Below are 72,089 nucleotides of genomic sequence, written 5' to 3' on the forward strand. Positions count from 1 at the left end.
TTCCCTGATGATGAGTGATATTGAACATCCTTTCATGAGTCTGAGGGCCATCGGGATGTCTTCTTTGGAAAAATGTCTATTCATGTCTTCTGTCCATTTCTTAACTGGGTTATTTGTTTTTTTGGGTGTTGAGTTTGATAAGTTCTTTATAGACTTTGGATAATAACCCTTTATCAGATATGTCATTTGCAAATATCTTCTCACATTCCATAGGCTGCCTTTTAGCTTTGTTGATTGTTTCCTTCACTGTGCAGAAGCTTTTTATCTTGATCAAGTCTCAATAGTTCATTTTTGCTTTTGTCGTAAATGGAATTGTTTTCTTTATGTCTTTTCCAGATAATTCCCTGTTGGCACATAGAAATGCTACTCATTTTTGTATGTTAATCTTGTATTCTGCCACTACTGAATTCATTGATTAGATCTAACAGTTTTGGGTAAAATCTTTAGGATTATCTCTGTATAAAATCATGTCATCTTCAAATAGAGATAATTTCACTTCTTCCTTTCCAATTATGATACCTTTTATTTCTTTTTAACACCTAATTGTTTTGGCAAGGACTTCTGGTACTATGTTGAGTAGAAGATGTCAAAGTGGGCACCTTTGTCTTATTCCTGATCTTTGAGAAAAAGCTTTTAACCTCTTACGCATTGAGAAGGATGTTAGTGGTGGGCTTGTCATTTATGGCCTTTGTTATGTTGAGGTATGTTCCTTCTATAACTAATTTGTTAATAGTTTTTATCATGAACAGGTGTTGGAATTTGTCAAAGGCTTTTCCTGCTCCTATTGAGTGATCATGTAATTTTTCTTTCATTCTACTAATACGGTGTATCACATTTAATGATTTGCATACGTTGAACCATCCCTGCATCCCAGGGATAAATCCCACTTGATCATGGTGAATTATCCTTTAATGTGCCACTGGAATTCGTTTGCAAGTATTTTATTGATTTTTCTTTTGCATCTATATTCATCAAGGATATTGGCCTGTAGTTTTCTTTTCTAGTAGTGTCCTTTTCTAGTTTTGATATAAAGGTAATGCTGGCCTCGTAAAATGAATTTGAGAATGTTCTTTCCTCTTCAATTTTTTGGAAGAGTTTGAGAAGGATTGTCATTCATTTTTCTATAAATGTTGGGTAAGATTCACCAGTGACGCCATCTGGTCCTGAATTTTTCTTCATTGGGAGTTTTGTTTTGTTTTGTTTTGTTTTATGCTCGTCCAATCTTCTTACGAGTAATTGGTCTCTTCGGAATTTTTATTTCTTCCTGATTCCATCTTAGTAGGTTGTATGTTTCCAAGAATTTTTCCATTTCTTCTGGGTTGTCCAGTTTGTTGGTGTAGCATTGTTCATTCTTTTTTTTTTTTTTTTTTTTTTTTAAATTAAGGAGTTGGCTCATGCTATTATGGAACTTGACAAGCCCCAAATCTGCAGGATAGGCCGGCAGGCTGGAGACCTAGGGAAGAGGTGCAGTTCAGTTTTGAAGGTGATTTGCTGGCAGAATTCCCTCTTCCTTCAGGGAGGTCAGTCTTTTCTCTGTTAGGCCTTCAACTGATTGGGTGTGACCCACCCACATAATGAAGAGTGATCTGCTTTGCTCTAAGATTTAAATATTAATCTAATCCCAAACAATCCTCATAGAAATATCCAGAATAATGTTTGACCAAGTATCTGGGTAGCACAGTCTACCTAAGTTGACACACAAAATTAACCATCACAGCTGGGCTCCTGTTACAACTGCAAAATTTCAGACCCTGCCACAGACACTCTCCCCGCTAACCCCCAGAAATCATGCCATCCTCCCACTACATTACTACCTTTCTTTGATGCAGGCTAGGGTGCTAAGATCAGCCAGACACCATTTTTCCCTGCTTTATTTTGGCAGGGGTGTGAGACAGTGTCTAATCTTGTATGATCTAGGGCCAAGGCTTCTGCCCTTGGTTATGGTCACTGAAGGGGTGATGTGTTCACATCCAAGACTGACTTTCTCCAGCACAGGGTTTACAGGGTGGTAGAATCATAAGGAGCAGTGCTTGAAGAGAAATTCTGTGATCATTAAAGAAATGGCAAGTAGGATAAATAGAATCCATATTTAGAAAGATAAGCAGCAGTTATACTCTAGAGCTAGGGGTGGTGTTTCCAGGCAGGAATCCTAGGGATAAGGGCATCAGTTCAGAGCAAGGTCTGGGACAAAGTGTTGGGAACACAGGAAAATACTGGAGTCAGAGAGATTTTTAGGAAAGGCACAGAAGTTAGTTGGAAAAAGTCATCATCAAGGCCACTCCTCCTGGAGTTCCTGCAGCTGCTTCTGGGGTTCCTTCCCCTCAGAGGTTCCTGGGTCCTGATGGGATACGGGGAGGGGTCCACCACCCATCCCCAGTAGCAGCCTTTGGGAGAAGGGCATCTGGTTGGAGGTGTCTGTCCATAAACTTGATGCCTTTGTACCATGGGACCAAGGGAATGGGGAGAATTGGCAGGAGAATGAGTGACTGGAAGTCCATGGCATCTGAGCTAGCTAGGATAGGAGGCCAAGGATGTGGACACCTAATGATGTAGATGTAATGCTGTAGAGAGAGGCAGTAAGGGGCCATGCAGTGGGTTCCGTGGTCCCTGCCCATGAGGGAACTCAGCTCAGAGGGCCTAATTTGAGCCAGACACTGCAATTGCTCGCTAACATGTGAGACTGCCTCTGTTCCTCACAATGCAGGCTCAGTTCCCTGGGTGAGGAGGCTGAGACTTGTCTTTGACCACTGAGGCACTACATGGAATAGCATGGAATTACTCCTTGTGGAACGGCAATTATTCCTTTAGTTCATATTTCTAAGAAATTCACACACCCCCATATGGATTCCTTGTGTAAATGTACATGAGGAACTGAAAAGTGGCAAGTGGTAGGAAATGACTTATGTGAGACCTGCCAATAGAGGCATAATTTGTAAACTGGTGGTACCTCACCTGTGCCATCATTTATAGGGTGGTAATGAGAAACTTGGTACTGCTCTTTTTTAATTTCAAGAATTATGCCCGCCAGGGACGCCTGGGTGTCTCAGTCAGTTAAGCGTCTGCCTTCGGCTCAGGTCATGATCCCAGGGTCCTGGGATCGAGTCTTGCGTCGGGCTCCCTGCTCCACGGGGAGCCTGCTTCTCCTTCTGCCTCTGCCTCTCTCTCTCTCTCTCTCTCTCTGTCTCTGTCTGTCTGTCTCTCATGAATAAATAAATAAAATCTCTAAAAAAAAAAGAGAGAGAGAGAATTATGCCTGCTTGTGGTCTAAAGTCCAAACATTACAGAAGTGTGGAAAATAAATTGCACAAGTGTCCCTTTCAACTGTTGCCTGCGATTCTGGACTGCCAATTGCTGCTCATTGAGAAAGGTCCCACAGAACCGACCATAATGTGAGATTCCGTGCTATTGTTGTTTGTCTGGAAGTGAAACTAAATGTCTGAACCTCCTCAAGCACATACATGGACACGGAGCACCCTTGTCAGCTCTCTGAGAAATGCACTGGGCAAACCGGCTGGCTCTCCCTCACTCTCAGGTGCTAAAGTGAGAGCCCTCCCAGAGTGCACCTTCAGAGAGGGGGAGGGGGCAGTACAGTGGATGGATGAGAAGACAAATGCAAGCATGGGGAGAGGTGTGAAGGGGCCCATTCACTTGTGTGCAAGTCATAAAACTGTTGACAGTATGCCTTCGAATGCATTCCAATGATTAGGAATAAGAAGTAAATATATGTGAGTCGTCATCGTCCTTCCTTCCACTGCCCTCACTAGCCGGTAGGCAGCCCTTGCAAAGCCCGTATTGTTCCAGGTTACATGCCTCCTTTTGCAGGCCTCCGGGTAGAGCGTCTGACTGAGTCACACCGTTTCCAAAGGCCAATCCCTGGAAGCAATGTGTGTACCTTCTCACCAGAACTTATTGACATACTACCTATGGAGTCAAGCCTGTGTCCCTGCCGGGGACCGCCAGGGTGAATAATGTCGGGGAGGGGACAGGGCCTTTTAGGCCCGGACTCACTGGCTCATGGTTGGGGCAGGAGAAGAGCAATCCAGGACACACAACATACAACGTGCAACATAACTCTTTATTATGAAAATAAACAGCAATCGTGTGTGGGGAAAATACATGGAACAACTGATCCTTCAGGTGGTTATGTTACCTGGCTTGCAAGGTCATTTTGATTTCTTGGTCAGCCAGGCCTCCATCCCCAGTCATGGGCATGGCCTTAGGTTGGACAAAAGAGAAACAATGATGGCGTGGACACCCAAGGCTCCTTTTAGGTGATTTGCTTGAAGGCCTCCTCTGGGATCTTGCCCTCATTCTGGAGGGAAGGAGTTGGGACATCAGAAGACCCAGATCTGGAGTTTCATTCCCAGGCAACCCAGCCTCCGCCTTCTTGGCCTTCCCGAAGGCCCAGAAATGCCCATCTGTAGCCCGCTTAATGACTCCTACACCTCACCTTGAGCATAGTGAAGACCTGGCCAGCTCTGGTGTAGTTCCACTCGTTGTCCTGAAGGCACCTGGAGTGGGAGAACAGGTTATCTCCATTAGTACCACAGTACAGACATGCTGACCACGCGATGCTAAATCTGTGCCACATTTTTGCTGGGATGCATGCACCGGTATGAACGCTATGTGCAATGATGAAGAAAGACCTAGTGAAAATGCCTATCACTGGCATTCATGCCCACTAGAATTCAAAACAGAAAATAAAGCTCTCCAAAAGAACAAGGGAACTTAATATACATTGATAAAGAGAGACGTTCAAGAAAATAAATGGAAAAATTTAAGAGTACAGGTTTCTAATCATTTTTATTGAGATATAATGCACACGCCATTTTATTATTTTTTTATGCACATACCATTTGAAAGTGTGCAGTTCAGTGTTTTCTTAGTATAGTCACAAGATTGCACAACCATCACCATTATCTAATTCCCATGTAATTTTATCGCCTAAAAAACAAAACAAAACGAACAACAACAACAACCAAAAAAAAAAAAAAAAAAACCTCCTTAAACATTAGAGATGACTCCCTATTCCTCCCGTTTCCCCAGACCCTGGAAAACACTAATCTGCATTTGGTCCATGTGGATTTGCCTATGCTGGGCATTTCATATAAATGGAATCATACAATATGTGACCTTTTGAGGCTTGCTCCTTTCACTCAGCATGTTTTCAAGGTTCATCCATGGCACGGCATATATCAGAACTGTATTCTTTTTATGACTGAATAATATTCTACCATGTGGACGTACCAGATTTGTTTATCCATTCATCAGCTAAAGGACATTTGGGTTGTTTCCACTTTTTGGCTATTATGAACAATGCTGCTATGAACATTCCTGTACAAGTTTTAGAGTGAACATATGTTTTCCTTAGATACTTGGGCGTGGAATTACGGGGTCATAGGGTAACTCCATGTTTAACATTTTGGGGAACTGCCAAAATGTTTTCCCCAACCACTGTTCCATTTTATATTCTCATCAATAATACATAAGAACTCCAGTTGCTCCACGTCTGCACCAACACTTGTTATCATTCATTTTATTGATTAAAGCCATCCCAGGGGGTGTGAAGTAGTAACTCATTGTGGGTTTAATCTGCATTTCCTTAATGACTAATGGTGCTGAGAAGTTTTAAATGTGCTCCTTGGTCCCTTGTATATCTTCTTTGGAGAAATGTCTATTCAGAGCCCCCTTCCGCTTTTTAAAATGGGGTTGTTTGTCCTTTTGCTGTTGAGCTGCAAGGGTTCTTCATATATTCTTGTCAGGTATGTGATGTGCAAATATTTTCTCCCATCCCTTTGGCGGGATTTTCACTCTTTTGATAGTGTCCGTTGGTGCATAACAGCTTTTAATTTTGATGAAGCCCAATTTATCTGTTTTTCTTCGGTTGTTTGTGCTTTTGGTGTCATATATAAGGAACACTTGCCTAATTAATGAAAACTTACACCTGTTTTCTTCTAAGATCTTTATAGTTTTCGCTCTTAACCTTTAGGTCTTTGATCCATTTATAGTCTACGTGTGTACATGATGTGAATCTGGGGTCAAAATTCATTGTTTTGCATGTGGATATCCTGTTGTCCCAGTACCACTTGCTGAAAAGACTATTTCTTTTCCCAACAGATTTTTCTCAGCACTCTCATTGACAATCAATTGACCATAATTGTGAGGGTTTATTTGTGGACTCTCAGTTCTACTCCATTGATTCATGCACTGTCCACAAGCCAGCACCACACAGTCCTGATTACTGTACCTCTGTAGCAAGTTTTGAGATTAGGGAGTGTGAGTCCTCTAACTTTGTCCTTTTCTTTTGAGATAGTTTTGGTGCACTTACATATGAAGTTTGGGATAACCTTGTCAATTTTTGCAGAGAAGGATTTTGACAGGGATCGTGTTGAATCTGTAGATTGCTCTAGGTATTACTGCCATCTTAACAATATTAAGCCGTTTAGCAATATTCCAACCCCTGGAAATGGGATGTCTTTCCATTTATTTAATTTTTTTCGACAACGTTGTATGGATTTCAGAGTATAAGATTTGTGCTTCTTTTGTTACATTTGTTTCCAAATATTTCACTACTTTGATGTTATTGTAAATGGGCTTGTTGTCTTAATTTCATTTTGGGACTGCTCATTGCAAGTACATAGAAATGCAAATGAGTTTTGTATATTGGTCGTTTATCCTGTAACCCTGCTGAGTTTATTAGTTCTAGTAGCTTTTTGGTGGGTTCTCTCAGATTTTCTATATATAAGACAATGTCATCGAGCATTATACTATTTTTTAAATCCTTCACATATATAATAGTATGATACCTTTTCCATGGGCCCACTTTCTTTCCTCTTTTTTTTTTTTTTTGGAAGCAAACTGTCCAAAATGTTATTTTTCCAAATTTCCTGTGAGTTTCTTTGATTCACGCTCCCCCACCCAAGTCGCTGTCCCAGCTCACCCTTCTTCCCATGTACACCCAGCACTCACTTCTGAGACCACTCGAGTTTCATCCCAGACTGAGTGGAGAAAGCATGCACCATTTTCTGCTGCTCCTGGGAGAGGGTGGGCACGGAGCTGGGGGTCAGTGTAGGCTCTTGGTTGGAGAATGCACTCTGAGTCTCCGTGGGGGTGGCATCTCTCACAAACAGCTCATCATTCACGATGCATAGACTGAAGGGAAAACGGGCCCTCCGACAAGTGGATGAATGTACAACTCCACATCCCCAACAATGATCCTGCTCCCACTCCCACTCAGCAACCAGATTCCTTCCATACCTCTACTGTGCCTGCCCCCCCGCCCCCAGATTCCCTGGCTGGTGCCTCCACCCCTCCCACAGAGCCCACCTGTGCAGGGACTGTCTACCAGCCTCACTAGATGTGTACTTAACCTGCAACCCAGGGATGATTTTACACCCGCATTTATCCCTTACAACAGCTCAAGGGAATGGACAGTCTAATCCCCATTTTCCAAGGAAGACAATGAGTCACAGAGAGGTCATGTGACTTAGCCAAGATCACACACACTCAGTTGAGTGCTGGGGTCAAGAAGAGAACCCGGTGCTCTAACTCCAGAGTCCACGTTCTTAACCACCAGACCGGACCGCTCCGTGGATCTACCTGTTGGCTTCCCACAATACTGAGAAAACCAAGATGTCTTCGCCACCACGTTCCCACACCCCTGAGCCCAGGCTGGGACGAGCATTCCCACCTACAACGTAGCACTCACCTGGAATTGCTGGCAGGGGTAGCGATGAAGGTCCGGGTGAAGGCACGAACAGAGCCCTGAGACTTTCCCTCCACTTTAACAACGAACAACAATACCCCATTAGAGTTGCACATGCTTCACATGCCCAACACGGTGTTCCCAGTCAGGGTCTGACTTTGATACTCATGCCGAAGGGGACAATTGTTCACTGGGAGTCGGGGTGTCTGGTATGGGGATGGCAACGGTAGAAACAAAAGGCTCCCAGTGACAAGGCCTCTACTATGTGACAGGTGGTGTGACAACCACTTCACAAGTTCATTTGATTCATTTTTCACAGCTGCCCGAGAGGTGGGTGTTAGTAGTCCCATTTTGCAAACGAGGAAACTTAGAGGTTAAGTAACCACCCCAGGTAGTTGTCAGAATAAGGATTTGGGATGACAGCCATGAAACTCATTAGGGAAACAGACTGTGTCCCTAATGCCCAAGCTGTGTGGGGCAGACAGGCATAGAGCCGGTTCAGACCAGGATGGTTTGGGGACAGAGTGGAGGCAGGAGAACACAGCCGGAATAGGAAGAGAGGGAAAGGGATCAGGGAAGCTGGGACAGTTCTGAGAGGGAGCTCAGCCAGTGGGGAGGGAGCAGTGGGGCGTCTGGGGAGGGGCCCAATGCACGCTCACCTTCCTTGAACACCCCGTTAACAGAGAAGCAGAGCACCTTCTCCTGAAAGGGAAGGGCCCAGGTGCTAAGCCACCTAAACTTCCTACCCACCCGTGGCTTTCTGGAGCTGCCCTTGGGAGGAAGCACGTGCTCACCGTCTGGAACCACATGTCCACCAAGAAGGAGCTGAGGTCATGCTGTGTTTTGGGCAGCACACAGAGGGAGCCCACGATGTTATGTTTTGTATGCTTCAGCGGCTGAACACACAGGGCTATGCGGGGAGGAGAAGCAAGCGAAGGTTGGGAGTTGCCACACCCTGGGCCCTATAATTACCCCTGCACACCCCCTTTCCCTGCCCAGTCTTCCCCATCACACACGCACAGGGTTCCTTGGGCTTCTTCATATTCCTGCTTTCCTTGAAGTACTCGCACAAGCTGCTTCTAGCAGAGAAAGAGGAACAGGAGGTGGTGGTCTGGCCAGTGTGGGTATTTCCAGGAGCTTCCCTGTGTCCACTGGGGAGCCACAGGGCCCAGGAGCAGAGTTGGATCTTTGCTACTCACAGGGCTGGGTCCTCGGGGCTGGAGGGAATGGCCAGGGAGAAGCAGGCCTCTTCATGGTAGGCATCGAGGAGACCCCGACGGTCTCCAGAATCGTAGATCAAATAGTACCTGTGGGAGAGCAATGAGGACCGTCTATCTCTGTGGTCTGGACCCCAAATGAGATTTCAAGACCCAGTCAGCAGTCCTGAGCTTGGGTGGCCTCACCCATCCCAGCCAACCCCTTCCCCAGATTCCCAGGAGTACTTACTGCTGCAGGAATTGCAGGACTAGACTCTTCAGGGCATCAGATCCTTTGTAGCTTTCCTGGAACCAAAAGACATTTGAGACTATGTGGCTGATAAAGCCTCCCTTGTAATAGCCCAAATGCTGTTTGATCAATTTTCCCTCACCTTGCAGGGCTTTATCAAGCAGGGTGTGTCAGTATCAGTGATAACTGGTGGTGATAACTCCTGGCCATCCTGGAGAAGGGAAGAAGAAGTCGGCAGTGGAGACCAGGGAGGTGGCCCTGGATGCTCAGGGGAAAAGATGAGCCCGAGAGAGGGTGAGGGTCAGAGGTTAGGTAGGAAAGGGCACTGGAAATTACATGGGCAAGATTACAGAGGGTGTCTTCATCATGACATCTTGAAAGTATCTACTATTATATGCAACTTGTGTGTGTGTGTGTGTGTGTGTTGTGTGTATGTGTGTGTGTGTGTGTGTGTGTGTGTGTGTGTGCATTTTTCCAGAGAACATATTCATGTCTTTTTCGGGAGTCCTGGTCTCCTAAAATGGATAAATGTCTGAGGGAAACCTGGAATCTAGGCAAGACCCAAAGGGCTTGAGGGCAGGTGTGGTGGTGATCAATGTTAGTAAGAGACAGTGATGAATGTAGTCACTTACCAGGCGTAACAACTTAGGAAAACAATCCTTGATGGCACTATCCAAAACCCAAAATAGAAAGAAGTGACTGTTAGGTCAGGGTTGCGAAGCCTCCCTCCTACCCTTTCCCTCCCTTCCCTCCCTCTCCTTTCCACTGGGTAGCTCCACCGCCCCCCACCCCCGCCCGGGACTGCCCTGACGCCCTTCTACAGTGCCACAAGATGCAACATTTGGAATCCAGGCTCCAGGGCTGCCTCCCCCTCTCTGCCTCCCTTCCTTCCTCCAAGTCCCCACTGAAGACTCCAGAGAGAAGAGGGACTGGGGTGGGAGCCCAGCACTCTGCTACCTCATTAGGGGTCCGGCATGCTGCAGGACCATGATACCCCCCCAGGGATGGCCCAGGATGCTAGGGCAGGGAGGTGAGTGAGGCAAGGCCCAGGAGGCAGGGATGGAGAGGGAGGCGGATGAAGGCAGAAGAGGGAGTGAAGGTAGGAGGGGAGAGGTGGGAGAGACATAGGGGAACCAGAGACAAAGGAGGAAAGAAGGCAAAGCAAAAGGAAGGGAAAGAAGCTCTACCATGGTGGTGGGGATCAGGAGGAAGAGAGAAGAAGGGGTAAATGGCTCCCTGGCTGCAGTCCTTTCCTTCGTCTGCCCTAACTGGCCCTGGCACCCAAGGTAAGAATGGAAAACATGCAGGTGTTGGGCTGGGGGCCCATCGCATGCTGGCTGAAACTTTGTCACCCGTGTGAACTCAGTCTGAGCCGGGCATGGGAAATGAGGCAACCACGGGGGCAGGAGACCTTCCCCAGAGGGAGTAGAGGGTCAAGCCCCAGGTCAGCATGGGGCTGAGGGTCTGTGGCCCCCTCTTATGATCACCGCCTTCCCTCCTGATGGCCCCTGGGCACCTGTTCCTGTCTCAGTCGGTTCCTTGCCTGAGCAATCATACCTGTGCTGGACTACCCAGGGCTCCTCTGAAGGACCAGTCAGGATGCTGTGACGTGCGGAGGGAGGGGAGGGGTCCGTGCCTCTGAGAGGCCTGTCCTCCTGTCCTCTCAAGCACCTCTGCCACCTGCCTCCATTCCTGCCTCAGGAAGCCCTCTGCTCACTGGCAGCCACCCATTCCTAGCCCCTTGACTCAGGGAACCCTGGTTTCTCCCAAGGAGGGCCTTGCCCTTGGCATTGGGTCAGAGGAATGGCTGTCATGATGGCAGGCCCCCAGGACCCTGGCCCTCAGCATGGGGCAGGAAAGCCACCATGGCAGCCTGAGATGAGAGAGGGCAACCCTTTTGGGGCAAGGGCAGGAGGTCCCCTCTCAGAACAAGGGAAGAGAATGTCCATCTCAGCAGGGAGTGGGAAAGCCTGTCTCAGCATGAGGCCCTGGGCTGGAGGACCCTTCTCAGTCCAGGGCACAAGCATCTGGCTCAAGGCTGGTCACTCCTGGTCCCGGGGAGGAGGAGGAGCCCTGCTTTCCTGGAGCACACTCTTGCAGGGCATGCTGAAGAACACTGAATGCAGAGAGGTGGAAACAGACCCCAGACCAGGAGAACAAGGTGAACAGTCAGAGGAAGGAAACTCCTTATAGGTGAGGGACACGGAGAGAGGAGAAGCTGGGGCCTATGGCCATTCTGGAGGACCAGGGTTGCAGCTTCCTGCACACATGCATCCTCAGGGACACAGTTCAGGCTGCCGGGACCAAAGGTTCCCAGGACGTGTGAGAGGTGTTCACACTGACCTTATGTAGGTGGGCTGGTCTGGAAAGGTGTCACACAAGGGGTTCCCTTCTAGCCAAAGCTCTTCAAGATCCAGCCCTTTCATCTTGTTTAACTCCCACACCAAGTTCAGCTGAGCAATATGGGGAAGAAAGTGGAAAGGAGTCCCAGGGAAAGAGAGACACACAGGCCCCTGCGCCCCCAGCCCCCACGTTTCCACACAGGTACCTTCTCCTGCCTCCTGTCATCACTCTGATGAGCACTACCACCCACCGTCAACCCCAACTTTGATCTGGCTCCCTCTTCTCACCTCATTTTTGGAGAGGTTCAGGATCCTGACTGTGGGGACCATCTGTATAATGTCAGACAGGCCATCCAGCCCGTACAGTTTGTTGTTGCTCAAGTTCAAGGACAAGAGCTGTTGGTGAAGAAGAGTTAGAGTGACAGTTACTATCTAGGGCCTCAGAGACAAATCTCTCCTCCACCCCATGAGTTCCACCCCCTACCATCAATAACAGCACTGGGCCTAAGGCCTCACCTCGGGATGATTCTCTTCAATGATCTGCAAGGTGGCAGCCATGCAGTTTCTTCGATTCAGGATCATATCTATATCATGGCCCACCAAGTCTTCAGGAAGCCGAGAGGAGGCAATCAGAAGGCTGAGAGGGGTCCAGGGCCAGCACCAACCCCTCCCCACATCACCATCCCTCAGTCTCCCTCCCAGGCAGATCCCTGTGCCCTCACCTGCCCTAGAATTACTGCTGTCAAGGGTACCTGGGTCAAAGCGGAGACTCTGGAGGTCAAGAGCTTGCTGGGAGACGTCATAGCGTTTGTTTATGGTCAGCTGCAGAGACAGATGGAGAAAGCCACTGGGAGGCTCTGGTGGGGATAGGGAAATCCGGGGCTGGAGGAAGAAGAGGTGGGTCTGGGTGTGGGCACACAATGGACCCTGAGTCTGCATTACCTTTAGCTGCTCCATTTCTTCTGGCTCCAACTTATACCGCACAGAGTAGGGTACAGTAGAAGGATTGACAAAGATAGATATCTGCAGGAAAGAGACGTGGGGTCAGCACCAAGAACTTTCATCCCAAAGAAGACGACCAGCCCCTGCCCTGTCCTCCTGCCCCGGGACTAGGTAGAGGTAATGCCCTCAACACACACCTTTCGGTTCTTCTCATCCCAAATCTTGTAGCTGACATCCTTCAATGCGGAGGCAGTGCCAGCATCCTGGACAAAGAACCGAGCCTGGTTTTTCACGTAGTGAAACTGCAGGAGGGGGAGGCAGCAATAATTTTGGAGGAGAGAGTCTTCCTGCTCAGTGGGCTCCCCCCCCCCCGCCCCCACTTCCCTGTGCCCACTCATCTGGCTTCACCATCCTCTCTTACATCCACTGGAGTGAAGGGGACACTGCAATGGCTCTGGATTGAATTCATTAGCCATGTCTTATCATACTTTCTCCCATAGGGAATCTAAGGGTGAAGAGAAGGGATGGGAGTGAGGAGAGACAACATAGAATTAAAGAGGGAAAACAGACCCAACAGCCATCTTGGCTGACCTTCTACTGAGCTGTACAGGGCTTCGAAAGAAGGGACCACTGGCATTATTTCTTATTTTTTTTGTGCCAAACGTGGATTCCCTAGACCCTCCCCATTGGAAAGATCTCCTCCAAATAATTGACATAAGGATGTTTAATGTGGTCTTCCTTTCTATAAGGTTCCAGGATATTCTATCTAATGCAGACCCTGCCAAGACACTCACGGTGATCTTGAACCAGCTCCCTGGGGTTCCATCTTGTGTGTTCTCCCCCATTTCTCTCCTCAGAGTTTTTCTCTCTCTCCACACAGTAATATGGATATGGCCCTCCTTTTGCCTTTTCACTCTCCTCTTGTCACGCCGGGTGCTATAGGGAGTGCTGTGGAGGGGAAGTGGAGAGGAGGAGGGTCGCCATAAATGCTACAAAAGTCTTCTTCTATACACCCTCACCTCTCTGTCACCAGGACAACAATTGGGATTGCTTAGCCATCATTCCACTTCCGGCATTCTTCAGTTTTCCAGTGAAGGAAAAGAAGACCAGGGAGAGTGAAAGAGTCGCCTAGTCCCAGGGGCTGCTGCATGCAAACCAGTCTGCCTGGTCACTGACTGTCTTACTTGGGGGTCCTCCTGGACATCTCCCCTCAGCACATTTCCATCATCCTCCTGGAGGTGTGAAGGCTGAGGCTCATATCCACCACGTTCATAACGAGGGTTCCTCTTGCCAAAATTACCTCGGAAAGAACTCCAAACTCTCTTTCTTCCTTGAGGTGAGCTACCACCATCGTTGTATTCTCAAAAAGGGGAACAAATATACAAGTTTACAGACACACCAGTGGTCCACTTACCGTGCACCACATCTTAGGCTAACACCATGGTAGGGCAAGCAAAGTGTCAACCTGCCCTAAGGGTCCAATCTCCCAAACCCTGGAAAGGAAACTCCTCTGCTTGTCCAGATAGGAGGGCCTTATTTGACAGATGGCACTATCAGGGTAGGAATCTTGGGGGAGGAGGAGGAGGAGGAGGAGGAGGGAGGAGGAGGAGGAGGAGGAGGAGGAGTAGGAGGAGGAGAAAACTGTATTGAACCTTTTAAAGAAGGAAGCAGATTTATAAAAACAAAAACAGAACAAAGCAGAACAAGAGATGTGTGCCTCCATGGATTAGACTGGAAACCAGCCATAGACCGCGAAGACTTCTGAATTGTACCTTCTCTCAGGCCTGTCTCAAAACCACACCAGTACCAGGGAGGCAATCTCTCTCATGCTTCCCAGATACAATCAGCCACCAAACTGATCCCACTAACAATCAGCAAGCTGTACTTCCTTTGCTGGTGTAGTTCAAGCTTTAATGTCAGGTGGGACTGATGTAACAGCCTCCTAAGCTGTCCCCCTCCCTCCAGCCTTGCGGTCAACAATACTCAGTTTGAAATATCCAGAGTGAGCTTTCTTTTTGCCCCGCCTGAAATGCCTTTCAGCTGAGGGGACAACTCTTGCTAACCTCGGCTCCTCTATAACGAGGATCTGAATGACAAACCGGGATGATATGTCAACTAGCATTTCCAAGTGTGTAGGAATTCCTCCTTTTTCGTTCTATTATTGATTTCTAACATGGGTCCATTAGGGTCAGAGAACGTGCTCCGTGTGATTTAAAATTCGCTGGGGTTTGTTTGATGGTCCAGGAGGTGACCTAGTTTGGTGAATATTAGAAGAAAAACTCGAATATTAAAAGGAGGAATAACGGCCCGTGACCAATGTATGGTGTATGGGGGCTTCAGAGTCACCTTTGAGAACTGACATTACTTCAGAAATAGCGTTGTCAAGGGGGAAGTGTTAAAAGTGAGCCAGCTAACAGCTACGGCATTCCCCAGACCGACCAGGTGAGTTGGGTGCCTAAACAGGGCCAGGGGCCTCCCTCATCAAGGTGATTCAGACAGGAGCGATCTCAAGCATAGCCTTGTTTTGGGAGTCTCACACGAGGGTGGGCATGAGATTAAAAAGCCAGAGAGACCACGCACACACGTGTGTGTGCACACACGCATATCCACTTACTGAGGGGTTGCATCTCGGCACGATCCCTGTCTCACCATCGTTCTGCCAAAATCAAAGGCAACAACAGGAGCATCGGAAATCAGCTGGTGCCTCTCGCCCAGGCTGCCTGGGTCCCCCCTCAGTCTCTACCACAGTATTAACTGATCCTCCCGCTAAGCAACGGTCGTGAGTGTCCTTTATGACATCATGTGTGTTCACATGGTACCTCCTGTGTCGGTTTGGAATTCTGCCTACATCATTGCTATGTCGTTGAGTAGATGGCAATGGCATCCCTGGTATGGTAGGGAAAGAACAGGGTGAGAAGTAAAACACCACTTGCCCAGCAGCAAGCAACATTAGCTCAGTGTTGGGCAGACTCACTAGAGTTCTTTGACCTCCTCACTGAAGTCCGAAAACATCTGTATCCGCGGCCCCCTTTCAGATCATGACTGTTAGGCTCACAGGCGTTAGGTACATGTCCCAGGACTGCTCAGCCAAGTCAGTGGAGGAACAGAAATTGTGTCCTCACCTATTGGTCCGCCTCCACATCCTAAGTGTTCCTCTAGCTAGTGTGCTTATTCTCCTTTAATGGTGGACTTTCAGGTCTCAAGGACAGATTTCTGTGAGCAGACCAGGGATGCTGTTTTGTGAGCTGGAGTTAGTGACTCCTGCTTGGGCGGATCCAGGTGCCTTGGACCAAGTAGAGACACCGGTCTTGAACTAGATGAAGAAATCTGTTTCGATCACAGTGTCTGCAGATCAGGAGTCACTCTGAGCTGGCAGTGTCTGGCATATAATGGGGCCTAATTAGTATTTGTTAAATGAATTGTAGGCAATGTAGATTTGGGATCAACAAAGCCACTTTTGAGAATCCATACATCTCAACCATTTGTACCCACGTCTACTTAATCCAGAAAAAAAATGGGCTGCAGAACTGTTTCATAACCTGCTTGTGAAACTAGCATGTGTTGGATTTGTCTTTGGCAAAATTAGTATTTTTCACTAGCGTACAGTTAGAATTGGAGCTAATTACACCCCTCTTGACTAATGCTAAAACTACGGCTTTTCTGATCTGAGGAAGGGAGGCTTTTGCAAACTGGTGGCAGAAATGAGGAGAGGCTTTCCTTAAATCCAGCAGATAGAGCTTCCTGGGTGTCTGGTATGCGTAGGAAGAATGTTCTGGACCTACATGCTTGTTTGTGGGTGCTCAGCTTTGTGACAGCCACTATCGTACTTGTCTCCAGAGGAAAGCAAGAGTGTGTGCATGCGCATGTGTGTGTGCATGGACACGTGCTAATATTATCTCTTTTACATTTGTATAATTAGATTACGGATACATTATTTCAAATCATGTTGGAAAGTACATTGCCACACAAAACTGGACCCTAATGTACATTTTCATTTCATGCAATATGTGCTATGTGCACCCAATTTTTGCTTCTTGTTTTTAATATGCCCTTTATTTAATTATTATTATTATTATTTTTTACCTCTTGGCATTTTACTATTTGAATTGATTTTTCAAATTTAAAGCATTAGAATTCTCTATACGAGGTATTCCTAATGGCGGAGGCGAAATTACCCAGTGGAGCATGGCTTGGGATTGAGGGCAGTTCCGAGATTTGAGTCTGTGCTCTACAGCTTCCCAGAAGCAGCACATAAGTATTTTAAACTATAAGAGACAAGTTCCTAAGGATATTTACACCAGTGTACTTCTCCACTAACAGTGCGGGAGAGTCTAATTTCCTACAGTATGTTTAACCATTCAAAAGTCATTCTTATGCTTTGACCCAGACGTTTCACTTTTAAAATTTATCACACAAAATATTTTCTGCCAAAATATATACCTATAATTATATGGCTGTGTATTACAGGGTCTTCCCCCCGCCTTTTTTTACTCCATTTTTATTGAGGTATAATTGACATATCGCACTGTGTGTGTTTAAGGAATACAGTATAATGATTCTACTTACATAAATGATTACCACAATTAGTTTAGTTAACGTCCATCATCTCATATAGAGGCAAAAAGTAAAGTAAATGAAAAAGACATAAAAGATTGTTTCCTTGTGATTAGAACTCTTAGGATTTACTCTCTTAACACCTTTCAAATATACCATAAAGCAGTATTCACTATGGTCATCATGTTGTACATCACATCCCTCACACTTATTTCTCTCATGACTGGAAGTTTGTACTTTTCTGAAAGTTTTCATTTTAATTCCAGTGTAGTTAACATACAGTGTTATATTAGTTTCAGGTGCGCCATATAGTAATTCAACAGTTCCATACATCACCCAGTGCTCATCACGACAAGTGCACACCTTAATCCCCATTACTTATCTCACCCATCCCCGCCTACACACCTCCCCTCTGGTAACCATCAGGTTGTTCTCTATAGTTAAGGGTCTGTTCCTTTCTCTCTCTCTCTCTGTTGTGCGCTCGCGCTCTCTCTCTCTCTCCCTCTCTCTCTCTGTTGTGCGCTCTCTCTGTCTCTCCCTCTCATTTCTTCCTTTGCTTATAGCTTTTGTTTCCTAAATTCCACACATAAGTGAAATCATATGGTATTTGTCTTTCTCTGACTGACTTATTTTGCTCAGCCTTATACTCCCTAGCTCCATCCATGTCATCGCACATGGCATGATTTCATTCTTCTTTACAGGCTCTTTGACACAGAAAGACAATGGGGCCAGAGGGTGGCTGATATTGACAGAAGAGGGGTAGAAATGATTGTCCCTTGAGTCAAGGATAGATGGGAAGGAAGGGGGCATGGGTACCTGACATACAGACTAAAAGGGCCAAGGGATGGACGTATGGGCCAGAAAGATGAGGGTGATCATTGGGAAGAGAATGAAACACAAGTAGCCAAAGCCTCTGAGGACCTGGATGCGTCCTGGCGGTACACACCCCACTGGAAGCCTTCCTTTCTGTCCACGTATATCTTGTCTGTCTCTGTTACCTCATCTTCAAGTTGAACACTAGAGACACAGTTCCCACACAGTCTGAGAAAGGAGAGACTGTATGGGGAACAGTGTGCAACAATGGGTCTCTCTCTTGGACAGAGGGCTGGAGTTCGGGTCATGTTGGTCCCAGACACCACATCCATCATTGCCCACTGTCCCAGTGCTCCTTTCAGCCCTAACACAGAGTCACACATCATTGTAGTTAAGGGCATCAGATTTGAGGTCAGAGCAACCAGGGTTTGCATCCTTGTGCTAAATTCTGTGGTCCAGGGCAAGTAACTTGGACTTCATGGTGACTCACCTTATTTTTTTCCCTTAAACTGAGGATAGTGATAGTTTCTACCTCATGAGAAAATTGTGAGAATTGAGCGAATACCTGGCAATACAGGCAAAGCCTCCGGAGAAACGCCTGTGACCTAACAAGCACTACAAATAAGTTAGTCATTCCTAGGTCAGGAACTTAGCACAAGGGCTGGGGCTTAGTAAGAGATGAATGTGTGTTAATTGCACTTGTTGTTACAAGGAGGAGAACAGATGGGTGGATGAGGGCAGGTTGCAGTGTCAGCTATTCACATACTTTATAAAGTGGCGAGGGTTAAACAGAGCAGCCCTGGTGGGAAATAACCTGATACACTGTTTAAGGGAACCAAAATTAAAAGATCACAGACCGAAACAGGCTGTGGGAAGGATTAGGGGAAGGATTAGCTGGGGGGCCTAAGTTCCCATTTCCAAAATTTGGGCCAAGAAACCCATTATTATTCAGGAAACGGTCCAGGCTTGAGTGGTAGGTTACAAAAAGCAAGGCAGAGTATCCCTCGCACCACATGACACACTCTGAAAAGAAAAAGAGTCAGATATTACCGTATGGTTTCTCAGGAGAAGATATTAACAAATGTTTATGTGTTTTTTAGGTGCAAATGTAAACATAAAGAAGTCAGGGTAAAAGAACATGTGAGAATGTCAACTGTATTTATAAATGGGTGGCTGGGATGCATAATAGTTATGCTTTCATATTTATGTTTTACTTGCTTAAAAGGATGTTTGTGCCTGGGTCAGGGTTTTGTCAGGCGCTGGGGCCGGGGGAGCGGTGGGAAGCCCTCCTCTTACTGACTCATTATGCAGCACAATAGGAGCAATCGATCATTTATAAGCGGATGGATCTTCTCGCTGATTAATAAGCTGTATCACCTTACACAATTCACCCAACTTCTCCTGATCCCAGCTCCTTATATGTAATAATCGGAGATTAGGTCTAACCGCCACCTTATCAAGATGTGGAACATACACCACACCCCAAAAGGTTCCCAGTTAATCTCCTCTTCATCCCCCGGCTGCATGCAAACCTTGACCTGCTCTCAGTCTCTCTATGTTAGTTTTTCCTCTCCTAGAATTTCATATAAATGGAATCGTACATCCTGTATCCCTCTGTGCCCGGCTTTTTGTAACTCAGCATTTCTTAAAGATCCATCCATGTCCTTGCCTTTTCCTTGCTAAGCACTCTCCCATTGCACTGATTTGTTTACCTTTAACGTCGTTTTAAGGAAGTTTCAGAAGGTAGTGAAAGTAGTTCCTTGTGTTCAATCACCAACTTCTTGGTCAGTCTTCCGTTCTTATATAATGATATAATTTCATCCGTTGTCACGCTTTTATCTCTCTAGGGAAATATTATCTTAAGGTCTTTTTCACCATTTTTCTATTGTTTTTATTCCCTCGGTGCAAATCATTTGATTGTTTTGAGTTTGTTCTGTCCCTTCCATGCTTACGCTGAGCTGTGCCTATCTCTTGCAGAGGAGGCTTCACTGCTGAGTCGGCCCTGGGCTCATAGGTGCTTGGCTTTATTTTATTTATTTACTTGTTTTTAAAGATTTTATTTATTTGACAGAGAGAGAGAGAGAGAGACAGCGAGAGAGGGAACACAAGCAGGGAAAGTGGGAGAGGGAGATGCAGGCTTCCCGCTGAGCAGGGAGCCCGATGCAGCGCTCGATCCCTGGACCCTGGGATCATGACCCGAGCCAAAGGCAGATGCTTAATGACTGAGACACCCATGCGCCCCGGCGCTTGGCTTTAATCCATACGTTGCTCTGGCCTTGCCAGCAGTTTAGCTTCCTTTTTGATCCTACTACTGGTGGCCCCTGCTTTACCACTGTTTTCCCCTTTCTTTTTTTTTTAATTTTTTAAAAAAATTTTAAATTAACATATATTACTTCTTTCGGGGGTACAGGTCTGTGATTCATCAGTCTTAACGTAATTCACCATGCTCACCATAGCACATACCCTCCCCAGTGTCCATCACCCAGCCACCCCATCCCACCCACCCCGCTTCCACTCCAGCAAACCTCAGTTTGTTTCCTGAGATTAAGAGTCTCTTATGATTTTTCTCCCTCTCTGGTTTCGTCTTGGTTCATTTTTCCCTCCCTTCCCCCACGATCCTCTGTCCTGATTCTCAAATTCCTCATATCAGTGAGATCATATGATAATTGTCTTCCTCTGATTGACTTATTTCGCTTAGTATAATACCCTCTAGTTCCATCCACGTCATTGCAAGTGACAGGATTTCATGGTTTTGATGGCAGCATAATATTCCATGGTGTGTGAGTGTATGGGTATATATACCCATGTACCCATACACACACACCTCATTTTCCTTTTCCATTCGTACGTTGATGGACATCTAGGCTCTTTCCATAGTTTGGCTATTGTGGACATCGCTGCTATAAACATTGGGGTGCACATACCCCTTCGGATCACTACATCTGTATCTTTGTGGTAAATACCCAGTAGTGCAACTGCTGCGTCGTAGGGTAGCTCTATTTTCAACGTTTTGAGGAACCTCCATACTGTTTTCCAGAGTGGCTGCACCAGCTTGCATTCCCACCAACAGCGCAGGAGGGTTCCCCTTTCTCCGCATCTTCACCCACATCTGTCATTTCCTGACTTGTTAATTGTAGCCATTCTGACCGGTGTCAGGTGGTATCTCATTGAGAGTTTGGTTTCTATTTCCCTGATGCCGAGCGATGTTGAGCACTTTTTCGTGTGTCTGTTGGCCATTTGGATGTCTTCTTTGCAGGAACGTCTGTTCCGTGACTTCTGCTCATTTCTGGATTGGATTACTTGTTCTTTGGGTGTTGAGCTTGATACGTTCTTTATAGATTTTAGATACCAACCCTTTACCTGATATGTCATTTGCAAATATCTTCTGCCATTCTGTCGGTTGTCTTTTGGTTTTGCTGACTGTTTCTTTGGCTGTGCAAAAGCTTCTTATCTGGATGAAGTCGCAATAGTTCTTTTTGGCCCTTGCGTCCCCTGCCTTTGGTGACGTTTCGAGGAAAAAGTTGCTGCGGCTGAGGGCAAAGAGGTTGCTGCCTGTGTTCTCAAGAATTTTGATGGACTCCTGTCTCACATGTAGGTCTTTCATCCATTTGGAATCTATTTTTGCGTGTGGTGTAAGGAAATGGTCCAGTTTCATTCTTCTGCATGTGGTTGTCCAATTTTCCCAACACCATCTGTTGAAGAGACTGTCTTTTTCCATTGGACATTCTTTCCTGCTTTGTCAAAGATCAGTTGACCATAGAGTTAAGGGTCCACTTCTGGGCTCTCTATTCTTTTCCATTGATCTATGTGTTTGTTTTTGTGCCAGTACCATACTGTCTCGATGATGACAGCTTTGTAATAGAGCCTGAAGTCTGGAATTGTGATGCCACCAGCTTTGCGTTTTTTTTTTTTTTTTTTTTTTTCCCCAACATCCCTCTGACTATTCGAGGTCTTTTCTGGTTCCATACTTGTTTTAGGATTATTTGTTCCACTTCTTTGAAAGAAAGTTGATGCTGTTTTAATAGGGATTGCATTAAATGTGTAGACTGCTCTAGGTAGCATAGACATTTTCACAATATTTGTTCTTCCAATCCGTGAGCATGGAACGTTTTCCCACTTCTTTGTGTCTTCCTCTATTTTTTTCATGAGTGTTCTATAGTTTTCCGAGTACAGATCCTTTGCCTCTTTGGTTAGATTTATTCCTAGGTATCTTACGGTTCGGGGTGCAATTGTAAATGGGATTGACTCCTTCATTTCTCTTTCTTCTGTCTTGTTGTTGGTGTATAAAAATGCAACTGATTCCTGTGCATTGATTTTTATATCCTGCCACCTGACTGAAGCTCCTGTATGAGCTCTAGCAGTTTTGGGGTGGATTCTTTTGGGTTTTCCACATAAAGTATCATATCATCTGCAAAGAATGAGAGTTTGACTTCTTCTTTGCCAAATTGAATTCTTTTATCTCTTTTGTTGTCTGATTACGGAGCCTAGGACTTCTAGTACTATGTTGAATAGCAGTGGTGACGGTGGACATCCCTGCCGTGTCCCTGACCTTAGGGGAAAAGCTCTCAGTTTTTCCCCATTGAGCGTGATATTCACTGTGGGTTTTCCATAGATGCCTTTTATGATATTGAGGTATGTACCCTCTCTCCCTACAATGTGAAGAGTTTTAATCAAGAAAGGATGCTGTACTTTGTCAGATGCTTTTTCTGCATCCATTGAGACGCCCATACGGTTCTTGTTCTTTCTTTTACTAATGTAGTGTATCACAGTGATCGACTTGCAGATGTTGAACCAAATTTGCAGCCCAGGAATAAATCCAACTTGGTCGTAGCGAATAACCCTTTTAAAGTACTGTTGGATCCCATTGGCTCGTATTTTGGTGAGAATTTTTGCCTCCATGTTCATCAGGGATATTGGTCTGTAATTCTCCTTTTTGATGGGGTCCTTGTCTGGTTTTGAGATCATGGTAATGCTGGCCTCATAAAAGGAGTTTGGAAGTTCTCCTTCCCTTTCTATTTTTTTGGAACAGTTTCAGAAGAATAGGTATTAATTCTTCTTTAAATGCTTGGTAGAATTCCCCTAGGAAGCCATCTGACCCTGGGCTCTTGTTTTTTGGGAGATTTTTGATGACTGCTTCAATTTCCTTACTGGTTATGGGTCTGTTCAGGTTTTCTAGTTCTTCCTGGTTCAGTTTTGGTAGTTTATAACATCTCGAGGAATGCATCCATTTCTTCCAGAATGTGTATTCTGTTGCTTTGGAATGGAATGTTCTGAATATATCTGTGAAGTCCATTTGGTCCAGTGTGTCCTTTAAAGCCTTTATTTCCTTGTTTTTTGTTTTTTTTTTTCTTTTCTTAGATGAACTGTCCATTTAGGTGAGGGGGGGTGTTAAGATCCCCTAGTATTATTGTATTATTGTTGCTGTGTTTCTTTGACTTTGTTATTAACTGGCTTATATAATTGGCGGCTCCTATGTTAGGGGCATAGATATTCACAGTTCTTAGATCTATTGGTGGATAGACCCTTTAAGTAGGATATAATGTCCTTCCTCATCTCTTATTATACTCTTTGGTTTAAAAATCTAATTTGTCTAATATAAGGTTTGCCACCCCAGCTTTCCTTTGATGTCCATTGGCATGGTAAATTGTTTTACACCCCTTCACTTTCAATCTGGAGGTGTCTTTGGGTCTAAAACAAGTCTCTTGCAGGCAGCATATTGATGGGTCTTGTTTTTTTATCCAGTCTGATACCCTGTGGATTTTGCTTGGGGCATTTAGCCCATTTACTTTCAGGGTAACTATTGAAAGATATGAATTTAGTGCCATTGTATTGCCTGTAAGGTGACTGTTATTGTATATTGCCTCTATTCCTTTCCAGTCTATGTAACTTTTAGGCGCTCTCTTTGCCTAGAGGACCCCTTTCAATACTTCTTGTAGGGCTGGTTTGGTGTTCACAAATTATTTTAGTTTTTGTTTGTCCTGGAAGCTTTTTATCTCTCCTATTTTCAATGACAGCCTAGCTGGATATAATATTCTTGGCTGCATATTTTTCTCATTTAGTGCTCTGAACATATCATGCCAGTCCTTTCTGGACTGCCGGGTCTCTGTGGATAGGTCTGCTGTCAATCCAATGTTTCTACCATTGTAGGTTACAGACCTCTTGTCCCGAGCTGCTTTCAGGATTTTCTTTTTGTCTCTGAGACTTGTAAGTTTTACTATTAGATGTTGGGGTGTGACCTACTTTTATTGATTTTGAGGGGGGTTCTCTGTGCCTCCTGGATTTTGATGCCTGTTTCCTTCCCCAAATTAGGGAAGTTCTCCACTATCATTTGCTCCAATAAACCTTCTGCCCCTCTCATTCTTCTCCTTCTGGGATCCCAATTATTCTAATATTGTTTTGTCTTATGGTATCACTTGTCTCTCGAATTCTGTCCCGTGATCCAGTAGTTGTTTATCTCTCTTTTTCTCAGCTTCTTTACTCTCCATCATTCGGTCTTCTGTATCACTAATTCTCTCTTCTGCCTCATTTATCCTAGCAGTTAGACCCTCCATTTTTTATTGTACCTTGATAATAGCCTTTTTGATTTCGACTTGGTTAGATTTCAGTTCTTTTATTTCTCTAGAAAGGGATTCTCTAGTATCTTCCATGCTTTTTTCAAGCCCAGCAAGTATCTTTATAATTGTCATTCTGAACTCTATTTCTGACATCTTACTAATGTCCGTATTGATTATTTCCCTTGCAGGCAGCACTGCCTTTTTTTTTTTTTTTTGAGGTGATTTTTTTCCGTCTTGTCATTTTGTCCAGAGGAGAATAGATGAATGAGAGAACAAAATGCTAACAGGGTAACAACGACCCCAGAAAAATATACACTAAACAAATCAGAAGAGACCTGTAACCAGGGGGGAAAAGAAAGGGACAGAAAGACAAAAAAAGTATATGATCAGGCTGGTGAATAGATCAGAGCCACACAATAGATTCGGGGCGTATTTTGGGTTGTTAGAAGAAACTGCCTCCCAAAATTTTTAAGAAAGAAAAACTGACATATGTATAAAAATAAGGGTAAATATGAAGGGATGGAATATGACTGTAAATATGAAAATTATAAAAGATTCTATAAATGGAATTGATAAGATAAGAAGTTGGTTGAAAAAAGAAAGAAAAGAAATTTTAAAAAAAAGGAGAGAATGTGATCAGGCAGGAGACTAGAACAAAGCCATACACTAGAGATTTTCGGTACATTTTGGTCTGTTAGAGGAAACTGTATCCCAAAATTTTAAAGAGAGAACAACTTACATATATATAAAAAATAAGGTTAAATACAATGAAGGGCTAGAATATGACTCTAAAAATGAAAATTAAAAAAAGATTTTTACAAAAAGGGCTGATAAGATGTTGGTTGAAAAAGGGAAAATGAAAAATTAAAATAAAATGGGAAAAGAAAAAATAAAGTAAATTTAAAAAAATTAACTGTGAAAGACTAAAGGATCATGGGGAAAAAAGCCGTGAATTCTATGTGCTGCATTCCCCTGGCGCTGGAGTTCTGCCATACTCATTGACCGGTAAACTTGGTCTTGGCTGGCTGTTCTTCCTGACCTTTGTGGGAGGCGCCTGTTGCCACGGTTCCCAAATGTCTTTGCGGGAGGCGGAATTGCCCCGCCCTTGCCTGGTCCGGGCTAAGTAATCTGTTCGGGTTTGCTCTGGGGAGCTTCTGTTCCCTGCATGCTGTCCGAATAGCTTTGAGGACGGGAGTGAAAATGGCGGCCTCCCAATCTCCGTCCTGGAGGAGCCAAGAACTTGGGCCCCCACTCCTCAGTGAGCCCCCAGAGAGAAGCAGTCAATCACTCCTGTCTACCTGGTCTCCAGCCGCACTCCGTGCTCACCCGGCCTTTGAGTGAGCAGTTCTATCTCTGGCACACGGCCCCGTGTGGGGTCTCCAACCCCAGCAGATCCCTGTGCTGCACTCCCGCGCTGCTTCTCCCGGGGGGAGGAGGTGGAGGCTCCCCGGATCTGCGGCTTGTTGGGTCCCTGCTGGAAGAGCAGTGGCCCGACTGTGCCGGGGATCACGGTTTGTGGCAACCCCGAGCTGAGAGCCCACTCCTCTGCTCCATCCCTGCAGCCGGCTTCCCTGCTCCGATACCTGAGCGCTCTGCCTCACTCAGGCACCCCTGGTCTTTTGACCCTGAGGGTCCTGAGACCACACTGTCCCGGCGAGGGTTCCACTCCCCCCCCCCCCCCCCACCGCTTAGTCACTGGAGCGACCTCCCTCAGCGGAGCAGACTTCTAAAAGTTCTGATTTTTTACTCTGCTGCTCTATCACTTGCTAGTAGTGGCTGACAGAGGCCCCCTCACCCACCGTCTATCCTCCCGAATATCGCCTCGGATTCACTTCTCTGCACGTCCTACCTTCCAGAAAGTGGTTGCTTTTCTGTTCGGAGAGTTGCTGCTATTCTTTTCTTCGATCTCCTGTTGAGTTCGTGGGTGTTCAGAGTGGTTTGATCCCCATCTAGCTGAATTCCTGGGACCAGATGAAATTTAGGTCTCCTACTCCTCCGCCATCTTGCTCCTCCTCTTCTGCTCATTTTTGAATGGGATTTTTTTTTTTTTTTTGCTATTGAGTCATATGAGTTTTTTAATATATTTTGGATATTAACCCCTTGTTATATAAATGATCTGCAAATATTTTTTCTCATTCAGTAAGTTGCCTTTTCATTTTTTTTGACTATTTCTTTTGCTGTGCAGAAGCTTTTTAGTTTGGTGTAGTTCCACTTGCTTATTTTTACATTTTTTGCCATTGTTTCTGGTGTCAAATCCAAAAACAAAAATCATCACCAAGACTGATGTCAAAGATCTTACTGCCTACATTTTCTTCTAGGTTTTTTTATGGTTTTAGGCCTTATATTCCAGTCTATATACCATTTTCAGTTAATTTTTAATGTATGGTATAAGAGGGTGTTTCATTTTCATTGTTTTGTATGTGGCTGGCCATTTATTGAAGAGCCTGTCCTTTTCCTATTGTATATTCTTGTCTCCTTTGTCATAAATTAAGCATATATGAATGGGTTTATTTCTGGGGTGTCTATTGTGCTGCACTGATCTATGTGTCTGTTTTTTTGCCAGCACCATACTCTTTTGATTATTAAAACCTTGTAATATAGTTTGAAATCAGGGCATGTGCTGCCTCCAGTTGTCTTCTTCTTTCTCAAGATCGCTTTTGCTATTAGGGGTCTTTTATGGTTCCATACAAATTTTAGGATTCTTTGTTTTATTTCTTGAAGAAAATGCCATTGGAGTTTTTATAGGGATTGCACTGAGTCTGTAGATTGCTTTGGATAGTATGGACATTGAAACACTATTAGGACGCCTGGGCGGCTCAGTTGTTAATCGTCTGCCTTCAGCTCAGGTCATGATCCTGGGGTCCTAGGATCGAGCCCCGCATCAGGCTCCTTGCTCGACGGGAAGCCTGCTTCTCTCTCTCCCACTCCCCCTGCTTGTGCTTCTGCTCTTGCTATCTCTCTCTCTTTGTCAAATAAATAAATTAAAAAAAAAAACACTATTAATTCTTCCAAACCAGGAGCATGCAATAGCTTTTTATTTATCTGCGACTTTTTGAACTTCTCTCATTGATGTCTTACAGTTTTTGGTGTACCAGTCTTTCACCTCCTTTGCTAAATTTATTTCTAGGTGCTTTAGTATTTTGATGCAATTGTAAATGGGATTGTCTTCTTAATTTCTCTTTCCCATTAGTGTATAGAAGGAATATTTTCCTAATGATTTAGTGTCCTCCAAATTTACTGAATTTGTTTATTACTTCTAACAGTTTTTTAGTGAAATCTCTAGGGCTTTTTAAGTAGAAAATATCACATAATCTGCAAGTAGTGACATTTTTATTTATTCCTTTCCAGTTTGGATGCTTTTTGTTTCTTTTTCTTGTCTAGTTGTTCTGGCCAGGACTTCTAATACTATGTTGAATAAAAGCGGCAAGAGTGGTCATTTTTGTCTTGTTCCTGATCTTAGAGGAAAAGCTTTCAACTTTTCACCCTTGAGTATGATGTAAGCTATGGGGTTGTCATACGTGACCTTTATTATGTTAAAGTACATCCCCTGTATAACTACTTTGTTGAGAGTTTAGATAGACGGATGATGGATTTTGTCAAATGTTTTCTCTGTATCTATTTTGATCTTTCTATGACCTTTATCTTTCATTTTGTTAATGTCGTGTATTACATTGTGTGATTTGTGGATTTTTAAAAAGAAAAAAATGTTTTTATTTATTCATTGAGAGAGAGAAAGAGGAGGGGGGAGAGTCAGAAGGAGAGAGAGAGAATCCCAAGCAGACTCCGCGCTGAACACAGAGCCCAGTGCAGGGTTCTGTCTCACAACCTTGAGATCATCACCTGAGAAAACCAAGAGTCTGACACTTAACGGACTCAGTCACCCAGGTGCCCCTGATTTGTGGATGTTGAGTCATCCTTGCATCTCTGGAATAAGTCCCATTTGATCATGGTGTATGATCCTTTTATTATATTCCATTTGCTAATATTTTGTTGAGGATTTTTGCATCTATGTTCGTCAGAGATATTGGCCTATATTATTTTGCTAAAGTCTGTCTGGTTTTGTGATCAGGGTAATGCTGGCCTTGCAAAATGAGCTTTGAAGTGTTCTCTCCTTTCCTATTTTTACTACTATTTTTATTATTATTATTACTATTATAATTAAAATTTTGGTAAGGTTTGAGAAGGATTGGTATTTATTCTTTTTTTAAAGTTTCTATTTTGGGGTGCTTGGGTGGCTCACTCATTTGTGCATCCAGCTCTTGGTTTTGGCTAAGGTCATGATCTCAGGGGTCATGGGATGGAGCCCGGAGTTGGGCTCTGCACTCAGTGGGAAGTCTGCTTGCCGAGTCTCTGCTTCTGCCCCTCCCCCCGCTCTGTCTCTCAGACAAACAAATCTTTTAAAAAAGTTTTTATTTAAATTCCAGGTAGCTAACATACAGTGTAATGGTAGACTCAGGTGTAGAATTTAGTGATTCAGCACTTCTGTACAATACTGGGGGCTCATCACAATGCAGTCCTTAATCCCCAACACCTATTTAACCCATCCCCCCACCTACCTCCCCTCTGGATGGTTATCAGTTTGTTCTCTATAGTTAGGAATCTGTTTATTGGTTTGCCCTCTCTCTTTTTGTCCCTATGATTGTTTTGTTTCTTAGTTCCACATAAGTGAAAACATGGTATTTGTCTTCCTCTGACTGGCTTATTTCACTTAGGATAATACTCTCTAGCTCCATCCATGTCATTGCAAATGGCAAGAATTCATTCTTTTTACGGCTGAGTAATACTGCATTTTTTATACCACATTTTACTTATCCACTCATTGGTTGATGGATATTTGGGCTGTTTCCATAATTTGGCCATTGTAGATAATGCTGTTATAAATGTAGGTGTGCAGGTATCCCTTTGAATTAGTACTTCTGTATTCTTTGGGTAAATACCTAGTAGTGCAATTGCTGGATCGTAGGGTACTTCTCTTTTTAACTTTCTGAGGAAACTCCATACTATTTTCCAGAGTGCTGCACCAGTTTGCATTCCTACCAAAAGTGCAAGAGGGTTCCTCTTTCTCCACATCCCCACCAAAACCTGTTGTTCCTTGTGCTGTTGATTTTAGCTATTCTGAGAGGTGGGAGGGTATCTCATTGTAGTTTTGATTTGCATTTCCCTGATAATCAGTGATGTTGCACATCTTATCATGTGTCTGTTCACCATCTCGATGTCTTCTTTGGAAAAATGTCTGTTCATGTCTTCTGCTCATTTTTAAATTGGATTGTTTTATTTTGGGGGGGTTGGGGTTTCATAGTTCCTTTATATACTTTGGATACTAACCCTTTGTCAGATATGTCATTGGCAAATATCTTCTCCCATTCTGTAGTTTGCCTTTTAGTTTTGTTGACTGTTTCCTTTGCTGTGCAGAAGCTTTTTATTTTTGATGAAGTCCCAATAGTTTATTTCTGCTTTTGTTTCCCTTGCTTCAGGAGACATACCTAGTAAGAAGTTGCTTTGGCTGATGCCAAGGAGGTTCCTGCCTATGCTCTCCTCTACAATTTTTTATGGTTTCAGGTCTCACATTTAGGTTTTTAATCCCTTTTGAGTTTATTTTTTGTGTATGGTGTAAGGAATGGGTCCAGTTTCAATCTTTTGCATGATGCTGTCCAGTTCTCCCAATACCATTTGTTGGAGATACTATCTTTTTCCCATTGGACAGTCTTTCCTGCTTTGCCAAAGATTAATTGGCCATACAGTTATGTGTTTTTTCTGGGTTTTCTATTCTGTCTATTGATCTATGTGTCTATTTTTGTGTCAGTGCCATACTATTTTGATCACTACAGCTTTCTAATATAACTTGAAGTCTGGAATTGTGATGTCTCCAGCTTTGCTTTTCATTTTCAAGGTTGCTTTGGCTATTTGGAGTCCTTTTTGGTTCCATACAAATTTTAGAATTGTTCCAGTTCTGTGAAAAATGCTGTTGATGTTTTGATAAGGAATGCATTATATGTGCAGATTGCTTTGGGTAATATAGACGTTTTAACAGTATTTGTTCTTCTGATCCATGAGCATGTAATATCTTTCCATTTCCTTGTGTCATCTTTAATTTCTTTTATCAGTGTTTTATACTTTTCAGAGTACAGGATTTTCACCTCTTTGGTTAGGTTTACTCCTATGTATCTTACTGTTTTTGGTGCAATTGTAAATGGTATTGATTCCTTAATTTCTCTTTCTGCTGCTTCATTATTGGTGTATAGAAATGCAACAAATTTCTGTACATTGATTTTGTATTCTGCAACTTTACTGAATTTGTGTATCAGTTCTCGTAACTTTTTGGATGAGTCTTTGGGGTTTTCTATGTAGAGTATCATGTCATCTGCAAATGGTGAAAGCTTGACTTCTTCCTTGCCGGTTTGGATGCCTTTTATTTCTTTTTGTTGTCCGATTGGTGTGGCTAGGATTTCCAGTGCTATGTTAAATAACAATGGTGAGAGTGGACATCCTTGTCTTGTTCCTGACCATACAGAAAAAGTTTTCAGTTGTTCCGCATTGAGGAGGATATTAGCTGTAAGTTTTTTGTATATGGCCTTTATTACGTTGAGGTATGTTCCCTCTAAACCTACTTTATTGAGAGGTTTTATCATGAATGGATGTTGTATTTTGCCAAATGTTTTTTCTGCATCTATTAAAACGGTCATATGATTCTCATCCTTTCTTTTATTAATGTGGTGTATCACATTGATTGAGAATTTTGCAACACCCTTGCAAACCAGGAATAAATCCCACTTGACCCTGATAAATGATTCCTGTAACATACTGTTGGATGTGGCTTGCTAGTATTTTATTGAGAATTTTAGCACATGTGTTCATCAGGGATATTGGCCTGTAGTCCTTTTAGTGGAGAGTTTATCTGATTTTAGAATCAGGGTAATCCTGGCCTCATAGAATGAACTTGGAAGTTTTCCTTCATTGTCTATTTTTTGGAATAGTCTGAGAGTAAGAGGTATTAACTCTTCTTCATATGTTTGGTAGAATTTGCCTCTGAAGCCATCTGGCTGTGGACTTTTGTTTGTTGGGAGATTTTTGATTACTGATTCAGTTTCTTTGCTGGTTATCAGTCTGCTCAAGTTTTCTATTTCTTCCTGTATCAGTTTTGGCAGTTTATATGGTTCTAGGAATTTATCCATTTCTTCCAGGTTGTCCAATTTATTGGCATATAGTTTTTCATAATATTCTCTTATAATTGTTTGTCATGCGGGCTCCATCTCAGGACTCTGAGATCATGACCTGAGCTGAAATCAAGAGTCGGGCACATAACCAACTGAGCCATCCAGGTGCCCCAACATCTCTAAATTTCTTGGTTCCAAGTTCAAGATGAGGTCTTTCTTTTACAGCTTCACTTCAAAGATTTAGAATTGGAAAGGAGCTTTAGATTGCTTAGTCCAAAGGTTGCATATAGGCCAGCTGAGTCATATCGGACCAACAGCTGTGGTTTGTCCATACCGTGTTATTTAGTCAAGTTGTCGAAAGTCAAACTGATATTTCATATAAAATCCTATCTTGGAAGCTTCTCTTGAAAAGTTGGGGAATCTGGCAAGACTGGGTCTGAATTCCAACAGTGAAACAATGGGCTGGAACTGTAAAGTAGCCCGCCTTCCTTTAGGCAAATCATGCAGACTCTAGCTTGCCACACTACTCTCCACCATTCCTCTAACACTGAGACTTCCTTTTCATTTATTATCACACATGAAGCTACTGGTTTTCTCATTCTGGGCCTGCTTCACTCATTTATGAGACCTGCCTGGCCCCTGTAAGCGTTTGCGTTTGAGACCCATGATCTAGCCCAACCCATTTATCATACAGATGAAGAAACTGGGGCAAAAGGCATCTTCAGAGATATCACCAAAGCCATGCAACTAACTAGTCAATGACAGAGGGAGGACTAGACTCCAGGCCGCTGGAATTCCAGGCTACCGTTTTCTCTAATGGAGCCTAATCAGTCCCTCCTTGTTTGAGCATATATTGATTTAAAAAAAATTTTTTTAAAGATTTTTATTTATTGAGAGAGAGAATATGGTAGAGAGAGAGCATGAGAGGGAAGAAGGTCAGAGGGAGAAGCAGACTCCCCACTCAGCAGAGAGCCCGATGCGGGATTCGATCCTGGGACTCCAGGATCATGACCTGAGCCGAAGGCAGCTGCTTAACCAACTGAACCACCCAGGCACCCCTGATTTAAAAAAATTTTAAGGCAGGGGAGTTCCATCCTTGAACAGTTTCAGGCTGTGTTTAGTTCTCTAAGGATGAAATATCTTCCCACTGCAATTACAACATCAACACTCTGACACATATTCTTCAGCTGATGGCAATCAAGACAAACCTGGTCCATTCTTTCCTCCTGACTTCATAAGTTTTGCAACATCTCCCTAACTTGAAAAATCCCATAGCGTCCAGATGAGACTGCTGACACAGATGGCTGTCTCCCTAAGATAAGGCACATTCTCATCCCTTCAAGGCAGTCTGAATGGAAAGACTTGATACTATTACAGTGTGCTCCAGCATCCAGATGGAGAGAGATGGACTATCTTCTTTTGCCCCCTCTAACCATGTGCCTTTATTGCAGAACAATACAAAGAGATACACAAGAGACTGATGAACCAACAGAAAAAAATATACAAACAAACAAACTGCAATGAGTTGGGGTACTAGATGACCACAAATAGCTGAAAATATTTTCCAGGTGTCAAATAACTCTGGAAAATTTGAAAATGTCACCACCATCAGTCCAAACAGCTCACGGTAAAGAAATTGAATGTGAGATCCAATTTATAGAGTGTCTAAAAGGCAGAGTCAAAATAACACACTCTGAAGCTATGGCCGGTGCGCACAGGTTAAGCACGTCAGCTGGTCCCGTACCAATTTTCACAACTCAAATCCGAACAGCAAACACTGTCTACCGAAGTCTCAGCAATGGTACCATACAGGGTTTTGGAACACAGGTACATGCCACATATTCATTGTGGTGGCATCTAAGGCTTCGGATAAGATTTTCTGGATGGGAGGCAGGGAAGCCAAGAGCGGGAGGGAATGGGAGAATTGATTAGAGGCACAGTATCAGTCTTGTAACTATTAGCTTCATCTTTCTCTGCACAAACCCTGTGGGGGGGGCATAGAAATGAAAAATTGCTCACCTGATAACAGGTCCCAAGAGGATTAGATGCATAAACAATGACAGCGGCTTGTCTTTGGCCAGATCTCTGTGAGCAAAAATGAGGGTCAACTGGACCATAATGGATGAAAACATAAAGAAGGATAAGGTGTATGTCATCCAGTAGGTTTCGCTATTCTTTCGGTAGATTCTGACCATGTACAAGGCAGATGCAGCCTCCCCACAGTACAAAAAGGGGGAGAAGAGGATGCCAAATGGAAAGGTAAATCGAGGGTTGGCCCCACGGATGACATCTTCCTCCAGAGATGAAACTGGATCCACGGTGGGCTCCTCAGGAATTTCATAAACTCGGTCCATTGTCGAGGTTCTGAGCAACCCCCACCCCCACCCAAGAGAACCCTGAAGCCACTGCAGTCCAAGTATTGAAGAGAGCTGTCAAGTACAATTCCAGAGCGGAGATCTGCTAGTTAGAGCAGGAGACCCCTCTTTCTAGTTTCAAGTTACACTTGTTGGGAGTATGGGGCAGAGAACCCAGGAGTACCACTTTGAACTTGACTCTTCATTGGCCCAGGCTTCCAGTCGTCCACAGACGTGCCAAGAAACCTGGACAGGGCAAAAGCAAGCATTTTAGCGCCCAGTCCGGAGTGCAATTCCAGGCACGTGAAAGGCTTGGGGACAGCTGTCTCCTTGGCCCCTTCTCCTTCCGCAGCCCCGCAGGGAGCGGGGTAGCCACTCTGTCGGGGGCACCAACACTCAGCAGCACCGCTCGAGGAGTCCTGACCAGCACGCCCTCTCAAACCTGCCGAGAACTGAACCAGGGCAGAAGAGGGGGTGCAGCCTGAGCATCCCTTCGGGGGCTCATTTCAGTGCCTAGGTACCCTAAGCTATTGTTAGGCTGTGGCTACTAGCTCGCCCGCTCGCCGCTGCTCCCTCAGGACCCGCGCCCAGTCGAAGCTTCTCCAGCTCGCTCCACCGATTCCCCAAGCTCCGCCCCCGAGGCAGCCGGCCGGGGGCTGGAGCAAAGGCACCAACCCGGGCCCGGAGCGCAGGCTGGGGGGAGGGGCGGAGCGGGGGTGGGGGTGGGGGTGGGGGCGGGGGAGGGAAGCGGAGCGCGCGCGCGCTCCAGGAGCCAGAGAAAGCTAGAGGGGCTTCTTTTCCAGAGAAACTTTGCGAGCGAGAAGCACGACGTGCGGGGCGCCAGCCAGCCCGGGAGGGCAAAGGCAGATGCCGTCAGACTTTTGGACGCCCCGTCTGCTGTGGGGTCCTCCCTGACCTGCAGTTCCAGCTGCGAGAGGTCGGCGGCTTGGGAAACTAAGGCACTCAAGGCGGGGGCGGGCCAAATGGGAGGGACGGCTGGGGCCAAACAAAACCAGCCTGCGAGTTCCAGGGCGGTCAGCCCAAAGATGCTCCCTGTGGAGAGGCGCGACAAACGAAAGGGGGGGGGGGGGCTTGGGCTAGCCTTTGGAACGGCTTTTCACCACGACCCCCGGATCCCACAGGGAAGCCACAGCTTTCCTCTTCCCCCAAAGCAGCCGACTCCCACTTCTACCCCGCCTTCAGGAACTAGCTAGCTTGCACACTTGAACAACCCACGCGGTTAGGCAGGTGTCTCTCTGTCTCTGTCTCTCTGTCTCTCTGTCTCTGTCTCTCTCTGTCTCTCTCTGGGCTTCAGGGTTGAACTTCCCTAGGTCCTATTGCCCTCCAGATAATATCACGGTGGTGTGGGGAGGAGACCTGAGAGGCAATTGGGCCATAGTTTCCTTTCCAGGCAAGTCTGTATGCAGCAGAGATTAAGATAGAAAAGGATGAGGGGGGGGGGTTGTCAAGACTCAAGGTCAGCACTGAAAACTCGTATTATAATGCCTTGATTTCCCCACTTGCAAAATGAGGCCGGGATAGGAACTTTAGAATTGAACTTTCAGGTCTTTGGCTGGAAGGTTCTCAAGAGGTGCCAAATTCTAAATAGACTGGAGAGGAGCCAAGAGAGCTGTTAGTAAAAGCTGAGATGGGTGACTTAAAGAGCTCAGAAAATTGCCAGGATTCTTAAGATCAATCCTCCCCACCTCACTGAGCTTTTGTTTTCCTGCCTTCATTTGCATAATTCTAAACCCCAGAGAAACAGAAAACATCTGCCTCCTGGTAATAATATAAATGTAGCAGAGCCTGTGCCAATCTCCTTTTGCTGCAGGAGGTCAGTACAAAGAATATGTGAGGAGTGGCCAACTAGCAGCCACCAAAATGATGGCCTGGAGAAAGACTTAGTCTTGTGGTTGTGTTGATTTTTTAAGATTCCTGCTGTTGCTGCCTCCTTTCCCCAGGGCTGATTCAGGGACAAATTAACTTCTAAAGGTTGTTGCCTTTGAAGCAGGCACGCTATCTTGGTCTGCACCCGTCCTCCTGCTCAGAGCTGGGTTAGCTGGGTTAGCAGGCTGATCCTTCCTCCTTTCCTTTTCACAAGGCAGGTCGACACTATCTGAGAACACTTCACACATAGTGTTAATTGGTTGGGGCTTTCCAACTGGCACGGGGTTCTCCACCCACCGTATAGGGTGAAGAACTTCTGGGGGCTTCTTAGGAACCTGTTCTCAAGATGGATCTCAAGTAGGGTGACAAACTCACCTCAGTTTGCTGGGATGGGATAAGTTGGTCACCCTAGCATGGGAGACTGAAGCTAGAAAGAATGGAGAATCCCAATTCTTTTAGCCTTTCCTCCTTCCCTGTGCCCTCAGCACGCCCCAAATACACAAATCTACAAGACCTTCCTACTTTGTTCCTGAACACCCCTTTCCTCTGGACGCCACTAAAGGCTTTCTGTAATCACCACACTACTTCCCTCTCTAATTTCATCATCCACGTTACCCTATCGCAAACCCTTTGCTCCAGTCCAGCAAACTTTCTCATTTAATCATACTTGCCTCCTCACTTCCACCTCTGTGTCTTGTTGAGGTCATTTACAGTGTCCTGCACTCTTTCCTCCATTAGTCCAAACCCTAACCTTCCTTCAGGCGTCAGCTCAAGTACTCCCTCCTCCAAGAAGCCTTCTTTCACCTCCCCAGCCCTCAGGCTTCCCTCTGTCTTTAAGCTACTGGCGCACTCTCTCTTGCACCAGTCCTTCAGCTCTTTCTGTGTTTGGCCTGCCTACCCAACAGAAGTGTAGACTCAGGGAGGGATGCTCAATGAATGTTTATTGTGGTTCTTGTTGATGACAGTAATGATTTAAAAATGGCGATGATGATGAGCCTTCCTCCGCCACACTTCCTCCAGGAAACTATGCAAGACTCAGGCACACTCATCTCTAGAAAAGCTATAGCCACTGGAGCTGGGGCATAAAGTCCTGGGGCATAAAGACCCACTTCCTCAGTCAGCCATTCAGCTCACAGAGGATGCCAGCCCACATGATATGTCCCTTCTCCAAGTTCCTACAGCGCTTTTTTGTCAACACCATGGTTTAGCACCAAATTACAAATTATGGCAAGCGTATTATTTTTTATTCCACAACTACATTGCCATAAGCGGCTTAAAGGCAGAGCCCCAACGGTCACACTTTTTTTTTTTTTTGGACTCCCCCATGGCTGATACAGACCTGTAAGTTTCTGGCCATCTGATCCCCCTCACCCACTAGCTTCTCTATTTCCAGCCCTAGGACTCTCTGGCGCTTTAGGTCACTAAATCCTCTGGTCTCTTATTTCCCTGTTCCTTTTGCCCTCCTGGGAGAAACTGAGAATTTGCCCTGTTTCTGTCCAACTCTCTTTCTTCTTTCAGGCAACCTCTAGATTTCAGCCCTTTACTCCTCTGAGGAGTAGAGACACTGGAAATGTTGACAGGCATGAGACTACTGAGGCCCTGGGAACCCCTTCCCCATTAAGACCACTCATCTCCCGGGGTGCCTGGGTAGCATCTGACTCTTGATTTCAGCTCAGGTCATGATCTCAGGGTCTTGAGATCAAGCCCTGAGTCAGGCTCTGGGCTCAGCACAGCGTCTGCTTGAGATGCTCTCTCTCCCTCTCCCTCTGCCCCTCCCCCCGCTTGCTTACTTTTTCTCTCTAAATAAATAAATAAAATCTTAAAAGAAAAAGACCACTCATCTCCCAAAGACTGGTCAACTGAGGTGATATCCCTAGGCTGCCCCCTGAATACTAGATAGTGTTCAGGGTCAATTTCTTCTTCTTGCAGAACCAAAGTTCTACAGGAAAGGGAGACCCAAGATTTGACTCTCCCCTGCAACACCTCCAAACTCAGCAGGAACAGAGAATGAGTCTAAAGGCTCTTGGCATCTTGGGGCGCCTGGGTGGCTCAGTCGGTTAAGCATCTGCCTTCGGCTCAGGTCAGGATCCCAGGGTCCTGGGATCAAGCCCTGAATCGGGCTCCCTGCTCAGTGGGGAGCCTGTTTCTCCCTCTCCCTCTGCCCCTCCCCCTGCTCATGCTCTCTCCCTCTCTCTCTGAAATAAATAAATCTTTGGGAAAAAAAAAGTTCTTGGCATCTTTATTAGCATTCAGAACACCTCTGAAACATATAAGGCTCCGGAATAGGTTTAAGCTTTCAAAGCCACTGCAGTCAGAGCTGACTTATAAGAGGTAGCTGGTATGCATGAAGGAAGAGGAGAGGAAGGAGCAAGATGTGCAGCAAGTGGCTGATAGTCGTCATAGAACACTAGCTGGTGGGAGGTGAAAGGCAAGGCCCAGAGAATCATTAGCTCGGATGGAAGAATGCCTTCCTTCTGTAGAACGCTCAATTTGAACCGTTAGAATCTTTAAAAGATATCTAACGCAAAATCAGTTATGCAGCCTCTGGGCCTTCTCTTTTCACCGTAAAGCAACCTGAGGATGAAGAGTTTTTTCCTATCCTGTTCTGAGCCGCTCCCTCGTCAGTATCATCCATAGGGCCTGGAGTCAAAACACGAGTTCCCTGCAACCCTTATCCCTAGTAGTTATGTTTTTAAAAATCTGATTTAAATGATCATCTAAATTAGCACTGGAGGGAAAGAAGGGCTATTGCAAAATGCAGCATGGAATTTGGGGATGATGGGTGTTGCCAGGCGGATGGCAAGCTGTACATACATTGCCTAGTACAGGGGAGGGACAGGAGACCGAATTGTGACGGATATTATTTCTTTTTTAAGTCTTGTTATTTTCAAAATAATGGCTATATTGAGATCTAATTCATATACCATACAATTTACCCATTTAAAGGGTACAATTCAGTGTTTTTAGTACAAAGTTGTGCAGCCATTACCATTACTTAATTCTAGAACATCTTCATCACCCCCAAAAGAAACCACATACCCATTAAGCCCTCACTACCCATTCCTCTCCCCCCCGCCCCCGCTGCCTGAGCCCTAGTCAACCACTAATCTACTTTCCATCTCTCTGGATTTGTCTATTCTGAACATTTCATATAAATGGAACCATGTAATATATGGCCTTTTGTGTGTCTGGCTTCTTTCAGTTAGCATAATGTTATCAAAATTCATCCACATTGTAGCATGTATTAGCATTTCATTTCTTTTTATGGTGAATAATATTCCATTTTGTAGATATATCACATATTGTTTATCCATCAGTTTATGGACATCAGGGTTTGTATTAGGGTTCTCCAGAAAAACAGAACAGGGAGGGGAGGATAGGGAAGGGAGATAGTTTAAGGAATTGGCTCACACAATTATGAGGACTGGTTTGCAGGGCAGGCAAATTCAGGAAAGAGTTGATGTTGCAGTCTTGAGTGCCAAGGCTGCAAACAGGCAGAACTTTTTGTTAATTAAGTTTTTAATTTTAATTCCAGTATTGTTAACATACAGCATTATATTAGTTTCAGGTGTACAATATAGTGATTCAACGACTCTATACATTACTCGGGGCTCATCATCGTCAACAGTGCACTCCTTAATCCCCATCACCTACTTCACCCATCCCCCCCCACCTCCCGTCTGGTAACCATCCATTTGTTCTTATAGTTTTAAGAATCTGTTTCTTGGTTTGTCTCTTTTTTTCCCTTTGCTTATTTGTTTTGTTTCTTAAATGCCACATATGAGTAAAATCATGTATTTGTCTTTCTCCTAACTTATTTCGCTTAGCATTATACTCTCCTGCTCCATCCATGTTGTTGCAAATGGCAAGATTTCATTCCTTTTTATGGCTGAATCCTATTCCGTTGTACATATATACCACATCTTCTTTATTCATTCATCTCTTGATGGATACGTAAGCTGCTACCATAATTTGGCTATTGTAAATAATGCTGCAATAAACATAGGGTTGCATGTGTCCCTTTGAATTAGCATCTTTGTATTTTTGGGGTAAATACCCAGTAGTGTGATTACTGAATCATAGGGTACTTCTATTGTTAACATTTTGAGGAACCTCCATACTTTTTTCCACAGTGGATGTACCAGTTTGCATTCCCACCAACAGTGCACGAGGGTTCCTATTTCTCCACATCCTTGCAAACACTTTTTATTTCTTGTGTTTTTTATTTTAGCCATTCTGACAAGTATACTTTGAAGTGATATCTCATTGTAGTTTTGATTTGTATTTCCCGGATGATGAGGGTTGCTGAGCATCTCTTCATGTGTCTGTTGGCCATCTAGATGTCTTCTTTGGAGAAATGGCTGTTCATGCCTTCCACCCATTTTTTAATTGGATTATTTGTTTTTTGGGTGTTAAGTTGCATCGGTTCTTTTTATATTTTGGATATTAACCCTTTATTGGATCTGCCATTTGCAAATATCTTCTCCTGTTCACTACGTTGCCTTTTAGTTTTGTTGATCATTTCCTTCGCTGAGCAGAAGTTTTTTATTTTGATGTAGTCCCAATAGTTCGTTTTTGCTTTTATTTCCCTTGCCTCAGAAGACATATCTAGAGAAATGTTGCTATAGCTTATGTCAGAGAAATTACTGCCTGTGCTCTCTTCTAGGATTTTTATGGTTTCAGGTCTCACATTTAGGTCTTTAATCCATTTTGAGTTTACTTTTGTGTATGGTGTAAGAAAGTGGTCCAGTTTCATTCTTTTGCATGTAGCTGTTCAGTTTTCCCAACACCATTTGTTGAAGAGACTTTTTCCCATTGAATATTCTTGCCTCCTTGGTTGTAGATTAATGGACCATATAAGTGTGGGTTTATTTCTGGGTCTTCTATTCTGTTCTATTGATCTATGGGTCTTTTTTTGTACCAGTACCATACTGTTTTTGTCACCACAGCTTTGTAATGTAACTTGAAGTCCGGAATTGTGATGCCTCCAGCTTTGTCTTTCTTTTTCAAGATTGCTTTGGCTATTTGGGGTCTTTTGTGGTTCCATACAAATTTTAGGATTGCTTGTTCTAGCTCTGTGAATAATTCTGGTGTTATTATGAGAAGGATTGCATTAAATGTGTAGATTGTGTTGGGTGATATAGATGTTTTAACAATATTGCTTCTTCCAATCCATGGCCATGGGATGTCTTTCCATTTCTTTGTGTCATCTGCAATTTCTTTCATCACTGTTTTATAGTTTTCAGAGTACGGGTCTTTCCCCACTTTGGCTAGGTATCTTATTATTTGGGGGACAATTGTAAATGGGATTGTTTTCTTAATTTCTCTTTCTGCTGCTTCATTATCGATGTATAAGAATGCAACAGATTTCTGTACATTGATTTTGTATTCTGCCACTCTACTGAATTTGTTTATCAGTTCTAGCAGTTTTTTGGTGGAGTCTTTTGGGTTTTCTATATGTAGTATCATGTCATCTGCAAATAGTGAAAGTTTGACTTCTTCCTTACCAGTTTGGATGCCTCTTATTTCTTTTCTTGTCTGATTGCTGTGGCTAGGACTTCCAGCACTTGTTGAATTAAAGTAGTGAGAATGGACATTCTTATCTGGTCCCTGACCTGAGGGGAAAAGCTCTCAGCTTTTCCCCATTGAGGATGATGTTGGCTATGGGTTTTTCCTGTAAGACCTTTATTATGTTGAGGTGTATTCCCTCTAAACCTACTTTGTTGAGGGTTTTTTATTTTTTTAATCATGAATTGATGTTGTACTATGCCAAATGGTTTTTCTGCGTCTATTGAAATGATCATATGGTCTTTACCCTTTCTTGTACTGATATGATGTGTCACATTGATTTATTTGCAAATATTGAGTCACCCTTGCATCCCAGGAATAAATTCCACTTGATTGTGTGGAATCGTTCTTTTAATATATTGTTGGATTTAGTTCGCTAGTATTTTGTTGAGGATTTTTGCTTCTGTCTTGATCAGAGATATTGGCCTCTAGGGTTCTCTTTTTCTGTGGTGTCTTTATCTGGTTTTGGAATCAGGTTAATTCTGGCCTCACAGAATGAATTTGGAAATTTTCCTTCCTCTTCTGTTTTTTGGAATAGTTTGAGAAGAATAGGTATTAACTCCTTTTTAAACATTTGGTAGAATTCACCTGTGAAGCTGTCGCCTCCTAGACTTTTATTTGTTGGGAGTTTTTTGATTACTGATTCAATTTCATTGCTTGTTATTGGTCTGTTCAAATTTTTTTATTTCTTCCTGCTTCTGTTTTGGTAGATGGTATGTTTCTAGGAATGTATCTCTTTCTTCTAGGTTGTCCAATTTGTTGGCATGTAGTTTTTCATAATATTCACTTACAATTACTTGTATTTCTGTGGTTTCGGTTGTTTTTTCTCCTCTTTCATTGGTGATTATGTTTATTTGAGTTCTCTCTCTCTTTCTCTCTCTCTCTCTCTCTCTCTCTTCTGATGAGTCTGGCTAGAGGTTTATCGATTTTGTTGATCTTTTCAAAGAACCAGCTCCTGGTTTCATTGATCTGTTCTATTGCTTTTTTAGTTTCTATATCATTTATTTCTACCCTAATCTTTATTATTTCCTTCCTTCTACTGGTTTGGGTTGTGTTTGTTCTTCTTTTTCTAGTTCCTGTAGGTGTAAGGTTAGACGGTTTACTTTTAGATTTTTCTTGCTTCTTGAGGTAGGCCTGTATTGCTATAAACTTCCCTCTTAGAACTGCTTTTGCTCCATCCCAAAGACTTTGGACCATTGTGTTCTCATTTTCATTTGTTTCCATGTAATTTTTTATTTCTTCTTTGATTTCTTGGTTGACCCCTTCATTGTTCAGTGGCGTGTTCTTTAACCTCCATGTATTTCTGGTCTTTCCAGATTTTCTCCTGTGGTTGATTTCTTAGTTTATAGCATTGTGGTCAGAAAAGACACATGGTATGACTTCAGTATTTTTGAATTTGCTGAGGCTTGTTTTGTGGCCTAACGTGTGATCTGCTCTGGAGAACGTTCTCTATACACTTGAAAAAAAATGTGCATTCTGCTGTATTAAGATGGAATATTCTGAATATATCTGTTAAATACATTTGGTCCAGTACGTCATTCAATGAAACAGGCAGAATTTCTATGTCGCGGTCTAAAGGCAGACTCCTAAGGCCTTTAGGTGATTGGATGAGGCCCACGCACCTTAGGGAAGGTAATTTGTTTTAGTCAAGGTCTACTGGTTTAGAACGTTAATCACATCTAAAAAAATACCTTCCCAGTACATCTAGATTGCTATTTGACCAAACAAGTGGGCACCATAGCCTAGCCAAGTTGACACGTAAAATTAACCATCTTAGGGTTATCTTCACTTTTTGGCTAGTATGAATAGTACAACTACAAATATTCATATACACATTTTCGTAGAAACGTGTTCAATTCACATGGAATATATACCTATAAGTAAAATGCTGGATCGTATGGTAACTACATGTAAACAAAATGTCACCTATAGTTTGCTCCCTAGTACAATTCAGTAAGAATTAAACTATCTGCAGACACTTTCATATTCCTTCTTACTGGGCACATTATGTACTGGTTGGACCTTGAAGTGTTCAACTTTATGGCCAAGGGAAGGAGATATTCCAGCAGGGCCGAGAGGAGAAAGAGGCTCCCCCTAGACTACGTGGTGAGTCAATGGACGAGCTAAGAGTAGAAGCAACAGTTAAGATCATGGATCTTGTGCCATTACCAGATCACTTCCCCGGCACTCCTGCCTCTCCTACTCGGCTTTACTACTAAAGGGTACCCATGTGGGGCTCGATCCCAGGAGCCCAGGATGTCACATTCTGTGACATCAGTGTACAGGATCATGTAGTTAGGCAATGGCTAGGCCTCCTAGAACCTCTGATTGCACAGTGACTGGCTCAAGGGAAGAGGAATGGACAACTAGGGAGATAGCAGGGAAAATATGCATTCATCTGTTCAAAACATAAAAAGAACCTTTGCCCACCATGTCACAGAACCATCTTTTTCAACCATCTAACAGAATTTACGTGAACAGTTAGCAGTGGCTTTGTTTCTGAGAGCAGAAAGAAGGGTCTAAGGCAATTTTCTTACGCAGCCTGTCTCAGAAGTGTTTGGGTGGTTATGACGGGTCTGTATCTGTTTCCTTCCCTCTCTGCCCTCAAGACTTGAAGGTGTATCTTGAGAGTGGCTTCAGGAAGCTAACTGTCAAAAGGAACTGGAGAGGCTAGGAGAAGCAGATGCTTAACTGACTGAGCCACTCAGGTGCCCCCTGAATTTTATTTTAATTATCAGTCCCCTAGAAGAACAAGTAGAGGTCATTCTTTTTCTCAAATAAATATCATAGACAGAGTTCATGGAAAGCTAGTAACAATGTAAAAAGTACAAAGATTAAAAAGGTGTGACTGATAGCCAGGAACTAACCATAGGTTAATACATTCAGTGAGAAGGACAATTTGTCCTCTATTTAGATTTATTTTATGAAGGATAACCATATGTTAAGTGAAGAACTAAGTTTTGAAATACGACTCAATAAGCAAAAAGTGTAGGGCTTGGCTTTAATACTGTAAGTGGGCAAATTTAACACTTTTTCGTGGAATGCATCTGCTTAGCTTTAACTATTATACAAATTAGAATAAACTAAAAGAGCTTTTTAGTTGAAATAATATTAACACCAACATTGAGTGCTTACTACGTGGCAGGTACTGTTGTAAGCTATTTATGATTTTATTTACTCCTCACAATGCCAGGGCGCCTGGGTGGCTCAGTCAGTTAGGTGTCTGCCTTTGACTCAGGTCATGATCCCAGAGTCCTAGGATCGAGTCCTGCATCGGGCTCTCTGCTCAGCGGGGAGCCTGCTTCTCCCTCTACCTGCTGCTCCCCCTGCTTGTGCTTTTGAAAAAATAAAATACAATGTCCTTATGAGATAGGCGCTAGGATCATCTCCAGCTTATGAATAAGGACACTGAAGCTCAGAGAAGTTAAGTAGGTACTCAAAGCTAAAATAGCTTTTATTTATTTATTTATTTATTTATTTAATTTATTTTATAGATTTTATTTATTTATTTGACAGAGAAAGAGAGAGCGGGCATACAAGCAGGGGGAGCAGAGGGAGAGGGAGAAGCAGACTCCCCGCTGAGCTGGGTTGGGATGTGAACCCACGAAGTCAGGCTCTGGTGTCTGGGCCCTAGTCATTTCAAACAGCAAACAAACAGTGTGGAAAATTCAAACATAGGAAATATTAGGAATCAATTTTACAATTCCAAGCACACCAACCAGAAAGATCTGCATTTGTGAAATTCATATCTGAACTATTTTAAGTCACCTGATTTCCTCACCTAGTTCCTATATGCTACACTTTCCCACCTTATCAAGCTTCCTGTGATACCTCTCTTATCACATCACTCCTTTGACGAAAAGCTTCCAAGGGCTCCCTTCTGCTTATCTAATAGATCTCAAACTTGAATGTGCAGCATACACACCAGGGGAGCTTGCTTAAAATACTGACTTCCTAAGCTGCAACCCCGAAAATTTGATTTAGTCGGTCAGGGTGGAGCCTGGGAATCTGTGTTTTAAGCAAGCTTTGCAAAAACACTGGCCTATGTGGATGAAGCCCAAATACTTTGTTATAGCATTCAAGGCTGTCCATGACCTGACCTAAACCTAAATCCTAATATAAAAGCTCTATTCTAGAATGGCCCTTGTCCTCAAACTTCTCATATAGGAGGCATTTCTAACTCTAAATCTCTGCCTACCCCTTCCAACCCATCTGGAATTACCTTCTGCCTTCTTTCCTACTATCCAAAGGCTATATATCCTTCAAGGTCAAGCCCAAATTTCAACTGCTCTGTAAGACTCTCCTTAAATTCTCTATCCCAGAAAGGTTATCATTCTTCCTCTGAATAATGAAGTCTATACTGGCTAACCCCAATCCTTTTGGTATTGAACTGGTTTCAAGAGTATATGCCTTGCTTCCTCAATGAGACTGATGGTTGCCACTACCCACACGTGGTTACTTAAATTTGAACTAATTAAGATTAAATAAAATTAAAATTTCAGTTCCTCAGTCACACTAGCCCCATTTCAAGTGTTCAATAGCCACAAAGAACATTTCCACATCACAGAAAATTCTAATGGACAGCATGGCAAAAGTCTGTTTGTGGCTGTCACAGCTGCCTTCTTACATATTCTCCCTATAAACTCTGCTTGCTCTAAAGTTAAAGTAGATACGTAACCAGACCACAAAAAGTGATAGATTTTCTTTTTAAACTGATTCCCATTTTCAGGAAAAGGCACTCAGAAGGTAAGTGTAAATATTCTGCGTTTCTAATCAAGTCTCAAAATCCTTGGCTTTTCTCAAGTCTCATTCTCCTTGACTTCTCTGCTGCATTTGGCATTATATACAGCAGATTTCCCTCTCCTACAAAAATTGCTCTCCTCCTTTGCTTCCACGACGCTGTAACAACAAGAATGATCATCATTAATTTATTGAGCTCTTACCATGTGCCATGCTAAGCACTTTATATACTTCAACAACCACATTAAGTAAATGGTAGTATTCTTGCCATTTTATAGATGAGGCATCTGAAGTTCAAAGAAAATTAATTTGCTCAAGGGCACAAAGCTAGTAAGTGGTGGTGCTGGGACTAGAACCCAAACACCTCTTTTAAGGCTCTTCTTAAGAGTCATTACGAGATCAAATACCCAAAAGAGGCGGGGCAGAACATCAATTCCCACATCAAAGAACGGAAATAACCCACTCAAGAGTCTCCTCTCCTCTTTTCCCCCTGCCCTTCTAAAACTCTGTCTTATTCTCTCTCACATACTCCTCTGGTAGATTTTCAAGGTCTTAACAGCCTGGGGGAATTTAAAGCCAATTACTCAGTAATTGAGAAAAAAGTAACCACAGTAGGTCAGGGAGAACAGGGACCAGGTACGGCCTTCCGTTTTCAAGAATTCTGTTTTCTCCTAAATACCCTGTAGGCCTCTCACATTAAAACCTGAAAAACAAACTGAGGGTTCTAGAGGGGAGGGGGGTAGGGGGATGGGTTAGCCTGGTGATGGGTATTGAGGAGGGCACGTTCTGCATGGAGCACTGGGTGTTATGAACAAACAATGAATCATGGAACACTGCATCAAAAACTAATGATGTAATATATGGTGATTAACATAACAATAAAAAATTAAAAAAAAAACCTGTGTTGTTCAGGACTTACAATTTTGAGTCAAGTACTCTGCCAACAGTCCATTTTAATTACACTGGGAAGTATTTATAGCTTTTCTGTTTGCTCGGTTGGGCCTTGTGTCAAGTAGCTGCTACCAGAGTTAGTCAAATAAGACAAGGGAAGTGCTGGAGGAGTCCAGCTTGAGGTTGGAAGACTCACCTACTTACTAGTGTTTCACATTACACTGTTTACTGAGACCCTTTAGCAGGTCAAACTCACCATTCCTGGTCAGTAGCCAGAAGGTCAGGATACAGAAGAAAAAGCCTATAGCAACCTTGCCCCCTGCCTTCATGGATAAGAGACCATCAACGCTGTCCATCTCCCAAACTCACCAGGCTCACATAATGTAGTCTCAGCAACACAAGGCCTACCTACTGGAGACAGGAAGCTTAAGTTAATGACTGTGCAGATCCTTTGGACTTGGAGGCCTCCATTACTTAGGTCAAAGAAGAATAAGGACTATGGGAAATCTCTGTACCTTCCCCTCAATTTTACTGTGAACTTTACTCTTAAAAAAAAATTAAGTCTTAATAAAAAAGAAGGAGGAGGAGGAGGAATACTGGCTTCTTGTCCTGCCTACACAACTGACTGGCTCTCTGGGTGGGGGGAGGTACAAATATTTAGTGAGAACTTCTTTCCTTTTATTATTGCATGTACCATAAACATTACAGGATATTGCTTTGTGTTCTTATATTTGACATAAATTTGATTATATGGAATTGGATGCAACCTTCTCCTCAACAGTATGCTGTTGATATATTTTGCTCAAGTTCTATGTTGCTACGTGTAGTTATAATTGATTTTAACTGCTTTATGGAATTCCATCAGATGAATACACCGTAATTTATATATTCATTCTGTTGCTGGTCATTTAGTTTGTTTTCCTTTTTTTTACTATCACAAATAAAATTCTTCAGTGGACATCTATATATGCATGGGCACATGTGGGAGAGTTTCTCTTGATTAAAAATCCATGAGTGATGTTGCCTGGGTGGCTCAGTAGGCTAAGCATCTGCCTTCGGCTCAGGTAATAATCCCAGAGTCCTGGGATTGAGTCCTGCGTCAGATTCCCTGCTCTGTGGGGAGTCTGCTTCTCCCTCTGCCCCTACCCCCACTCATTCTCTCAATCTCTCTCTCGGTCAAATAAATAAATAAAATCTTTAGAAAAATTAAAAAAATAAAAATCCATGGGTGAACCACAGGACTTTTGTTGATGACAGTCTGTATCAGTACTAAGGCAAGATGGTAAAATCCTTCCTCTAGTTACTGCAATTAAAAAGTGTTTTGAAATGTATCTAGATTTCTTTTTAAATGATGGTAAAAATTTTTAAAAAAAATATTTGAAATTTTAAAAATCATGAATAAATAAATAAAAATTCATAAGTGGATTTACTTGGTCATAGGGCAGTCATAAGTTCAGCTTTAGTGGATACTGCCAAATAGTTTTCCAAAGTAGTTGTACCAATTTTCATTACCACCAATTGATCTAAATCTTCATTAACATATGGTATTGTTAGTCTTTTCTCATTTTAGCCACTCTGATGGGTGTGTAGTGCTATCTAATGCGTTTTTTTTTTAAGATTTTTATTTATTTACTTGAGAGAGAGACCATGAAGTGGGGAGCACAGAGGGAGAGGCAGGCTCCCTGCTGAGCAGAGAGCCCAACATGGGGCTCGATCCCAGGACCCCAGAATCATGACCTGAGCCCAAGGCAGACGCTTAACCGACTGAGCCACCCAGGTGCCCCATCTTGTGGTTTTAGTTTGAAGTTCCTCGATAACTAGTGAGATGGAGCACATTTCATGGGTTTATCATCTGATATGCTTTCTTAAAGCAGATATTGACAGGGACGAGAAAGGGGTAAGAAGGACATGGGGGTAGTGAGCATGGGCTGGGGGTGGGAAGCAAACACTGTAGAAAGGAGAGCCTAAGGGCATTAGATCAATCTTTCTGAGCAGGCCAGTTGTTCTGAGGACTAGCCAAGTATACACAGATGCAGGAGCCCCTTCAGAGCAGCAACTATGGATGCTGTAAAGCGCATGCAAACGTGTATGTGAAACATGCTTGAAGTCCAGCCATAAAAAAAATCCTGGCAGCAACCTATGTCCAAGCTCTCCTTTCTATATCAGTAGCAGTTCCAGCTGTTTCCTGGCATCTCTAACCAGGTTAGGTTCCTGACTGGCTCTCAATGCCCTTGTCTCAAAAATGACAGCACTGACTACAGAGTCCAGCTAGAAGGCCATACGATGCCAGTGTTGAAGAGCTCAGAATAGGAAATATTCTTTTTTTCTCCAGCTTTATTGAAGTATGATTGAAAAAATAAAATTATATATATTCAAGGTGTACATCATGATGTTCATATATATATATACATATATATGCACACCCATTGTGAAATGATTACTACAACTAAGATAATTAACATATCTGTCACTGCACACAGTTACTTTTTGGGGGGTAAATATTCTTTTTACTCAGCACAAGTCAAATACAACTTTCTAGAGTAGTCGGGCTGCAGAGCAACATGGTTTAGAGGGCTGCTTCTCAAACTTTCATGCGCATGTGAATCCTCTGGGGATCTTGTTAGAAATGCAGAATCTGGGGCGCCTGGGTGGCTCAGTCAGTTGGGCGACTGCCTTCGGCTCAGGTCATGATCCTGGAGTCCAGGGATCGAGTCCCACATCGGGCTCCCTGCTCAGCAGGGAGTCTGCTTCTCCCTCCGACCCTCCCCCCTCTCATGTGCTCTCTCTCTCTCTCATTCTCTCTCAAATAAATGAATAAAAAATCTTAAAAAAAAAGAAATGCAGACTCTGATTCAAGAGTTGTGAGGTAAAGCCTGAGACTCTGCATTTCTAACAAGCTCTCAGATGCTGCTGATCTGAGGACCACACTTTGAATTTAGAACATGAGCTATGTCAAGCAGAGAAAGACAATTATCATATGGTTTCACTCATATGTAGAACATAAGGAATAGCACAGAGGACCACAGGGGAAAGGAGGGAAAACTGATGCAAAGAAATCAGAGAGGGAGACAAATCATGAGAAACTCTGGACTCCCAGAAACAAACTGGGAGTTACAGACAGGAGGGGGGTGGGGGGGATGGGGTGACCTGGTGACGGGTATTAAGGAGGGCACGTGTTGGGATGAGCACTGGGTGTTATGTGCAACTAATGAATTGTTGAACACTACATCTGAGAGTAATGATGTACTATACGTTGGCTAAACATAATGAAAAATAAAAAAGAAATAATAATAATAATAAAAAGAACATGAGCTATGGAGTCACACAGACCGGAGTTTACAGCCCAGCTGTCTGGGCTGTGGCTTTCTTAGCTGTGAAATCTCTGACCGGCTATTTAATCTCTCTGATCTTTCGTTTCCTCACCTATAAAAAGATTAAAAAAAAAAAACAACAGCATTACCTACTTCATAGGGTCATTGAGGAGGTTAAATGAAATAATGCATGTAAAACATATTTAGCACAATGCATGGAAAGAATAAGAAGTGCTAGCTATTGTTAATATTCCATGAACTGCCACTTCTACAATCTATGATACTCTGGACTGAGGTTCAGAATGATTATCTGGAAGCACGGCAAGAGCCTAGATTAATCAGAGGAAGATAGACTGAATCATATTTAGTCATGTTTTATGTTAGGCTTCTTTTATTGTATTCTAAGTCTTTGAAAATTGAGACTTCATCTATATCAGTCAGGGTCCCAGCAGGAAACAGATGGCACACTCAAATTAGTAAAATTAGCGGAAATTTTAACAAAAGGACTATCTACAAAGGTATGAGCAGAGTGTAGGAAAACCAAGAGGGATACAGAGTACAGTAACTTGGGGCTGTTACCAGCCATATGCCCAAAAGGATGAGGGGAGGGAACAGATACCAGGAAAAAAGAGAATGTGGCACAGAGGGGTTCCCTTGAGAGAAGCTGTGAGCTTTAGGTAAGAGACAACAGTCACCCTACAGCAATCCTACAAGGCAAAAGCCAGGAATAAATACCCTAACCTTAGTTTCTTCCCTCCCTTTGATGTCAGATCAGGGATCTCCACCGCCCAAACCCTACCAAGAAGCCAAGAAGGGATGGAAACTCACTGATATAATCCATGTAGGTTAGTCTCCCGGGGCAGAGAGCAGGTGGAAAGTGGATCTGGAGGGATAAGCAGAAGATATATGATATACCATTTATGACACATATACTCAACCAAAATACTATCCAAACCAGAACACTGTATTCCCCTACCAAGCCAAGAGAACAGACTACTGTTTGGACAAAGCTAAACTCAATTAGTTTATAACTGGATGAGGATCAATAACTTCCAGGCTATTTCCCTTTTGGCTGTCCTATAATCATCCAAAGCTCGACACATCTAAAACTGAAATTCATCTTCCTGTACCACCACAACTCAACTTTCCCATTTCCATGAATGGTAGGCTTTGATATGCCAATCTCTCAGCCTGAAACATTTTTCCATTTCCTCTCTGCATATTTAAATTGTACCTATTCTTTAAGGTCTAACTCAAATACTCTCTCCTCTAAGAGATCTTCCTCCAACTAGTTTAGCCTACACTGATTTCCCTCTTCTCTGAACCACCATTACCAGTAATTTAATCGCTATTGTCAGGTGCTGTTGTTAACTGGTTTGGGTATACATACCATCATCCCAACTAAATACTATACTTCTTGAAGACAGGAACTATGTCTTAACTTTCTTTTTTCCTGTTTGTCAAGACCAAGCATCTTGAGATTTGTTGAACGTAAGTGTACAATAAACACTGGAAGAATGAAGAATTGGGAAAGAATAGCAGGGAACCAAATTTCAAATCTCATTTTTCTATTAGAGCTTCTTCGAAAAAGCCTAACTCTCTGAGGACTTGCCTGGCCTTGTGTAGAAATATGCAGGCATAAAGCACAGCTCTGTCTTCCATCTATCCACTTGGCATTTTAAAAACACTCTTCTAAATAACCCTTGGGTTAAATAGAGAATCAAAACAGAAATTACCAACTGTTCAGGAATGACTAACAGGGAAATCAACACCCATCAAAACCCATGATATGCAGCTAAAGTGGTACTCATAAGAAAGTTGTAGCATTAAATTCATTTATTTATTCCAATATATTCAAATATATTTCAACTGATAATATGAACTATTTCAGCTGACAATAAATGAACAGTCAACTCAAGAATACAGATAAATAACAACTAAATATACCCAAGGAGGGCAAAAGGAAAGAATAAATATTTTTTTTCAAAAATTAATGGCCCATTTCTCACCAGTCCTCCCTCTTATAACAACAACAACAAAACAACCCCGGATGAAATAACAATCAAGCATAGGAAGAACCTGAAAAGTAGAAAGGAGAAAGTGGACTTCCTAGGGACTTTAAGGTATAAGGAACACTACAGTGGTAAGTTGTCTGGGGGCTCTTTTTGCCATCATCAGGCAGGGAGCTGAACTCCCAACCCCTCCCAGCAGTAACTAGAAAGAAATGAACCAAGCATGAGGACTTGTGGGAAAATGAAAAAAGGACAGAACATTCATATTATGGGAGTCATAGAAAAAGAGAAGAAAGACTATAGAGCTGAAAAGGTATTTGAAGAAATAATGGCTGAACGCTTTCCAAAGGCTAAGATGTTGACATTAGTGGACTGTGATAAGTTACTTATATATAATGTAATAATTAGAGCAACCACTAAAAAAATCTACACAAAAAATATACTCAAGACCTGTATAGATTAACCAAAATGGAATTCTTAAAAAAGGTTCAAGTAACACACAGCAAGGCAGGAAAAATGAAGAGAAAAAAAAAAAAAAAACCAGAGAGAACAAACAACAACAACAACAAAAAACATAGCAAACTTAGGTTTAACATATCCGCAATTACATGAAATATAAAAGGCCTAAGTAAACCAATTAGAAAATGAGATTGATGGGCACCTGGGTGGCTCAGTTGGCTAAGCATCTACCTTCGGCTGGGGTCATGATCTCGGGGTCCTGGGATCAAGCCCCTGGGATGAAGCCCCATGCCAGGCTTCTTGCTCAGTGGGGAGTCTGCTTCTCCCTCTCCCTCTGCCCCCCCACTCACGCGTTTGCTCTCTCTCTCTCAAATAAATAAAAAAAATATTTTTTTAAATAAAATAATAAAATAAAAAATGAGATTGACAGAGTGGTTGAAAAAACATGATCCAAACATGCTGTCTACAAGATATCCACTTCAAACATGATATAGGTAGGTTGAAAATAAAAGAATGTAAAAAGATACATCACACAAAAAGAGTGAAAAAATCAGGTAGACTTTAGAACAAAGAACATTACCAGAGACAGAGGAAGACATTACATAATGATGAAAGGGTCAATTCCACAAGAAGACAGAGCAAACCTAAATGTGTAGGCACCAAACAACACAGCTGCAAAATACATTAAGCTAAAACTAATAGAAATGAAAAGACAAACAAATCCACAATTATCCTTAGAAACCTCAACATCCCTTTTTCAACAATTGCTAGAACTACTAGAAAATCATCAAGGATATAGAGGAACTGAACAATACCATCAACCAGCTTTTGCAAGACATTCCACCCACCAATAGCAGAACATACATTCTTTTTGAGAGCCCATGGAACATCCACCAAGACAGACTATCTCCTGGGCCGTAAAATAAACCTGAACAAATTTTTAAAAACCACAGTGATACAGAGTGTGTTCTCTGATCACAGTGAAATCAAACTAGGAATCAATAACAGAAAACAACAGGGAAATCTCCAAACATTCAGAAATTAAACAACTCACGTATAAATATGTCATGAGTCAAAGAAGTCTTTCCAGATGTAAAAAAAAAAAAAAGCATTTGACTAAATTCAACATCCATTCATGATAAAAGCTCTAGAAAGCTAGAAATACAAGATAACTTCATTAACCTAGTAAAGCACATTAACAAAAAACTAGAGCTAATATACTAATGAAGCTTGAAAGACTGAATGATTTCAGAAACAAGGCAAAGGTGCCTGCTCTCACCACTGTTATTAAACATAGTACTGGACATTCTAAACAGCTCAATAAGGCAAGAAAAATGAAATAAAAGAAATAAAGATTGGAAAAGACAAAATAATATTCTCCCTATTTACAGACGACATGGTTATTAGAAACCCTCAAGGAATCCAAACACACAATAAAACTATTAATACTATACACGATAAAACTATTAATACTACACACAAGAAATTGGATTGATCTAAAGGGAATTATGTTGAGTGAAAAAGCCATTCTCAAAATGTTACGTACTGTAATGATTCCATTTATATAACATTCTAAATGATAAAATTATAGAGATGGAGAACAGATGAGTAGTTGCCAAGATATAGAGACATGGGAAGAGAGATGTGACTATAAAGGGGTAGCAGGGATCTTTGTGGTTACAGAACAGTTCTAGGTCTTTATTATGATGGTAGATACATGAATCTATGCATATGTTAAAATTGCACAGAATTTTGGGACAACTGCATATCCACCTGCAAACAAATATAGTTGGAACCCTCTTATGCCATATATAAAAATCAATTTGGGGTGCCTGCTGGCTCAGTTGGTAGAGCATGCAACTCTTGATCTTGGGGTTGTGAGTTCAAGACCCACATTGGGCATAGTTTACTTAAATAAAAACAAAACAAAAAAATTAAAATAGATGAAAGACCTAAGTGTAATAGATAAAATTTTAAAACTCTTAGAAGAAAACAAGCATAAATTTTCATGACCTTGGATTAGGCAGTGGCATCTTAGATGTGATACCAAAAGCACAAGCAACAATAGGAAAAACAGACAAATTGGACTACATCAAATTTAAAAATCTGTGCTACAAAGGATACCATTAAGAAAATAAAAATGGTATTACCCAGCCATAATAAAGAATGAAATCTTGCCATTTGTAACAACATGGATGGAGCTAGAGAGTACTATGCTAAGTGAAATAAGTCCGTTCACAGAGAGACAAATATCATATGATTTCACTCATATGTGGAATTTAAGAAACAAAACAAATGAGTAAAGGCAAAAAAGAGAGAGAGGCAAACCAAGAAACAGACTCTTAACTATAGAGAACATACTGATGGTTACCAGAGAGGAGGTGGGTGGAAGGATGGATGAAATAGCTGATGGGGATTAAGGAGTACACTTTCGGTGGTGAGTACTGGGTGATGTATGGGAGGGCTGGGTCGCTATGTTGTACACCTGAAACTAGTACTCATGTTACGGAACCTGGACTGGATGACCTGATGGAAGAACCAAGTGGCACTCAGAGATCTTGGAGGATAGGAGGTTTATTTAACGCTGGCAGACTCAGAAGAGAATGGTCTTCAGAGGTCTGAGCCCCAAGCAAAACAAAGAGGGCAATTTATACACTTCTACTTCTGCACACTTGGCACTTTGGGCACCTGCACGAAGCGGGGCAGGGAGAAGAACCCGGATTGGTGCGCGCGGGAAGCAGAACAGGGAGAAGAACCCGGAAGAGCCCCAGGGCAAGGACTGGGACTCTCTTGATGGCTCGGTCGGCCATCTTAGGACACAGATTTTCCTTATCATTCCCCCCTTTGATGCCCCTTTAAACACCTAGTTTAGAGGGCATCATTCTGTTTGACTCTGAGGGTTGACTGCAAGGCTTGGGGTGAACACAGACTTAATCATAAACTTAACAGCACACCAGGTAGCATAAGACCAGGACTGACTGGGGCCAGGAAAACCATGGTGGAATGCGCTCAGGAGTAGACAGCAGACGGCCAGTAAAAGTGGGATCTATGACCTTAGGTAGAAGCCGCTGTGGGAAAGTCCAGTCAGGAGGGGCAACAGTGTAGAGTCCGACTCCCAAGATGAGGGAAATCACGCTGATGAGAGCCAGGGACCACGGTGAGCAGGTGTCCATCAGTTGGTGGGGTCTCATGTTCATGAAGTCTGGCTGGACTCTCCACTGGCGCGGCTCCTCGCCTGAATGATGAGCTTTCTTCTTTCTTCCAATCTTTGACCCAAACTGAGTTCCCTGTCTGGAAGGAGTGTACCTGAGACCCTAAGGAGATTGGGGCCCTCTCAAAGGTGTACTTTTGTAATTTATTTAGGGTGGCCCCCTGGGCCTGAAGCTGCTCCTTTATCCCTTTATCTCCAACTTGATGTAAGTTTCCTGGAAGGCTTCCCAAGCACGGGGGAGGCCGTCTATATATTAATTCAAATGGGGAGAAACCTGATGTCCCAGGTGTGCAGCGAGCATGCAGGAGAGCTAGGGGTAGCAGATCCGGCCATGGAAGTTAATCTCCTGACAAAACTTTGCTAAGGTTCCCTTGAGGGTGCGATTCATTTGCTCTACTGTTCAGAGACCCTGTCTCCTCTTGCCTTGGGTTCAATCAGATGCTAGTGTGTCCAGTGGACTCAAAGGTTATCTGAGCCCTAAGTTTGGAGAGAATGTCTCAGCCCAGGAGAGGGATGGAGCAATCAGGCAGATAAAGGAATTCATGTCGGACCTTGTGGCCCCCGAGTTCACACTGGCGAGCCTGGCAAAAGGGCTATTGTAATGCCCGCGTCCCGGTGGCCTCAAGGATGGTCACAGTCCTTTTGCTGAAAGGGGCCACTGGGGAGGTGACAACAGAGTGCTCGGCCCCAGTATCAACTATAAAAGTCACTGGTTGGCCCACCACCTTCATTCTGACCGTGCGCTCATGGGGGCCAAGGAGGAAAGAGCCCAGTCCCCCTCAGTCTGAGTCCATTCCCACAAGGCCTATGAGGTCCTCCTCTTGGGGTTCTTCCTTGTAGTGGCTGGGCATTCGTTTTTTCCAATGCCCTTTCTCTTTACAGAAGGCATATTGATCCCTTGTCAAGGGGGTTCTGGGCTTCCCCCCTTTCGGTGGTTGGGGTCTCCCCGTCTTTGTGCTGTCCTTTTCTTTCAGGGAGGCGGCGAGGAGGCTGACTTTCTTTTTCATCTTTTTATCAGCTTCCCATTCAGCTGCGACCTCCCTGTTCATGTAGACCTTACTGGCAATCTCTATTAGTTGGGTGATGTTCATCCTGGCAAAACCCTCTAGTTTCTGAAGTTTTTTTTCTGATGTCTGGGGCGGCCTGAGCCATGAAGGAGGTGTTTACCATCTGTTGGCTTTCCTGTGCCTCAGGGTCAAATGGAGTGTATATCCTGTAGGCTTCACATAGTCTTTCGTAGTAGTCCCCGGGGGACTCCCCTGGTTGTTGAGTGACCGAGGATACCTTAGTCATGTTCATGGGCTTCTTAGCTCCTACCCGGATTCCCCGGAGGAGGGCCTCCTGGTACCGGCAGATATGGGCCTGTCCCTCAGTTGTGGTGAAGTCCCATGCTGGGCGCTCTTCGGGTGCGGCTATATTAGCCCAGGCAGCAGGGTTGATGACTCCCGCTGGTGCGTGCCCTTCCAGGTACTCCTGTGTACCTTTCATTATTCTCCTCCTTTCCTCCGTGTTAAACAGGGTGCGGAGTAACTGTTGACAGTCTTCCCAGGTTGGCCGATGAGTCTGGAAGAGGGATTCTATGAGGTCTACCATGGCCTGTGGTTCCAGTTGCCTGGAACGTCTGGGTTGAACTGTCCCATCTTCATCGCGCCTCTCGGGTTCCCGCGTCTCTCCTACTGGCCTTTGGAGGGCGCTTGCACCCGGCCTGGGGTGCAGCCTGGCTGCTGGTCCTGGAGAAAGTGGATCCTTTGGGCCTGGGGGCACCGGTGAAACCGACGGTGGCAGAGTGTCTGGAGCTGAACGACCAGGTGTAGATGGTCTTGGGGGTATGTATGGTGGGGGCAGGTTCGGTTCATCCTCGGGATCTCCGGCTAGGATTTGTGGAGACTGGAGCTTTTGCTGATTTTCTTTAGGTTGCTTGGATGAGGTGATTAAGACCCTGGCCTGTCCCTGCCTATTGCAAGCAAATTGCACCCGGGGGAAGGGTCTGAGCAATTCCTAGCCAGGAGTCAGTGTACGGAAACTGGTCAGGGTGTCCTGGTTCTCCTGTTACGACTCGCCATACTCGATGAATCGTTGGGACATCCAGTGTCCCTTCTGAAGGCCACCCGACATCAAAGGTGGGCCATTCCAATTCACATAGGGTTCTCAACTTGCCGGGGTTCATCCTGACTCCATAGTCTCCCGAAAACCCCTTTCCCTGAACTTTGGGGCCGGTAAGTGGTGTGGAGTCTCCAGGTGATGTTGAGAGATTTGGTCAAGACCTGTACAATGTCTGCCACAAATGCGGGTCCACTGTCACTATGGATTGTTAATGGTAGGCTGAACCAGGGCACGATCTCCCGCAAGAGGACTTTACTTCCTGGCTTTGCTCCGTCCTGGTCGGGAAGGCTTTGACCCACCCAGAGTATGTGCATACTGTTACTAGGAGATATATGACTCCACTGCTCGGCTGCACATCTGTGAAGTCTACCTCTAGATCTTCGAAGGGGGTTGCTCCCATCCTCTGGACACCTGGAAGGGACTGTGGTGCAGACCGAGCATTATTTTTCGTTCACTCATTGCTCGGCATAGTGCTGGCAGCTGACCGATGTACTAGTGCTTCTTGAGAAGGGCCTTTAAATGCAGTTTTTCCCAGCTGAGTGAGTCAGTGGTGTTCCTTGACTAGATGCCCTCCAGTTGCTGTAGGAACAAAGATGCGCCTGTCTGGCATCATCCACCACCCCTTTTCCGTCAGGGTGGCCCCCTCAGCCATGACCCATTCCTTTTCCTTTTTAGTGTAACTGGGCAGAGGGACTTCTTCTGGGGGTGTTAGGGCCATGGTGAGGGAAGGGGCTCTATCCATTTCCTCACCGACTGCAGTCTTGGCTGCCTTATCTGCCAGATGATTTCCCGGCGCTATGGGGTCCTCTCCTTTCTGGTGTCACTTACAGTGCAGGATTGCTACTTCCTTTGGAAGCCAGATGGCTTCGAGGAGTCTCAGTATCTCTTCGTTCTTGATAGCTTTTCCTGCTGTGGTTAGGAAGCCCCTTCCCTTGTAGATGACTCCATGTATATGTACAGTAGCAAAAGCATACCGAGAGTCTGTATAGATGTTGACTCGCTTGCCTTCACCAAGGGTAGGGCTCGGACTAAGGCATACAATTCAGCCCGTTGAGCTGACCATCCAGCTGGTAATGCCTTAACTTCTAGGACTTCAGTGGTTGTGGTTACTGCATAACCCGCTTTCCGGGCACCCTCTTATAGGTAACTGCTGCCATTGCTGAACAGCGTGAGCTCTGGATTCTTTATGCCTTGATCCCGCAGATCTGGACGGCTCACGTAGACTTCATCAGTCACCTCGGAGCAGTCATGGTCTGGTTCCCCCTCTTCCATGGGGAAAAAGGTTGCTGGATTTAATGTCCTTACTCTTTTGAGGGTGACCCGCAGGTTTTCGCAGAGGAGCCCTTGGTATTGTGCTAGCTGAGAGTTGGAAAGGAAGCGGTGTCCCTGTGCATTCATGAGGGACACAACTGCATGAGGGACCTTGACGTTAAGTTCTTGCCCCAGGGTAAGTTTCTCTGCCTTCTTGATGAGTAAGACTGTGGCTGCCAGCGCCTTGAGGCATGGTGGCCATCCCGCTGCCACAGGGTCCAGCTTCTTTGACAGGTAAGCAACTGACCGTTGCCAGGGTCCAACAGTCTGGGTGAGTAGCCTGAGCGCTATTTTTTCCTTTTCAGTCCAGGCAAAGGGTTCTCGATCTGGTCCCCCTAAGAGATCATAAAGGGGTCTTGCTATTGCCAAAAACCCAGGGATCCAGATGCAGCAGAATCCTGCAGCCCCCAGGAATTCTCCTAGGCCCCTTTTTGTATGGGGCTGTGGTGGGGAGATGATGACCCTTTTCCTCTCCGGCCCTAGTTCTCTTTTCCCTTGAGTGAGGAGAAAACCAAGGTATCGGACCTGTTGTTGGCAGATTTGTGCCTTCTTCCATGAGGCTCGGTATCCCGAGTCTGACAGGTTTTTTTTTCTGAGCCACTTGGGTGCCCCCAGGGGTTGCTTTTTAAACACATAGCTTCTGGGATATTCCCCCCCCATCCCACCCATTTTTATTCAGTGGGTTTGCATAGGCCGGCTAGTATTACACCCAGTGCTCATCACAACACGTGCCCTCCGTAATACCCATCACCTGGCTACCCCATCCCCCAAATAGTTGCCTTTTTAGCAAGGTCCTCCCAGGTGACTCTCATAACGGAGGTTTGGAAACAATGTCTAAGCCTTGCTGTTCAGAGTGCGGCCAGTGGACCAGCAGGATCTGTATCGCCTGGGGTATCTTGTTTAAATCGCCAATGTCAGCCCTACCCCAGACACACAACCGGAATCTGCCTTTGAACAGTGTAGTAGCTTGGCTTTTGATCTGACCTCTTCTGTTTTCATTTTAGTCGGGTTCCTCCCCCGACTCCCTTGCCCCAGTCCTCTCCAGAAGAGCCAGTGTCCCCTGCCTCTCCCTACCTGAGACCTGTCCCATCCCTGGGGGATGCTCGCCCCAACATCCCGCCACCCAGAGACGACAGGGAAAGGTGCTCTGTGAAGCTAAAGAACCTAAACAGCCGAACGTCTTGCCTTGTTAGAGAAGGCCGACTTGACTCCCAGGTTCTCTGACCTCTGCAAATTCCAGACCCCCAGGCCTGTCTCATGATCTCAATTTTGGTTGCTCCGCTTTGTCTCCATCAAGTGTTCTGAAGCATTTCACACATGACTGGGCTTAGGCAATTTGGCCAGGCCTTCTTGAAATTTTTGATCATGGTCTCTAGAACCATAGGTTTACTCTGCCCTGAGCCCATGGTGATGTCCCCGTGTGCAGTGGTGTAGAGACAGACAAAGGGGGTGGGGGTGCCTCCTGAGGTGAGGAGACCAATCAGATGCCCGTCTGGCCGTGTCCCGAAGGAGCTTAGGTGAGGCTTAGCCATAGCGGTCTCAGCATTGTGACTTACAATCGGAAACTATTCCGATGCCACCATAGACCGTATGACCTTCACCACGGAATCGCAGACGGGCCCACTCAGACTCCGTAGGCTTCTGGGGACCTTAAGGGTGCCTGTCCGTGGAGTCACAGAATCAGTCTGCTCGAGCAAGCCAGGTCGGAAGGCACACTCACTCACACATTCACACTCCAGAAGTTACTACATTCCTTCCCTGGGAATCTGTACCTGTGAGACCTCTAAGAGGTCTCTGGGAGGTGACCAGGCTCCCCTTCCACCCCAGTGGCGGTGGGCCTGCCTGGGTCCTGGGGCCCCAGGCCTTACCAGAATCCGACGTCGGGACCAAGTCCTCACCTGCCAAGTCTCCTCGAGTCCAGCGGGAACAGCGGAGCAGGGCCGGCCCGAGGCGACCTGGGCGGGAGAGGGGCGAAAACTAGGCAGGGTGCCCCTTCTCCGTTATGATGCCTCGTTCCATCACTGCCCCGCCGTTGTCCCCAAAGCGGTGGCAACAATGGGCCAGTGGGGTCGGGTTTCCCAGTCAGGGAACCAAATGTTACAGAACCTGGACCAGATCGGCCGATGGAAGAACCAAGCAGCACCCAGAGATCTTGGAGGATAGGAGGTTTATTGAACACCAGTGGGCTCAGAGGAGAGTGGCCTCCAAAGGTCTGAGCCCTGAGCACAAACAAAGGGGGCAATTTATACACTTCTACTTCTGCATACTTGGCACTTTTGGTGCGTGCACGAAGCGGGGCAGGGAGAAGAACCCGGATTGGTGCTTGCAGGAAGCAGAGCAGGGAGAAGAACCCGGAAGAGCCCCGGGGCAGGGACTGGGACTCTCTTGCTGACTCGGTTGGCCGTCTTAGGACACAGATTTTCCTTATCACTACACTCTATGTTAACTAACGGGAATTTAAATAAAGACTTAAGAAAAGAAAGTGAAAATGCAACCCACATGATCGAAGGAAATTTTGCAAATTATATCTCTAATAAGGGACTTGAATCCGGAATACATAAATAGCTCTTACAACTCAATAATAAAGAGACAAAAGGCCAATTTTCTTTAATGGACAAAAGATATAAATGGATACCCTCCAAAGAAGATACCCAAATGGCCAATATGAAAAGATGCCCAACATCATTAGACATCAAGGAAATGCAAATCAAAACCGCAACGAGATACCTTTTCACACCCACTAGGATGGCTATAATAGGAAGGACATAAAAAAGGGTTGGCAAGGATGTGGCAAAATCAGAACCTTCATCCACTGATGGTGGGATTGTAAAGTGGTGTAGCTGCTTTAAAAAACAATCTGGCAGTTCCTCAAAAAGTTGAGCATGGAGTTACCATAAGACCCAGTTATCATACGATCCATACCCAGGTATATGATCAAGAGAAATAAAAAGATATGCCCCCCCCACACAAATTTGTACATAAATGTCCATCACAGCATTACTCCTAATATCCAAAAAATAAAAACAATCCGAATGTCCATCAATCGATGAAAGGATAAACAAAATGTGGTATATCTAGTAAATTGGGGTGTTATTTAGCAATAAAAAATGAAGTACTGATACATGCTACAACATGGATGAATCTTCAAAATATTATGCTAAGTGAAAGAAGCCTATCACAAAAGATTATGTATTGTAGGATTCCACTTATATGAAATGTCTGGAATAGGCAATCAATAGGGACAGAAAGTAAAGTAGTGGTTACCAAAGGCTGGGGGTGGGAAGAAAAGGCATGTGACTTTCATCCAAGAATACCCTACCCAGCAAAGTTGTTACTCAGAATTGAAGGGGAGATTTCCAGCCAAGCAAGAGGTAAAGGAGGTCATCACCACTAGACCAGTCTTACAAGAAATGTTAAAGGGATTTCTTTAAGCTGAAACAAAAGGGTGCTCATTAGTAATAGGAAAACATATGAAAGTACAAATCTCACTGGTAAAGGTAAATACATAGTGAAATTTAGGATAATCAAATGTTGTTAAAGTGATGGGTTAATCACTTGTAAAGCTGATATGAAGGTTAAAAGACAAAAGTAGTAAAAATAACTACAATAATTTGTTAATGGATACACAAGATAAGATGTAAATTGTGACACCAAAAACATATTGAGAATGTGTTCAAATTTAAGTTGTTATCAACTTAAAACAGACTTATGAATATAAGTTGTTTTATGTAAGCTTCATTGTAACCACAAAGTGAACCTATAGACAATATACAAAAGATAAAGAGAAAGAAATCTAAGCATACCACAGAGAAACATCAAATCACAAAGGAAGAGAGCAAGAGAAGAAAGAAACAGAGGAACTAGAAATCAACCAGAAAACAATTAACAAAATGGCAATAATTTCTTTAAATGTAAATAGACAAAATGCTCAGAAGACATAAGCCGAATGGGAAAAAAAGTCTATATGTTGCCTACAAGAGACTCACTTCAGATGTGAGGACACACAGAGACTGAAAGTGAAGGGATAGAAAAGGATGTCCCATGCAAATGGAAACCAAAAGGAGGCTGGGGTAGGTATACTTATATCACACAATACAGACTTTGAGACAAAGCCTGTAATAAGAGACAAAAAGGTCATTACATAATGATAAAGGCATTTGTAAATCATTTATGCACCCACCATAAGAACATCTAAATATATAAAGCAAATATTAACAGACCTGAAGTGAGAAGTAGATAGCAATACAATAATAGTAGGGGACTTTAATATCTCAATTTCACCAATGGATAGATCATCTGGACACATGAGACCAGATGGACTGAATAGACATACAGAACATTCCATCCAAAAGCAACAGAATACACATTCTTTTTAAGTGTACACGGAACATTCTCCAGGATGTATCATATGTTAGGCTACAAAACAAGTCTTAATAAATTTAAGAAAACTGAAATCATATCAAGCGTCTTTTCCAAACACAATGGTATAAAACTAGAAATCAATTACCAGAAGAAAAATGGGAAAATTCACAAACAGGTGGAGATTAAATATCATGCTACTGAACAACAAATAGGTCAAAGGAGAAATCAAAAGATACCTTGAGACAACTAAAAATGGAAATACAACATGCCAGAACTTACAGGATGCAGCAAAATGTTCTAAAATTGATTGCAGTAATGGATGCACAACTCTTTGAACATAATAACCACTGAATTGAGGATTTTAAATGGGAGAATTGTTTGGTTTGGGCATTATGTCTCAATAAAGCTGTTATTCCAAAAAATGCATAGACTATACACATACAAATGAGTGCATGTAAAACTAGTAAAACCTGAATACAGTTTGTATGTTTTATCAATGTCAGTTTCATGGTTCTAATATTGTACTATAGTGATATAAGGTATTACCATTAATAATAGGGAACACCAGGTGAAAAGTACATAGGACTTCCTTGTACTATTTTTACAACTTTCTGCAAAACTATAATCATTTCAAAATAAAAAGTTAAAAAGGCAAAAACAAAAAATCCTGATTATGGGTGCTTATTCTAGCTCTATTCATAATTGTCAGAAGTTGGAAATAGGGGCGCCTGGGTGGCTCAGTAGGTTAAGCGACTGCCTTCGGCTCAGGTCGTGATCCTGGAGTCCTGGGATCAAGTCCCGGGATCGAGTCCCACATTGGGCTCCCTGTTGGGTGGGGGGCCTGCTTCTCCCTCTGGCCCTCCCCCCTCTCATCCTCTCTCTCTCTCTCTCAAATAAATAAATAAAATCTTAAAAGAAGTTGGAAATAATCCAAACATCCTTCAAAGGATCAAATAAATACACTGTAGTACATCCATACAATGAAATATTACTCAGCAGTAAAAAGAAACCAACTATTTATACACACAAAAACTTGGATGAATTTCAAAGCCATTAGGCTGAAGTTAAAAAACTAGTTTCAAACTGTGATTCACTTTATGTAACATTCTCTAAATGACAAAATTGTAATGATAGTGAATAGAATATTGGTTGCCAGAAGTTAAGAGTGTGTAGGGGGCAGGGTTGAGGGAGAGGTGTAACTATCAAGAAATAGCAAGAGGGAATTTTTTGGGGTGATGCAATTGTTTTATATATAGATTATGGTGGTGGATACAGGAATCTATATGTGTTAAAATTTATGGATATATGTGTTTTTTAAAAGTCTATTTTAAAATATGGTAATTTTGTAAAAGAAAACAAATGCTAAAAGAAAGGAATGAAGAGTAAACCTGTAGATTAAACGAGATGTTAAAATATCAAGTTTTCTAAAATGGGCAATACTACAGTGTGTAAGGGAATGACATCGGCTAATGGCAGAGTAGCCGGCTCCAAACTCCCATCCCTCCACAGAAACACTGAAAAACAAGCAAAAACTGTCAGAACAAATTTTGTCAGAACTCTGAGAAACAAAGGTTTACAAACAACCAAGTGAACACCGAATTTTTTTTTTTAATATTAAAAAAAGGAAACAAAAATGGCAAGAAAGCTTTGTGGTGCTTTTACCTACCCTTGCCTCACCCCTTCCCCAGCTCAGTGGTGGTGTTGAAGGTGGCACCCTGCATTCCCAATGTGGGACCCTGGTCCCTGGTTCCGGAGATGGCAGAGCAGACCTTATGCACAAATTATTGTGTGGATCTGTTCTAACCCATCGCAGTTCTAGTTTTTGTTTCCCCTAAATCAGAATTCATTCAGGGCAGAAAAATGATGGGCATTGCTCAAAAATATTGTAAGGTAAACAGAATCCTGCAGCTGCCTGGGGCAAAGATTATCGTTAAGCCATACCATCAATATACCACCTAAATCCTGGGGGTAAAAGCCAGGAAGAAAGTTCCTTTGGGAAATTAGAGCACTCAGAAGTGCCTGTGTATACTGAGGAATTTAGAAAGCTACACACATATCCAGGGCAAGATGTATGCTCAGAAAAGACCTGAGAAGACCCTAGGCTTGCTCCCCTGGCTGATCTCTAGGTTCAGTGCAAGCAGGAAGTGAAAGCTAAGGCAGAGGTGTAAACAGCCCGTATAAGAATTAGAGTCCCCGCCTTGGGGCGCCTGAGTGGCTCAGATGGTTAAGCATCTGCCTGTGGCTCAGGTCATGATCCCAGGGTCTTGGGTTTGAGCCCCATGTCAGGCTCCTTGCTCAGCGGGGACCCTGCTTCTCCCTCTCCTTCTGACCCTCCCCTCAACTTGTGCTCTCTCTTGCTATTTCTCTCTCTCAAATAAATAAAATCTTTTAAAAAAATAAAGAATTGGAGCCCCCCAGTACAGCGCCAATCTGCAAAAACTAGAAGACGTGAGGGTTTTTTTCTTTTGTTTGTTTGTTTGTTTTAGTTCCTGGTGTTCAAAGAAATCTCTTCAAAACTAGTTGAATACAAGCTAAAAAACCAAGACACCAGTGACAACATATAACACAGAATACAGTTTTTGTAAAAATAGTTTGGAAACGTCATGAAACAAACAGATGGCCATAGCCCTCAACAATAAAAAACAGAGCACTCTGGGGAAAGTGAGAATCTGATTTCCAGAGTTACCACATTATACTTAAGTGTCTAATTTTCAATTAAAAAACCATAGGACATACAAAGAAACAGGAATGTATGGTTCACACACAGGAGGAAAAAAAAATGAACTGGTAGAAACCATCCCTGAGAAAGCCCAGACATGAGACTCATTTGACAAAGATTTTAAATTAACTATCTTAAATATGCTCAAGAGAGAAAGGAAACTATGGACAAAGAACTAAAGGACACCTGGAAAACAATGCATGAACAGAATGAAAATTAATAAAGAGACAAATTCTAAATAGAACCAAGTAGAAATTATATTTTTTTCAAGATTTTATTTATTTATTTGACAGAGAAAGACAGAGATAGCAAGAGAGAGCACAAGCGGAGAGGAGAAGGAGAAGCAGGCTCCACCACCCTGAGCAGGGAGCCCGATGCGGGGCTGGATCCCAGGACCCTGGGATCATGACCTGAGCTGAAGGCAGACGCTTCACTGACTGAGCCACCCAGGCGCCCCAGAACCAAGTAGAAATTCTAGAGCTGAAAAGTACAATAAAAATAAAAAAAAATTTACTAGAGGGATTCAATAGCAGATTTGAGGAGGCAGAAGAATCAATGAACTTGAAAATATGATCATCAAGATTATGAAGTCTGAGGAGTAGAAAGAAAAAAGAATGAAGAATGATGAACAGAGCTTAAGAGCTCTGTGGGACACCATCAAGTGGACCAACATACACATTATGAAAGTCCCAAAAAAAGAAGAGAGAGAGAAAGGTGCAGAAAGAATATTTGAGGAAATAATGGCTAAAAATGTCCCAAATTTGATGAAAAGATACGAATCTACACATTCAAGAGCCCCAGTGAGCTCCAAATATGATACTCAAAGAGATCCACCCTGAGGCATAGAGCCCCATAATGTGTCAAACGGTTGAAAACCAAAGGCAAAGAGAGAATCTTAAAAGCAGCAAGGAAAAGTGACACAACACATACGAAAGATCCTCAGTAAGATTATTAGCTAATTTCTCATTGGAAACATTGCAGGCCAGAAGTCAGTGAAATGACCTGGGTGGCTCAATCGGTTGAGCATCTGCCTTCAGCTGGGGTCATGTTCCCAGGGTCCTGGGATCGAGCCCCACATTGGGCTCCCTGCTCAGCAGGGAGTCTGCTTCTCCCTCTCCCTCTGCTGCTCCCCCCTGCTTCCCTGCTTGTGCTTGCTCTCTCTCTCTCTCTCTCTCTCTCTCTCTTTGTGTCAAATAAATAAATAAAATCTTTAAAAAGAAATAAAGTGCCGAAAGAGGGGCACCCAGATGGCTCAGTCAGTTCAGCGTCTGACACTTGATTTCAGCTCAGGTCATGATCTCAGTCAGGGTCGTGAGATTGAGCCCTGTGTCGGGCTCCATGGCATGCAGCCTGCTTGGGATTCTCTCTCTTACTCTCCCTCTGCCCCCCACCCTCCCTGCCCCATGCGTGCACTCTCTAAAAATAATAATAATAAAAATAAATTAAGTGCTGAAAGAAAAAACTGTTAATTAAGAATTCTGTAACTGGCATAACTGTCCTTCAAAAATGGAGTAATTAAGACATTCCCAGATAAACTAAGTTGAGGAAGTTTGTTACCAGTAGACCTTCCCTACGGGAAATGCTAAAGGGCATCCTTCAAGTTGGAACAAAGATACTAGATAGTAACTCGGAGTCACACAAAGAAATAAAGATCTCCAGTAAAGGTAACTACATAAATATAAGAGCCAGTATTACTGCATACTTGGTTTGTAACTTTGTTTTTATTTACTACATGATTTAAAAGATAAATGCATAAAAATAATTTAAACTTGTATTATTGGGCACACAATATACAAAATGTAAGTTGTGACAACAAAGTTGGGGTGGAGTTGCAAAGGAGCAGAATTTTTGTATGCTATTGAAGCTAAGCTGGTTATCAATTTAAACTAGACTGTCAAGGGCGCGTGGGTGGCTCGGTTAGTTAAGCATCTTGGTTTCAGCTCAGGTCATGATCTCAGGGTCCTGGGATCAGCCTGAGTTGGGGGGGGTGTCCTGGCTCAGCGGGGAGTCTGCTTGTGGGTTCTCTCCTTCTCCCTCTGCCCCTCTCCCCACTCGTGCGCACTCTCTCTCTCTCTCTAAAAATAAATAAATAATTCTTTATTAAACTAGATTGCCATGAATTTAGGGTGTTATGGCAACCACTAAAAAAATGTCAAAAAAATAAACTACAGTGTCTAGGGATACATACTTAGGTGATGAAAAGCATAAAGAAACACAAGGAAGTGACTCCTGAAAACGTCCAGATAGTGGCTACTTTTGCAGGGAGGGAGTAGGCTGTGATTTAGATGGGGCCCATGGAGAGGCTTCTGGTACGGCTGACAGTGTTCTATTTCTTGACCTGGGTGCTGGTTTCTAGGGTATTCACTTTATAATAACTCTTTAAGCTATGTTTTTTTGTGTATAGTTTTCCATATGTGCTTCAACTAAAAAGTTGTTAAAAATAAAAATAACAGGGGCACCTGGGTGGCTCAGTCAGTTAAGCGTCTGCTTTCAGCTCAGGTCATGATCCCAGCATCCTGGGATCGAGTCCCGCATCAGGCTCCCGGCTCAGCAGGGAGTCTGCTTCTCCCTCTCCCTCTGCTCCTTCCCCTGCTCATGCTCTCTTTCACTCACTCACTCTCTCTCTCTCAAATAAATGAATAAAATCTTTAAAAACATAAAAAATAAATAAAAATAAAAGTTAACAGGGATGGAAAGAGGGGGGGAAAGGGAAAAAACCTGGGCCAAGGAAGCCATCTTTGAAGAGGTGAGAGGAAGATGAGAGAAATGAAAGATGAGGAGGAATCATTAAAGTGAAGGGTTAGGAGGAGAGTATTTGAGGCAGAAAACAGGAGGCAGGATAGAAGGGGTAGGCTAGAAGGAGGCCTTGATGCAAGAATATGTGGTTGTTCATATCCCAGCAACAGGATAGATGTGTGGATGTGTGTGTGTCTAGATTTATTAGAAAGTTCTGGCTCACGCAACTATGGAATCTGGCAAGTCCCAAGATCTTCAGAGTGAATCAGCAAGCTCGAAACCCAAGAGAGCTGATGGTTTAGCGCCAGCATGTGTCTGAAGGCCTGAGAATCGGAAGAACTGATGGAATAGTTCCACTCTGAAGGCAGCAAGCCCAAGATCCAGGAGGAGCCATTGTTTCAGTTTGAGACAGAAGACAGGAAAAAAGCCAATGTCCCATTTCCGAAGCTGTCAAATAGAAAGAATCTTCTCTTACTTGGGGGAGGGTCAGCCTTTTTGTTCTATTCAGGCCTTCAAGTGATTGGGTGAGGCCTATATATTAGGGAGCACAATTTGCTTTACGCAGTTAAATGTTAATCTTATCCCAAAACTGTCTCACAGAAACACCCAGAATAATGTTTGACCGGGAATGCCTGGGTGGCTCAGTCGGTTGAATGTCTGCCTTCGGCTCAGGTCATGATCCCAGGGTCCTGGGATGGAGTCCCGTGTTGGGCTCCTTGATCAGCGGAGAGTCTGCTTCTCCCTCTCCCTCTGCCTGCCACTCCCCCTGCTTGTACTCTCTCTCCCTGTCAAATAAATAAAATCTTTTAAAAAAAATAATGTTTGACAAAATATTTGGGCATCCCATGGCCCAGTCAAGTCGACACATAAAATTAACTTATCGCAGTATGTGTATTACAAATGTACGAAACAACTTCACTGAAGGAAGTAGGATAAGTACTGACCCAAGTAACTTTGCAAATAAGTGGAATCTGTAACAGCAAAAGCAAAAGGAAGTGCACTATACTCTAGCTGATCAAGTTCCCCACAGGCATGAGTTAACAATTATAATACTGCTATATACGCATACTGGAATTGAATAATCAAGTCATTAGATCGTGGATGATGGAAGCTGGGATCGGAGGGATACAGGAGTCTATTGAAAGAACACCCAGTGCCAAAGTTGGGACAGTTTGAGCAAAAATAAATAAAACAGTATTGGATTATAACTCAAAGAATAAAATAAATACCCATGAATCCATATTGTATTAATAAATGATTTAATAAACAAACGGGTGAAAATAGACAAACTTCCCATACAGAAGAATCCCAAATAATTTATGTAGATACTCCACTTTTAAGGAGGTGGAGCATACCTCCCCATTCCTGAAGTGTAGGCTGCACATAGTGACTTTCTTCCAAAGAGTCTAGTATGGAAAGGGGAGAAGAGAGTAACTTTACAGTGGAGAGACCTGACAAACACCACCTCAGCTGGGTGATCGAAGTCAACATCACCAGCAATACATCATGTTGATAGCATGTATTCATGATGTGTATGATGTAATGAGAAAGGCCTTTGCTTGCGTGGCTTTCCTCCCAAGGACATGTAACTCCAGTCTACTCATGAGAAAAATATCAGACAAACACCAAGTGAAGAGGATTCTACAAACTACTTGACCAGTACTCCTGTCTAGGTCATCAAAAACAAAATCTTAGCAACTGTCACAGCCCAGAGGAGCTAAGGAGACTTGACAACGAAATGTACTGTGGTATTCTAGATGGGATCTTGGAACAGAAGAAGGACATTCGAAAATAGTGGTTCATTAATTTTAAGAAAAAATGTAGCTAAGATGCTAAGAATAGGGGAAACTGGGTGCAGGGTATATGGGAAATCTCTGTAGTATCTCTGTGATTTTTCTGTTTATCTAAAACCATCCTAAAAAAAATGAAGTTTATTTTTAAAAAGTTCACTACAGAAAAAAAAGAATAAGTAAGATACAGTTTGGCCAGAAGAGACAGAGAGCGCCAGAGCAGAGGCAGTTTCTTTGGTACCTAAGATCATCTCATTCACACAGCCTGTGAGATCCTGAACCTAATATACAGGTTCTTTTATTTCAAAAAAAAAAAAAAGATTTTATTTATTTATTTGAGAGAGAGAGCGAGAGAGTGAGGAGGGAGAATGAAAGGAAGAGGGAGAAGCAGACTCCCCAAGGAGCAGGGAGTCCAATACAGGACTCGATTCCAGGACCCCAGGATCATGACCTGAGCCGAAGGCAGACGCTTAACCGGCTGAACTACCCAGGGGCCCCTAATATACAGGTTCTGAAGCCAGAACACCTGGATTCAAATTCTGACTTTATCACATACTAGCTGGGTAACCCTGGGAAAATTACTTAACCTCTTTGTGAATCTCAACTCCAAAAAGCAGGAATGACAGTCCCTAATTTTGTCAATGCTGTAATAAGGATTAAATGAGTTAATATGTATAATGGATTTAAATGAGTGCTGGCACATACCAAGTTCTACATAAATAAATATACACTTTGTATAATATATATAAATACTTTGTAAACTAAAAAAAAGACTATGATGACTAAAAGTTCATTTAGTAATTAGCTGTAATCATATAAGGTAGGAAGGTGTGGGTTTGGTTGCTATGAACCAGGCAGTAGTTGCCATAGATATGTCAGAACCTTAACAGCCATTGTTAGGCCATTGCCATACCCTTCACAAGCAGGCAACTGAGCTGTATTAACCTGGCAAGAAGGCTAGAAAGCTCAATACACCTTCCTATTACTCTACACATCTTATGTCTTTCATAAGACATATGACCACCTCAAGGTAAGCAAAATATATCATTATCTCCATTTTATAGAAAAGAGATCTGAAGGCTTAATGTAGACTATTTCATCCCAGGACACCTAGGAGAGACAGTG

The 72,089-nt window shown here is 43.4% G+C and overlaps 1 protein-coding gene across 1 annotated transcript; it reads right to left on the minus strand.

The window, feature by feature from the left end:
* Positions 1–4,267: 4,267 nt before the first annotated feature.
* Positions 4,268–33,864, minus strand: LOC148163049 (nuclear RNA export factor 2-like). The gene is made up of 22 exons (XM_088028549.1): positions 33,530–33,864; positions 17,936–18,030; positions 13,612–13,795; positions 13,230–13,383; positions 12,857–12,940; positions 12,633–12,737; positions 12,436–12,516; positions 12,246–12,315; positions 12,010–12,098; positions 11,782–11,889; positions 11,495–11,604; positions 9,784–9,820; positions 9,294–9,362; positions 9,152–9,207; positions 8,905–9,012; positions 8,726–8,784; positions 8,500–8,615; positions 8,365–8,407; positions 7,709–7,781; positions 6,970–7,152; positions 4,451–4,511; positions 4,268–4,312 (listed from the first exon to the last, which is right to left on the minus strand). The coding sequence occupies exons 1-22, from the start codon at positions 33,862–33,864 to the stop codon at positions 4,268–4,270; spliced, it is 2,265 nt and encodes a 754-aa protein (XP_087884675.1).
* Positions 33,865–72,089: the final 38,225 nt, after the last annotated feature.

Source organism: Eumetopias jubatus, unplaced genomic scaffold (assembly GCF_037043125.1).
Source record: "Eumetopias jubatus isolate StellerSeaLion01/CBP00866 unplaced genomic scaffold, mEumJub1_p1.0 scaffold_11, whole genome shotgun sequence".
NCBI classification, from domain to species: Eukaryota; Metazoa; Chordata; class Mammalia; order Carnivora; family Otariidae; genus Eumetopias; species Eumetopias jubatus.

Excerpts from the sequence above, each read along its gene's own strand:
- LOC148163049 (XM_088028549.1), bottom strand. The coding sequence starts at position 33,864 with ATGGACCGAGTTTATGAAATTCCTGAGGAGCCCACCGTGGATCCAGTT. Across the intron at positions 12,517-12,632 it reads GGGATGAGAAGAACCGAAAG|ATATCTATCTTTGTCAATCC; the intron begins GTGTGTGTTGAG and ends TCTTTCCTGCAG. Across the intron at positions 8,616-8,725 it reads GAAGAAGCCCAAGGAACCCT|CCCTGTGTGTTCAGCCGCTG; the intron begins GTGCGTGTGTGA and ends CTCCCCGCATAG.